General features: G+C 33.6%; 2 protein-coding genes across 2 annotated transcripts; both read left to right on the forward strand.

Moving 5' to 3' along the window:
- Window positions 1-25,903: 25,903 nt before the first annotated feature.
- LOC133681518 (DNA replication ATP-dependent helicase/nuclease JHS1) lies at window positions 25,904-38,231 on the forward strand. Its single transcript, XM_062104570.1, has 34 exons — window positions 25,904-26,387; window positions 26,476-26,649; window positions 26,740-26,949; window positions 27,132-27,194; window positions 27,328-27,531; window positions 27,635-27,688; window positions 27,772-27,833; window positions 28,563-28,695; window positions 28,865-28,975; window positions 29,100-29,196; window positions 29,412-29,494; window positions 30,108-30,173; window positions 30,492-30,647; window positions 30,766-30,821; window positions 30,943-31,000; window positions 31,127-31,237; window positions 31,315-31,371; window positions 31,462-31,596; window positions 31,689-31,943; window positions 33,254-33,328; window positions 33,528-33,649; window positions 33,769-33,841; window positions 33,965-34,069; window positions 34,234-34,401; window positions 35,066-35,135; window positions 35,214-35,365; window positions 35,676-35,753; window positions 35,839-35,931; window positions 36,011-36,148; window positions 36,670-36,709; window positions 36,809-36,882; window positions 37,022-37,159; window positions 37,357-37,476; window positions 37,707-38,231. The coding sequence occupies exons 1-34, from the start codon at window positions 26,025-26,027 to the stop codon at window positions 37,872-37,874; spliced, it is 4,062 nt and encodes a 1,353-aa protein (XP_061960554.1). The 5' UTR covers window positions 25,904-26,024; the 3' UTR covers window positions 37,875-38,231.
- A 17,397-nt stretch (window positions 38,232-55,628) lies between these two features.
- Window positions 55,629-63,973, forward strand: LOC133682671 (putative ABC transporter C family member 15). Its single transcript, XM_062106134.1, has 11 exons — window positions 55,629-56,055; window positions 57,181-59,531; window positions 59,682-59,768; window positions 60,065-60,712; window positions 61,278-61,442; window positions 61,738-62,032; window positions 62,244-62,458; window positions 62,593-62,898; window positions 62,993-63,056; window positions 63,151-63,390; window positions 63,486-63,973. The coding sequence occupies exons 1-11, from the start codon at window positions 56,022-56,024 to the stop codon at window positions 63,611-63,613; spliced, it is 4,533 nt and encodes a 1,510-aa protein (XP_061962118.1). The 5' UTR covers window positions 55,629-56,021; the 3' UTR covers window positions 63,614-63,973.
- Window positions 63,974-72,089: the final 8,116 nt, after the last annotated feature.

Below are 72,089 nucleotides of genomic sequence, written 5' to 3' on the forward strand. Positions count from 1 at the left end.
GCGCATAAGGAGTGTTAGCTTCCTGCCCTGTCACGACGCCGAGCGAGGTGGCCAATGGGCATCGCTTGCATGGCATGACCCCCAGGTTTCTCATCATGAAGGGGCGTGGGTGGCGTCGGGCTTTGGGTTTTGATAGAACACATGGGGAGAGAGAGAGAGAGAGGCATGAAGAAAAAAAGAAGAAAAAACAAAAAATTTATCTTCCTCTGTTGCACGTCCAAGGAAAGAAGAAGAAGGAACGTTGTTGCTTAAAACGACACTGATTTTTTTTGTACATGAAACGACGTCGTTTTGGACAAAACGTGTCGTTTCATTTAAATAAAAATGGCGTCAAAAAACATCAACTTCCAAATCAGTCCTCAAATGCAATTTTGATTTTAAGAATCAATTTAATTACATCCCTGCCAACTTCAATCGCCGACCCTAAAGTTGGTCGTCTTTTTCACTTTAGTCCTTGGTTTTGAATTTATGCATTTTTTCAATTTGGTCCCTGATTCGGTCTATTTCAGTCTCTCTATTTACACGTCTTTTCTAGTTTGGTCCTTAGTTTTTTATTTATTTAATGAAGTCCCCAATTGACCATTAAACTTTAGTCCCTCTATTCATGCAATTAAGCCCCTGATCTGATAAAATCAACTCTTAAAAATTATAATTTGACACTTGAACTTTAATTCTTCCAATTAAAGCCCAAACTAACCTAAAAAACAATTTTTCATACAATCAAACCTTTTATAAACTCAATTAACCCTTCAATAAAATCCAATTGAGTCTATAAACATTTGATTTTGGACTTTTCTCCTCCAATTGAATTTGTTTTTTCAACAGGGCTCTCATTAGTCAAGTATATACTGTTAAATTTTAATCTTTGTATTTTTGAACCTCCTCAATCAATTTCTAACTATTTTCTAGGCGCTCCGACATCCTTTTCTCACTATTATTATTATTATTACTATTATTATTTTTTTGGATTTCTTCCAACTATATATATATATTTTTTATTTTTTTGTGCAGGGATCCAAAAATGGGTTACAACAAAGATAAAAAAAATTCTAGAGCTTTTGATTTCACTTAGTTATTCCCACACATTTTATTATTCCCTGTTATAAAATTTTATACCTTCATGTTGATGATTAAAAGATCCTTTAATTATTCAGTGTTTTCTCTTGAACAACACTAAAATATTTTCACCTAATAATTCAATATATCTCTATGCAAATTAAATTAATTGAAGCTTCGTTGAGTTCTTTGGATTTTTCTTAATCTAAAATCACTCTAATCGCGGTAAAGTATTTCTAACTTTTGTTAAAATAATGGTGTTTAATTTTGAAAGCTTTTAATCATAAATTACACCTCGATCTTATTATGATTCAATAAACAATACAATAATTAGCCAAAAATTAAGCAATAAGATCAAGGATAAACATTCAACATTAAAAAATTTGAAAGTAAGCAAATTTGAAATTTAAAGTGTGTAATCAAAACTAAACTTCATCAAAGCCATAAAAATTAAAATTTAGATCATAATTAATTTGAAATAATTCATGTTCTAATTGAAATACATCAAAGAAAGAAAAATTACAAAGAAGAATAAAAACTCTTTTGTTTAGAATCGGTTGAACACGCACTCTATTGCAAAGTCTAACTTCCTTTGGTTCTGTCCTTCTAGTTTCTCCATTTATTTCAATGGTTTAAAAAAACCTCTTTTATCAGCTATGGTGATGGTCTCTTCCTTGAGCTTATATAGAACCTTTTTTTTTTTTCCCTTACTTCACTTGAAATCTCAAAAAGGATATTAATAAATCGGTTCTCTAACCATGGCACTAGTGCAGCAGAGTTGGTAACATTGGATTCTAGACATGTAAGATTATTTTGACCTCCTGTAAGCATCTTGTCCCATCGTGGATAGCTTCGGTACCACCAAACTTTGAATAAATCAAAGTTTGTTATAGAAGCTCGGCAAGATGTAGTTGAAAGCTGAAATTAAAGAATTAAAATAGTTATTGTGTAAAACAAAACACATTAATGAGTAAAACAACAAACCACAAAACTCAATGACATTAAAGCTAGCAAATGTAATGATGATCGGAGACTAGAGTTAGCGGAGAGGAGAGTAGCCTCATCAAAGTTATTGCAAAGTTGGCCCAGAGAGTGACACAAGCTCATTAACTACCCTGAAGAATTGTAAAAAGGCTAATGCAAATGGAATTGAATGCATGCAATATGGATGCTACTTGAACCATTAATTAGTAGAAAAGGAATTAATGAATTATAACATGCCAAGTTTTTTCAAGAATGAACTCTTTATTGCAAGGTTGTCAATTCCGTTTCGGTAGGTGTTTCGTTTTTTCAATTGGAACGGAATGTTTCAGTTTCGGAGTGTTTCGGCGTGCCGTTTCGGGATTGTACTGTTCATATATATATATATATATATATATTCAACAAACATAATTCAAATTCAAGATAAATTAATTATAAATTATACAATACAAACACAATGCCAAACAAATATAATTTCAAAATTTAAAATATTTCTAAATAGTCAAGAATAAATAGATCTTTAACTTAAAGTAATTCAACTTAAACAAAATATCAAAATATTATGAAAGTAAAATGTTTTAACACAAATATTTTAAATATAAAGTTAGGTCAATGTTATTAAGGCTAATGAAATCTAAAGCATCCCTTGTTTTGCTCAAATTCCTACAAAGTATAAACATGAAAAAAACAACATGAATATAAACCATATATATTAGTGATAAATCTAATTTTAAAAAATTAATATCATTGTTAATGAAAATAGTAATAATAATTTTCAATGTTATTATTAATATCATTGTTATAGAAAATAGTAATAAAAAAGAGATTTTTATAATTGGGTGGTTTAATTAATTAAATTGAATAAGGTTCAATTTGATTCAATGGCTTTTCAAGAGCGGAACGGAACATGTGGAATGGAACCGGAACGTTTCGGGCGGAATTTAGCCGAAAAATCCGGAACGGACCGAGATTTAAAATGAGATGAAATTTGTTCCGTTTTGTTCCGTTTTTTGAATTGGTATGGAATGTTTCGGCCATTCCGGACGGAACGGAACGGAATTGACAACCTTGCTTTATTGCTTTCAAGACGTTAACGTACCGACCACTAAAACCTATTTAAGTGGTTGCATTACCTTTAACTTGCCAGCAATATCTTTATCAGAAGGAATAAGGAAGATATTAAATAGATATATAAAAAAAAGCTACAATAAGAAAGTTATGTACATGAAGTGCGTGTTTGGAAATGTGGTTGTGGTTGTTTTTTAAAATACTTTTCACTCAGAAAAGTATGCCAATAATATTTTTTTATTTTTTTAAAATTATTTTTGAGATCAGCACATCAAAATAATTTATAAAGTTGGTGAAGTTGTAATAGTACTCGAGATAGGTTGTGTCGTAAAAACAAAGCAAGATACCCTTGTATTGGATTTGAGGCCAATTATAGCTTAATGATAAACAAATGTGTTTGTGAATTTGTTCTCGTGGGTGTAGTAATTTCTTATCTCAAAGAATTTCTTATCTCAAAGAAAGAATTGTTGATGATAGCAGCTATGAAAATTAGGATATCCCTTTTTCTTACAAATCCATGTATAAGCTCCAACTCCACCATGTGCATACTAAATGGGTAGCTTAATTAGCAAAGAGAAAAGAAAAAAGATCATAACCAATATAAACAATCAATATGGCTTAATTAGATTGAGTGATTAAATCGAGTAACCTCTTCAAACATAAATGAATGAAAAGCCATAAAGTTTTTTAAAGAGTGATTATTCATAAACGTTTACACTAGATGGGTTATGATGAGAAATATGGCAAGAAGAAAAAAAGAAAAAAAAATCCAAACGCATGTATACATATCAACACATTCACCTAAGTGCCAATAAAAAACATTTAAAGCTATTTGGTTGGCCATTGAGTTTCAGTATCCATACAAATCATACAAAAGCTCAAATCGATGGATAAAAGCTTTATTTCTTAATGCTCTATATTGACATCAACACAACTCTATAAATGTAGAAAACAAATGGATCAATGTAGAGGAAAAAGAATATAAAGCAAAATATTTAATGGAAAATAAAACATAGATGCATTTGCTAGGCCTTTTCTCACTTTTTTTCTTTGGTAAAACCCAAGATGGATACTACTTGGTTAAATTTGAAAATGAACTTCAATCGAACGTGACCTTTTTAAAGAACAATGACCATTTTAAATACCATTTAAAATCAAATATATACCAATAATGGAGGAAATTAAATGCATGAGGGGAGAAGTAAGTAACAACATATTCAGTAAGACATGACATTTGAAAGAATATACTTCGAGTAAAGTCACTCAAAACATTCTTGTAAATAATATTTTGATATTTAAAAGGCTTTTTCCTATGATCACATGTGATAATTTTGATCCATTTTTTGAGTTTACTCTTGAAACAACAACATATAATTTGTTATATGTGAAAACTTGTTCTTTGAGGAAAACACCATCCATCTTCAGTGATTTCCTTTGGCTTTTGTTTATTGTCATTATATAACCTTACCTTAAAGGGATTTGTCTTTGTTTTATCATGAATGGACATTTTCCTTCATTCATTGGGAACATTCTTGGGATGAACACACGACTTTCTATATTCAACCTTGTTATTATACGTGTCTTGATATCTTTCTCCACAAGTGATGTTATAACAAGTCTTGTCTCTTTGCATAATTCGATCAATGGATTAATATTTTGTAATAACATAATTTGTGTGCCAATTTTCAAAGACAATATATACAAAGGGACATTGTTGAACTCTAATTAATTGATCAACTTCGTTGGATATAACATATCAACATTGCCAAATTTCTCTAGATGATGTGCAAATTGAATTTGTGCTTAAATAAACATGTTTGGACCCACGTGCAATATTAATGATGATATCATTTATTTCAGTAATTGTAATACTTTTCAATGTCACAATTACTCCTTCTCTAAAATGGAAATCATTAAGTTCATTCATATTTATATTAGGATAAATAGCCAAAACAATAGCTGAAATCAGTCAAATCTAGTCAAACAGATGATCAAAAGGGAATTTAACAAAGCATGCATCGCAATCATTAAAGAATGAAAAGTTGTATTTTCTCCATTACCAGTCAAGAAAATCCAATTAGTGAAGGTAAGGAGAGCTTCTCTTCTTTTTTTTTTGTCATCATCTAGACCATCAAATGAAATATCCATATTCCTTTAATGATTAAAAACAATGAATTTTGACCAATGTGATGAGCTGCTTAAAGAAACGTGAATCATTTCTTCCTTTATTCTTATAAGAATAATAGGTAGAACTCGATAAAATCCCTTCTCAATAACACTGTTTTTCCATTAAAAGGTCTATTTTTATAATCAACATTACTATTTTCAAGAACATCACATAATAAACAATATAATGCTTCAAAACAACAGCTATTATTCATTGGAGTTTCATCTTATGCAATAAGTGTCATCGTCTTAAGGGGTCATGAGAGATGCGTGTTTTTTTTATCTCACAAGTTGATTTTTATCAATAGTAAAAGGAAATTTGAATCTTGAAAGAGTGGTTTGTTCACCAAGTAATAGACTAATTAATATTAGATAAGGCAACACAATCAAGCCCTTTGATTGATTATTTTATGCCATAAAAAATGTTTTTCTAATTCCTCCATGACCATGGACAAAGATGAAGGCATATTCCTTTGCCGTCACAACATTGCGAACATATTCATAGACATATTTCTATTACACTAATTAAGAAATAGGAAAAAAGGAAAATTACTAGCTGCTACATCATAATTAAGCTCTCCTCTCAAAAGTTTATTTATTTTTTCAACCAAGAGATAGACATCAGAAATTGATAAATCGTGGTCCATAAAAGATGTGACTCAACATTAAAAAGTTGTTCAAGTTCATACTAAATATAATTTTTAAGATTGCATCCAAAAAAATATAGATTCAACATAGTAAAAGAAGCTTTTAGATGGAATATTGTATGATTGTGTGTTGAATTCTAGAATTGAGAGAAAAGAATCTTTAGGCCAGCAACTTCACAAACAGGGACAACGATAACAAAGAACTATCTAAACTACAGGAATGTGGTAGTTTCAATAGCTTCATAAAAACCCTAAGCACAAAGCTTGATCTTAGAAGCCACTCTTTCTAGCTAGCATCCCATACATATTTGTTTGGGAATTATGAATAATAAAGAGATTGTAAGTTTGAATCATTTTTTTTTATTCTAAACTATTTGGTAAGCATTGTTTAGACCTAGCCTCATAAGAACCCATGGAAGAGATTCATTGCTTGAAAAGACAATTAGTTGTTTCAATGATAAATGAACTTGTATTCATTCGATAAAATGGTTTATTGGATGAATAAGGAATTATAGAAGCCACCAAATAACTTTATAAGGGAAAATGAAATGATAATTAAGATATGCTTGAATTTAATCGTAACTTTCCTTCTAGACAACCATACTACATTTATCCGACCCTTTGCTAACATATTTGAACAAGTACTTGATCAACATTTATTGGTAGCAGATTACAATATTAATGTGAGCATTGTACATTATCAAAAGCTCTATATCATGTGAAATGGCATGGCTATTACAGAGCACAAAACCTTTCTTAACAATAAAATTATGATGATGATCACAACACATATAATACGCAAACCCATTTTCATCAAAAACAATCTCAAACTTGAATGTTTTAGGGAAGAATTTGAACATTATCCTTCCTTTATGCAAGAAGCTTTTGTCAGGATTGTTGCCATTAATATGTAGTAATCATTAATGGACGGCACAGTCCATTAACAAATGCAGCAGCACATCCTAAATGTCAAAGTTTGCAGCCACCATTATTGTCAAAGGAGCAAAAGAAGCTGTCATTGAAGCCTATAAATAGAGGCATCACTTAGAGAGCAAAATGAGAGAGAGTGCAGCCTTGCTGCCATTGCAGCAACTACAAGTGCAGCAATGAGAGAAGAGAGTTGAGTAGAATGGATGTGATCCTCCTCCTCCATGTATTTGTATTGTATCATTTTTCTATCTCTAATAATATGGGCCTTTCCCGTGGATGCAGGCAATTTGCCGAACCACGTTAAATATTGTGTGCTAGTGTGTTAAGCCTTCAATGGGCAACTATCAGAACATCATCGGTCAGAATTTCCTACAATTGGTATCAGAGCATATGGTTTAAAGTGATGTTTGATCTTTGCTAAAAAAAAATAAAAGTTGTCAAAATGGTGTTTTTACCATACCACTTTGAAGAGGACGAAGAGATGAGCACACTGGTGAAAACGACATAAAATTCTGATGTGGGACATGGCTACACGCGCCGACGAGGAGGCTGCCCATGCACGACGACACGAGCCACGCGTCTTCTTCACCCAAATGGGCTTATCCGACTCGAATACCAGTTGACCCAACCCACATCACTGACCCAGATGATGATGACATCAGCATGATGTAATTATGGCATCAGCATGCACTATGGCATGCCATGTCAGCTGACACGCCAGCACAGTGGGGCCCACCAACCATTTTATCACCCGCGAGCCGGCTGGGTTAAGCAGAGCTGAGTTTGAGCTGAGCTGCGAGCCGAGGGATAGGATCGAGTGTAGCTGATCCTACGTGCAACCAGTTTTGAGATTGAATCTGGGTTGTTTTTCAAGCCAGAATTGTTTTAAGCAAATCTTAGCCATCTGAAATGTGATTTGGATGATTTCAGATTTGTTTCCAGCTAATTTGATCGTTCCGGATGCAATGGTATGGTTTGATTGTTGAGATTGAGATAAAAAATGATGGTGGTGAATTATTAAGAGAGATTGCCCGATGAGGAGGCATCTGAAGGTCAACATAGTGGTCGATGGAGATGAAGAAGAAGAAGTCGCACATGTTTGCCTAATTACGTGTGTTGAATTGCTAAGTGGAGGAATTTTAATTGTCTTGAGGGAAGACAAAATGAGGACACTCTGGACACCCGATCATGTGGACAATTAGAGGTGTAGAGTAGAAATTGATGAAGACCAATCTTGACGAATCTAAGCACTGGTAGTCTCGCCAGATGTTGAGAAATCAGGTATAAAACCAAGATATTCCAGATCACTTGTAAAGGAAAGTCGCGACAAAGTTAACAAATGGTTGTATATACGAAAAGACAATACGATGGATAGATATGGCCTAAGAAGTTCTAACTGGGAGATTGGGTTTTAAGTGGGACCGGTGTGACCCCTCCAATCTTTCCTAGGCACTTGCTTAGTTGAAGGATTATCCATACGATACTATTTTCATATATGTAACAGTTTGTAATGAAACTGGTGAAGACTAGCAAGATGACGGCACAAGGAAACAGTTGGGTTCTGTTTGTTCAAGGATCTGATGGAGTGGTGATTTCTCCAAAGAAGTTAGATTCGGTGACTATGATTTCTCAAAGGGAGAATTGATGAAGACCATGATAATGAAAGAGAAATACAGCAAGGGGATAAAGATTGGCACCCTATTTTGACTTGGATAGGCGTTATGACAGGATGAGCTGCTGTCAAACATAAGCAGGGAATAGGGAGAATTTGGAGAACAGAAATTGCATGAGGGCACATAGATATTGTGCAAGAGTACTCATAGGATCCAATGAGGTACTGTAATGAGACAACAAGTGCAAGGAGAAAAAGAGTTCCTAAATGAAGCTCATAGCAGAGACTATGTAGAAATTGTACAACAGGAAGTCTCTTGTGCTCTTGATGAAGACAATAAGTGAAGACCTTTTCGCATGCAATGATAGAAAGATGAGTTGTTGCAGAAACACCTAATTAAGGGGATGCAACCGCCTGTGAAAGGCGAAGACACCAAAGAGAGTTGGTGTAGGTGGAGCTGTCAAGTAGAAAGACGTAGAAGCTCCAAACATAGAAATCGAGATGGAGGATTGCGAGGAGTATATCGCAACTCTCTCTTTCTATATAATTAATGGTAGTAATCTTGCTCATAGTCCATATGGTGGTAGAGAATCTTAGAGCCACTTTAAAGCATCTCAGCTGAACGAGGATGCGACCGCCTATAAAAGGTAAAGACACCTTAGAGAAGGTGTAAGGGCCTTGTTATGAGCCCAAGTTTAAACCGCCAAATGACAACAGGCGAAGGCACCTTAGAGAGAAGGTATGAGGGTCATGATATTAGCTCAAGTTCAAAACACCCCAGAGTCGATGTAATGGCTAGATATGAGTGACAGATGTATGGATAGCCAATGAAGTGGCTATGATGACTATGAAGACAAATACCGAATTGACTTTGATGGATGTTACCCTCATGCTAAAGATCAATAAGCTAGATAACATTTGCCTTGGACAATAAGTGGATGAATTGTGAAGCATTAAGACGCAACTACTAGGAATGAGCAGAGGGCATGCGCAGGTTCCGGGAACAAGTTAACACTTATCAAAGTGGTGAGCTCGGTGATGACATTGTAATACTTAGAGTATGAAGACAAATATGGATCAGCCTTTAATGGGTTGCCCCCATGGTTAAAGGTAGAGAGCTACCTGAACTCTTAGGACTAAGAACGAGAGACTCACGGAGAAGTAAGGCGTGGTTCCTAGGGTGGAACAGAAGGCATGCGCATCTCCTGAATGAGTAGACTCTTGGAAGAGTGGTGAGCTCGTGATCACATTAAAATACTCACATATTGACTATCGCACTTGGAAATAGATATTTCTGTTTGAATGGGTGTTGTAAGCCTTGATGTGAGGCTTGATAAATAATTTCGGACCGAGCATGGTTGATACTCTCAAAAAGGAATGTTATGTGTCCTAGAGACAAACGTTAACACTCTTCATATGTGATGTGGCAGACCATTTGGTTGTAGTGATCCTTTGGTGTGAGAAAAGTTGTGCTTTGGTGACTCTGGTGATTAAAAGGTGTGGCAAGTACCTGTAAACTTAGCTGAAGATGCTCTTAGAATGGTAAGCTTGGAAGAGCTGCTAGGTGCTAGCTTATGTTGAAAAAGCAAGAGGACAATTGCCCCACATGAATAGCAAAGAGGGTGATTGTTAGGATTGTTGCCATTAATATGCAGCAACCATTAAGGGATGACACCGTCCATTGACAAATGCAGCAGCCCATCCTAAATGTCAAAGTTTGCAGCTACCATTGTTGACAAAGAAGCAAGAGGAGCTGTCATTGAAGCCTATAAATAGAGGCGTCATTTAGAGAGCAAAATGAGAGAGAGTGTGTGAGTGTGTGTAAGAGAGAAAAGAGAAAGAGAGTAGGGCTGTAATGGCAGCAGTTGCAAGTGCAGCAATGAGAGAAAGGAGTTGAGTAGAGTGGATGTGATCCTCCTCCTCCATGTATTTGTATTGTATCATTTCTCTATCTCTAATAATATGGGCCTCTCCCATGGATGTAGGCAATTTGCCGAACCACGTTAAATATTGTGTGCTAGTGTGCTAAGCCTCCAATTGGCAACTATCAGAACATCACCGGTTAGAATCCTCAACAGCTTTTGCATTTGAAATCCCACAAGAACAATATATCATAAATCTTGAAACATTATTGTAATAAATAGGATCGATGTGCTTGTTAAGAATATTTATTGATACAATTAAATCCACAGCTTTGTATGTTCAACACTTGAAATTAAAATCTAGTTAAAGTAGTAAATGAGCATGTGGAAGACCTTTTTTTTTTTAATTCAATATTGCACACATGTAGCAAAAAGAAATGACAAAAAAGATTGCTAAGATGACAAAAATAACTATGAATATCTTAAGGCTACAAATACTAATAAATAACAGAAAAACATGAAAAATGAACACTTGTAATGATCCATCCAAAGGGAATTAATGATTTAATGACAGCTAACATATCAATAATTTTGGTCTAAAACATCTATGAAAATGATATCGAGCTTATCTTCTTTCTTATTGTAACGACCCGACTTTTTCAAAGCCAAAATCAGTGAAATTTTTTTTATTAAGTTCTCGATGCTTTTCACAATGACATTCCGTGAATTAGTAATTAAGTTCCCTTCCTTATCATAGCATCATACGGATACAGTTTTCATGAGTCAACATTCCCATAAAACAGATACTCAATACACATGCCTATAATATTATATTCTCATATTCATATATTTACATTACATCATATTGACATACTCATAAGTTTGCATTCCTATTCTAGTCTTGTTATCAATATGAGTTTATACATGAGTGTCAAAAGATAATTTTACATAAACAGTACCTTACTTCATACAATCCTCATGTGATTTCACAACGCAACATCCTCATAAAAGAGAATACCACATAAATATATTCATAACATCGTGTCTGCATGTTCGCACATCCACATCCTTGTTCCATTACAGTTTTCATTACATGTCCTTACAAAAGTGTCGGATAGCAAACATTCAACTAGTTTGTTCATTCTTATCAAACACATAACTCCTAAAACATACTATTACATAGCATATAGCACCTCTCAAAGTATGTGAGCCCGAAGAATGGCTTTCCTATGTACCTTGATTGTGTGATGTTCCTGTTACAAAAACAATATGGATACAAGAATTGTAAATAATCTAAACATAATAATATATAATTAAAAGGACATTATCGTTACTTTCCATTATCAACTGAAGGTAAGTACATTCTTTCATTTACTTCTCATATGCATTGTACAATACTTATTATTTTGCTAAATGTATTATCCTCGTTCATATACCCTAACCTTTCCATAGGAGTGGTGGGGCCGAAGTTTAATCATCTATCAGGGTCAATTGCTTTCATGTATCAGGTAATTCTCTACGTGATTCTTTAACTATCTTGACACATAAGTGATCACTTCCCCATGTTACATTAATCACCCCCAAGTCCTCTTTTCAAGGCATCATCACTAACTACGAAACCCTCGGTATTTGGAACGTACCAGTTTTAGTAGAACAGTTCACCTAGCCTTGTGCTTACTCAGCTAATCATGCCTAGGATTATATCGAAATCATGTAATTCTAGGGCATCAGATTTACTTCTATTTCATACCCTATTTCTTGTTGAAGTTCCAATTATGAATCCCCCTTTCAATTTTGGTGACAATTCTCCTAGTACTAAATAAGTGGGTAGCACCTAGTTCAAAAAACATAAGCACTTTAAAGTTATTCATTGGTAGTGTACCTGCTACCACATCGGATGCAACCCTAACTTCTTCCTATGTTAGGTGGAAGACTCTTTCTGGAGTCCAGTCATTTTGTGCCCCTAGCCTTCCTCGGTTAGAGTTTGCTCCTGATTGGGAAGACCTCACCAGCTTATTTACTGTGACGGGCTGTTGGTAACTTTGACTTGGTTGTCGCATACTCCGTGCTTCTCGAATGTTTCTGTTAGGGTATTCCTTTTTATAATGGCCTCTTTCACCATAGTAATGACATCTTTTCCCCAAGTACTAACAGTTTCTTCATTTATGACCCTCTCCCTTACATATAAAACATCATCCTAGTGACATAGAGCAGTCTCTCGAATGCCTTTGTTCGCACTTCACACAGTGAGGGTAATGCACATTCTTCTAGTTACTAGTCCCCCCTGATGGGTTTGTTCTTGGGTGAGTCTGTCCACCCATCACTCTTTCACCTGACTGTTAGTGAAACAACATCACTACCGTTCCCTTCCTAATAGATGCCTCAAACATTCCATTTTTTCCCTTCTTTAGAAACGGCAGTGTACTGGTAAAATCATCATCATCTCTCTTCTTACTTGTTCCCTAATGTCCTTATAAACCCTCTCTAATACAGGCTTTCAAAGCTTGTGCCACCTCAATCAGTTCTCTCACTTATTTAAACTGTAAGGCAATCAACCATTGCCTCAATTCTTGTCAAAGCCCATCTCTCAACTTCTCAATCATATGCCCTTCAGTTAGGATGTAGTGTGGAGCAAATAGTGAGAGATCATGGAATCTCCTTTCATAGTCCTACTGACATACCACATTGTCTTAATGCTAAGAACACTTGTTCTTTCACCTTGCGATGGTATTTGGAATAGAACTGATTTTCAAACTCTAATTTGAAGTCGCCATAGGTCAGTGTTTTGGTTGCCCACCGCAGTTAAACAGTTTCCCACCATGTAATGGCCTGGTCGAATAATAATTGAGTAGCATAATTTACCTGTAAGCCCTCGGGTATATTAATCTTGATCATAGTCTTCTCCACTTTCCTAATCCACCTCTCGCCTATCTCAGCATCTTGTTCCCTCAAATACAGTTCGCAATCCATTTCTCTTATGCTTTTAACCAACCGTACGAGTAATACCATACTGCCCGTGGTCACGACACTTCCAGGGGCTACCTGTAAAATTTGTGTGGTTGGAACTTCTTATGTCGTAGAGCTAGCCATGCCCTCCATCACTGCTTTACAATCTGGGCTAGAAGTTCTGGGTCTCCACACAGCGGGGGCACCCTTGTTGTTACAATAAATGGATATAAGCCTTTATTTTTTCTTCTACCCCATCTCTGCTAGAGGTATTTCTTTCGTCCGATTTGGTACCCATTCTTCTTAAACTCTTGTGGTTCTTCCTCGCAAGGACCCAGATGCTCTTGTTGGAGTGTGGGAAGCAGCATCATCCAATGGATACGCATCCTGCCAATCTTGGGCATTTCAGCCTCTACTCCTCTTTTCTATGGAGGGTAGCTTGGTTCGTGCCCCTTAAAGAGTGTGCACCATCCTAAAATAAATCGCAACAACACCATTTTCATCAATCCTCAGGATCTAAACCAAGCGCTTTGATACCAACTGTAACAACTCGGATTTTTTTCAAAGCCAAAATCGATGGAATATATATATATAAGTTCTCAATACTTCTCACAATGACATTCCATGAATTAGTAATTAGGTTCCTTTCCTTATCATGGCATTAAACAAATATAGTTTTCATAAATCAACATTTCCATTAGATGGATACTCAATACACATACCCATAATATTATATTTTCATATTCCTACATTTGCCTTACATCATATTGATATACTCATGAGTTTGCATTTATGTTCTAGTCTCGTTATCAACACGAGTTTATACAAAAGTGTTGAACGGTAATTTTACACAACTAGTACTTTCTTTTATATGATCCTCATGTGAATTCACAACACAACATCCTTATAAAATAGAGTACCACATAAATATATTCATAACATCGTATCTACATGTCCGCACATCCACGTCCATGTTCCATTACAGTTTTCATTATAAGTCCTTACAAAAGTGTTGAATGGCAAATATTCAACATAACACCTAAGATATACATAGCACCTTTCAAAATATGTGAACCTGTGGAACGATTTTCCTACTCACCTTGATTGTGTGATGTCCCTGTTACAAAAACAATACGGATATAAGAATTGTAAATAATCTAAACATAATAATAACAACTAGAAAGACGTTATCAGTACTTTCTATTATCAACCGAAGGTGAGTACATTCTTTCATTCACTTCTCATATACATTGTCTAATTCTCATTATTTTGCTAGACGCATTATCCTCATTCATATGCCTCAACCTCTCCATAAGAGTGGTAGGGCCGAAGTTTAATCTTCGGTCGAGGTTAATTACTTCACCTTAACTCAGTCATCCACCTTGGATGCTTTTAATCATAGTTAATTGCAATATCTAAACTTGATCATCCATCTTGAATGTTATTAACCAAAACTAATCATAAAAGTCGAACTCGTCATCTCTTACAAATACCATTAGTTGAAGCCAATCGTCATAATCAACTCGGCCATTCATCTAGGATGCCATTTACCAAAACTAATTATCAACCATAACCCGCTCATCCATCTCGGATGCTATTAGCCTAAGCTAATCAACAATCACAACCCGGCCATCCATCTCGGATGCCATTATTGAAGCTAATCATCAAGCACAACCCAACATCCATCTCGGATGCCATTAGCCGAAACTAATTGATGCAACCATATTATTCGATAGTTTCACCCACATTTAACTAGTGTTTTACCTATGTTTTATATATATATATATAATGCCTTGATATTCTTTGTTTTATGTTTTGAATGCGCTTTTGGATGAAAGATGCAAATTGGAGTAAATTGGAGGTAATTGGAAGATTTGACCTTCAATCGATGTTTTGTGTAGAGCGTGAGCTCTAAATGTCAAAATGAAGTGATTCCAGTAGCATAAACAGCTAACATCCATACATTTCTGGACATCTAAGGCAAGTAGATAAAATAAGGAAGAGAATGGAAATTGCAGCCTTTAAAGTCAAATCTTGCAATCTGCTAGTGTTGACCTTCAAGCATTCCAACTTGAATATCTTGAGCTACAGAAGTCCGTTGGATGCAAATTTAATTTTTTAGATTCCTAACTAAAATACCTATCAACGCTCCAAATGTTAACCAAAAAAGATGTCATATAAGGGAGATATGATTTTTCAAAGATGACAACTGAATTCTGCCAACAAACAGGTTTTATGAAGAAACGAGTCCAAATTACGTTCTGAAGCATCTAAAACGACATCCAAATTTTTATTTCAGCAATTTAGGTCCTCTATGTCAAAGCTTAAAGACTTCATGCAAGGTTATTTCTTCTTTTTTAGAAAAATAGTTATTGAAGTACTTAAATGTAAATTGTCTACTTAAGGGAGGACTATTTTGTAAAATAGAGACTAGGGCTCTCTAGGATATAAAAAGAATGAGAGAAGAGAAGGGAGAATAGTCAACCAAGAGAGAAAAAACACCCCTTCTCCTCCACAAACTTGAAATCATGTTTTCTTTCTTTCTTTTTGATTAGTTGTTCAACAAACATGCAAGGCTAAACTCTTTTGCTTGGTTGTGAGGACATGGAAACCTTCAAATTTCAAGAACTGTGAGATTTATTTTACCTTTTCTTTTCAATTTATATAATGAATATATTCGTTCTTCTATGTTTATTTTTCCTATGATTGTTTATTTTAATTGTTAGAGCAAACTCTAAGCTATTATTGTACATAATCTATTGCTAAGTTTGATATCAAAATTGGAGTTGTGGTATATGAACTTGTGAAGCAACTGAGTTTAATAATTGTGGCGGATCTACATTATTAATCTTAGAGAGAACATTCAATCAAATCAAACATGGACTGCGGACAGTTATGTTTTCTTAATTAATCAACTTATCTAGTTCTTAAGGTTGTCATTGAATTAAATTATTAGTGTGAACATTGTAGTTGTTTGATGGTTAGGGTTAGTTATACGGCGGATTCGTTAACTAACCAATGTTAAGAAGAGATAAATATTTAAAATATAAATTGATGTTTCATTTCCATGATCAGTTCTGATTTCTGTAGGTGGATGTTTACTTGCGACCAAGGTTTGTTTTCTTGATAAATTTCAGTTTTATTTAATTTTCTCTTGATAGTTTTCTGTTTTCTTTTGCTTTAGCCTAGATAACTTCCAAACCCCCTAAATTACATATCATATAGCATAAAAATCTGACTTGAACCTTCCTCGTGGGATTGACCCCTTGCTTGCTCTATATTATCTTGTGTGTTGTGTTTTAAGCTAGGGTAATTAATTTGTGCGACCGCGATATCGTAACACTAATCAACAATCACAACCCGGTCATTCATTTTGAATACCATTAGCCAAAGCTAATCATCAATCACAAGGCGGTCATCCATCTCAGATGCCATTAGCCGAAGCTAATCAACGATCACAACCCAGTCATTCATTTTGAATGCCATTAGCCCAAGCTAATCATCAAGCATAACTCGATCATCCATCTTGTATGCTATTAGCCAAAGCTAATCAACAATCATAACCCGATTACATTTTGAAACATCTAAATCAACACATTTGCATTCTGAAATCACATGACTCATCACCATACCTATTTAAGAATCCATATGTTCACATTTAAGTGTTTCATATTTTACACAATCATACAATGAAATCATTACAAGCATTTAATTCATTTCTGCCATAGGAGTCTATCGCAAAAAAATCAGTAGCGAAATCTGATTCGCTGGTGACCTAGAATTCGATAGCCGCTGCAGACACCACTATTCAGCATCAAAAATTGATTCGTTGGTGACACCACAATTCGGCAGCGAAAATTGATTCACTGTAGACAACATAATTCAACAGCAAAAACTGATTCGCCACTGACACTATAATTCGGTAACGAAAACTAATTCGCTATAAATAACCCAAAGCGACATCGAAAACTAATTCACTACTGACACCACAATTCGACAACAAAAACTGATTCATTGTTGACACCGTAATTCCACAGCGAAAACTAATTTGTTGTAGACAACACAATCTGGCAGCGAAAACGGATTCACTGCTAACAACACAATTCGGCAATGAAAACTGATTCGCTGCTAACAATGTACTTGATAGAAATCACCAGCCCATATGGGCTACTGCTATCTCAGAAATCATTGATGAAAACCAAGTTGCTACTGACTCAGAAATCACCAATGCAACATAGTTTCACAGTTGGCGTTGAAATCGTTAGTGTACATGGTTCACAACTAATTCAGAAATCATTGACAAAAACTAAGTAGCTACCGACTTAGAAATTGTCAACGCAACACAATTTCATAGCTGACGTTGAAATCATAAGCGTACATGGTTCACAGTTAACTCAAAAATCAGTGATGAAAATTGAGTCGCTGCCAACTTAGAGATCATCAACACAACACAATTTCACAGTTGACGTTGAAATTGTCAATGTACGTGGTTCATAACTAAATCAGAAATTGTTGACAAAATTGAGTTGTTGCCGACTGAGATCGTCAACGCAACACAATTTCATAGCTGACACTAAAATCATCAGCGTGCATGGTTCATACCTAACTAAGTCGCTGCCCACTTAGAAATCATCCACACAACACAATTTCACAGCTCATGCTGAAATCATCAACATTCATGGTTCATAGTTAACTCATAAATCATTGACAAAAATTGAGTTGCTATCGACTCAGAGATCATCAACGTAACATAATTTCACATTTGACGCTGAGATCGTTAGCACACATAATCATACATTCATTCATATGGTTCATAAACATGCAATTTCACTAATCATACAAATAGAATTTGGGTATTAACCTAACATAGTCTCTGTTTTTTTCCAGCTCTAGCATGCTCTTCAAGGTTTGAAGATAACATAATTCTATATATAACATCATTCTAACATATTATCATATAATTTCATCAAACACAAGCAGAATTGTTGTCATTAGCACCAAATACACCTTTTGTTTTGATTCCAGCATGGTCCAACAACTTTAACAAAGTCATCATCTTTATATTTACCCTTTTAACACATATTATATCCAGCCCTCACTATATTCGGCCATCATCCTAAGTTTGTGGATTCAAAATTGTTCACTTTCTTTGTTAACTGTTCTGAAATTTGGTCCCCTATCTAGCCCCATTTTCGTTGGTTTTTCTTAGGGTTTTCTTCTTCCCTTTCAATTCCAAAGCCCCAAGAACAAGTGGAGAAGTGGTATAGTTCATACCTCATGAATTTAACAAGTTCTTTGTAGGTTTCGGTGGTCTATTCTTCCTCTCTTTTTTTGGTCTTCTTCCTTCCCTCTCTTGTTGTCCAACTGGCCCTCTAGGCTCCTTTTTCTCCCATGGTTTTGGTTTTTTATCCATATCCTAACTTACTTTTCACTCTACACTCAAAAAAAGTGGCATGCAGGCTGGTTGGGTTTGATTTCTGCTTAGAGGAGGGGTATGTGTGTTGCAGCAATAACTGCTGTTGGTTCTAGAAGAAGGTCTCGGCTCCTGCTTCCGCCATGTTTTTAGTCACTTCTCCTTCCATTTAACTCTATTCTCACACAGCACCCTAGTAGATTTGCATGCTGCTGGTTGCTTTCAGTTTTCTTTTTGGGAGAGAGAGTTGTTTCCAATAGAGTTATAGTTGGATCTTAGGGAGAGGAAAGGTCACATTTTCTCTCTCCTTTGCATTTATACCCCCTCTTAATAAGGTAGGATGTTTGGGTACTGCACAAGGTTATCCTTATCACCATTTTGGGTTATCTTAGGCTGGTTTCTATTCCAATTCTCCTCTAGAATAGGGCAGTCCAACACTAATTTTTGTTGGGTTTTACAGTGTCACTACCGATTCAGAAATCGGCAGCCAAAAATTGTTACTGCCAAAAATGTGTTGTTGAATTGCTCTAATTATATTGATAAATTTGGATAATACCATTGAGAATTTGAAGTAATGATTAGGGAATTCTTTAGAAGAATATGCATGTGGAGATTTGATTTGCATTGTTGATGATCTTGTGATAAAATTTGAATGAGATTGAATTTATGTTTGAACTTGGTTGGGGGTGAGTTATGAAGGGGGAAAGTTTAACGTAGACCTTATGTTTAGTTGAGGCAAAGAGTAAAACCAAAAGCGACTCCCTCATCGCTGACGATTTCTAAATCGACAGCGACATGGATTGCGTTGATGATTTCTGAGTCGACAATGACTTAGTTTTCGCCAACAATTTCTGAGTTGGCAATAACCTATATGTGCTGACGATTTCAGCGTTAATTGCAGAACTGGGTTGCGTTGATGATTTCTAGGTCAGAAACGACTTAGTTTTCGTCAACGATTTCTGAGTCAGTAATAGCCTATATGCGCTGATGATTCTAGTGTCAGCCGTAGAACTGGGTTGCATTGAGGATTTCTTGGTTGATAACGACTTAGTTTTCATCAATGATTTTTGAGTCAGTAGTAGCCTATGTGTGCTGATGATTTCAGCATCAGCTGTAGAACTGGGTTGTGTTGATGATTCTAGGTCAACAGCGACTCAATTTTTGTCAACAATTTATGAGTTAGCAGTAACCTATTTGCACTAACGATTTCAGCGCCAGCTATAGAATTGAGTTGAGTTGATGATTTCTGAATCAACAGTAACTTATGAGCACTCACGACCTCAGCGTCAGCCATAAAACATGATCACATTGATGATTTTTGGTCGGCAGCAATGTAGTTTTTGTCATTGATTTCTAAGTTAATAGTAGACTAAGTACGCTGATGATTTCTTGTGTCAACCATAGAACTGGATTGCATCAAACATGATTTCTAGGTCGACAACGACCTAGTTCTCACTAACAAATCTTATGCCACAAGCGAATCAATTTTCACTAATGAATTCTATGTCACCAGCAAATCAGTTTTCGCTGATGAATTCAATATCATCAGTGAATCAGTTTTCGCTGACGAATTATATGTCACTAGCAAATCAGCTTTCGCTGACGAATTCGGTGTCTCCCATGAATCATTTTCTCTAATGAATTATGTAACACCAACAAATCAGTTTTCGCTGACGAATTTTATAGCACCAACAAATCAACTTTCATTGATGAATTTGGTGTCTCCAGTGAATCAGTTCTCATTGACGAATTCTGTGTCACCAGCAAATCAGTTGTCATTGACGAATTCTATGTTACCAACTAGTTTTCACTCACAAATTCCGCACCACCAGTGAACCAGCTTTCACTAATGATTTTCCACACCACCAGTGAACCAGCTTTCACTAACGATTTTGTGCGACAAACTTCCATACTGGAATGGACTTAAATGCTTGTAACTATTTTATTGTATGATTGTGTAATATGGAACACTTGAATGTGAACATATGTATTCTTGAAATATATATGGTGATGAGTTGTGTGATTACGGAATGCAAATGTGCTGATTTGTGACCATTGATGTGTTAGGTGGTGCAACCAGGATTGGACCTTCGACTAGACAAGGACACCCTACGGGAGGAACGGGTAGGTGACTTCCACCTCCTTCTAGCATAATGATAATTTCCCAAAATGAATTCACTATGAAAAATCAGTTATCGTACTATAGTGAATACCAAACCATTATGTAATGTTTGAATAAGCATTATGAATGATCTATTATTGTGTTATAATGAATATTAAATTGTTATTGAATGTTGTATGAGTATTACGAAGGATATAATATTATGTTATAGTGAATACTAAACTATTATGAAATATTTGAATGGGTATTACGAAGGGTCTATTATTGTATATTAAGGAATGCTAACCATTATAGAATATTTGAATAAGCATTACAAAGGATCTATTATCATGTTATAGTGAATACTAAACTGTCATGGAATACTCTATTATTGTATGAGTATTATGAAGGATATAATATTATGTTATAGTGAATATTGAACTTATAACATCCCACATCGAGAGAAGAGTGTCCAGAGCTAGGGCATATTAAGACAGTTGGTACCTAACCTTGTAGGACACGTTTTGGAGCCTATGGGCTACCAGAAACAAAATCATGAGGCATGGAAACCGGGTTGGGCTGAGCCATAACGGATAATATTCTGCAATGGGGAGTGGGCTGGGTCTTATATATGGTATCAGATATGAGGATGGCTCGTTCTTAAGGTAGGGGGATTGTAACATCCAACATCGAGAGAAGAGTGTCTAGAGCCATGGCATATTAAGGCAATTGATACTTAATCTTGTGGGACACGTTTTGGGGCCTATAAGCTACCAGGAACAAAACCGTAAGGCGTGGAAGTCGAGTTAGGCTGAGCCATAACGGACAATAATCTACAAGGGGAAGTGGGTTAGGCCTTACAAAATTGTTATGGAATGTTTGAATGAGTATTACGAAAGATATAATATTATGTTATAGTGAATACTAAACTGTTATGGAATGTTTGAATGAGTATTGCGAAGAGTCTATTATTGTATATTAATGAATGTTAACCATTATGGAATGTTTGAACGAGTATTATGAAGGATCTACTATTGTGTTATAATGAATATTAAACTATCATGAAATGTTTGTATGAGTATTACGAAGGATATAATATTATGTTATAGTGAATATTAAACTGTTATGGAATGTTTGAACGAGTATTATGAATGGTCTATTATTATGTTATAATGAATGTTAAACTATTATGAAATGTTTGTATGAGTGTTATGAAGGGCTTATTATTGAGTTATAGGGAATGCTAAACTATTATGGATTGTTCGAATGAGTATTATGATTAGCTTCGGCCAATGACATCCGAGATGGACGACTGGATTGGAAGTTGTGATTAGCTATGGCTAATGACATCTGAGATGGATGACTGGGTGTGTATATTGTGATTAGCTATGGCTAATTGCATCCGAGATGGATGACTGAGTGTGTATATTGTGATTAACTACAACCAATGACATCTGAAATGGATGATCAGGTGTGTATATTGTGATTAACTACGACCAATGGCATCTGAATAGATGACCAGGTGTGTATATTGTGATTCGATACGGCTAATGGCATTCAAAATGGATGACCAAGTGTATATATTGTGATTAGTTATGGCTAATAGTATCCGAGATGGATAACAGAGTGTATATTGTGATTAGTTACGGCTAATGACATCCGAGATGGATGACCGGGTGGTTATATTAGGATTAGCCATGGTTAACGGCATTCAAATGGATGACTGGGTTGAAATAAGGTGGATAAACGTATTAGTGGTCTCGCAAAAAATGACCAGAATAAAACGGATTAAAATAACTATGATAAATGAATTAACTCTGGTCCCTACAACACCTATGGGAAGGTTGGGATGTGAGAGTAAGGATATTATAGTTGAAGAAATATTAAGGTTTTATTATGTATGTAAGGGGTAACGAAAAGATTATACTCATTTAGACTATAAACGGAAGTAATACCGATATGCTTTTAGTTATCTGTTGTCATATTAGATTATTTATAACTCTTGTATCCATTTTGCTTTTGTAACAGGGACATCACATAATTAAGGTGCATAGGAAAGTCCTTTCCACGATTCCATATATTTTGAAAGAAACTATGTAATAGCATGTTTTAGGTGTTATGTATTTGGAAGGAGCGAATGTACTAGTTGCCATTTGGCACTTCTAAAATGACTTGTATCGATAATTGTAATGGAACACAAATATGAATGTATGAATATGTAAACACAATGTTATGAATGTATGTATATGATATTCTCTTTTATGAGGTTATTGTATTGTGAAATTACATGAGTATTACATTATACTAAGAGATGAATTCTGTTATGATGAACCCTTGGATACCGTTGTGAGCATCATCAGTGACGTAATGACACACACACACACAACACCAAATTTGATTATGAGTTGATATGAAACTTCGGGTTGTTACAAAAGTAATTAATTCTACTTGGATAGCTAAAAAATTGCTTATGATTATTATTGCGTACCTAAACATATCCAATGAAGCATTTAATACAATATTGGATGATGATTTTAGGATTAAGCACACCAATACAACTATGAAGAGCTAAAATTAAGGCTAAATAGTTTATGAAAGGAATTCATAAGGAGTATTATAAGAGACTGCATAGATATATCCATATTTTGTAATAATATAACCAAGGATATGATATGTTTATAGGATTTGACCCTAAATACAACTTTGAAATGTATTCACCAAGGAAATTTCAAAGGGAAAAAACAAAAAAAGCGTGGTGTGCCAGGATTTTATACATCGTTGTTGGGTTTGTTTTCAATTTCAATTATTGTTAAAAGAAAGGGTGGGAAAACATTGTGGACTACTATAGTGTTTTATTCATTCATACCTTTTAGTTTTTTTAAAAAAAAAATTACTAGTAGTTGTTATTGTGCTCGTATTATGTTGCGGGCAAGATTACAAGTTAATTTATAATGTAAGAGAAGACAATATCAACGTTATAAATATGTTTTTATAGTATCATGAATTTTGTTAATTAAGGAATGGAAAAATGATGTGCGTGCTTAATATAATAAATAAATAATATATGAACTAATAATTTATAAAAAGAGTGATGAAAGTTAATGATGTGATTCAAGTACCAAAGGATTCATTAGAGGTTCCGGTTGGTCCAGTTACAAGGCTTAGAGCTAAGAGGTTCAAAGAGGCTTTCAATGGACTTCTTCAAGATACATGGGCTAAGATAGACTTCAGGAGGATATTAAATAATAGGGAGCAAGTTGTGATTAATCTTATTCATGTTCAAGAGGGGCTTGTTGGTAGAACCAAGACCATTACACAAGGATTGAGAGAAGAAAACTAGATTTGATCAGTTTGACCTTTCGCTACCTTTTTTTTTATCATAATTGGATCTACAGGTCGAAATTTTAGGTTATTCCAGATGGGTTGAAAACTAGACTTTCGTACCTTTCCAACGGTATATCGCACGTCTTATAATTCTTTAAGACGAGAGAGAACCATCCGTTTGAAGTTGAGCTTTGTTGCTGTCAAACAGAATGCGGAAATAACCAAACTTGTCTTATTAAATTAGTTGGGCTATTAAACTTTCTTTATTTTGTAAGAAAACACTTGTTTGGGTTTCAGACTTGTTTGAGTTTTTGGCTTAGGGTATAAATACTCTTGAGAATAATTTTCAGCACACTTTTTTTTATTAATAATATTCTAATTTTTGTTGACATTTGGTTGTCAATCTTAGTTCTTGATTGAACTTTCAACTCTTCAAAAAATTGACTAATTTTTGTTGTGAATTTATACTTTTTTTGCTCGTCTACAGATATAGGCGTTGTGATGGAGTTGGTTTATAGTCTTGTTACCTTGGAGCAGATCTTTCATTGTAATAAGCTCATTCTATTTTCAGCAAACTTGGATTAGGTAGATCTTGAATTCGCAAATTCCTTCCAATTTTGCTAGGGTTCACATTAGTTAATTAAAGATTAAATTGAAAAATAATAAGAAATAAATGATAGATGAACTTGTAAATATTTTATAAGTATAGGTTCCAGAGAGTGTAATGGCCGACAATAACATTGGTGCAATCAAATTTGAAATAGAGAAAAAAGCAAAGGCAATTTTTATTTTCAAAGCTAATTTTAATTTAATTCTATGAAAATTTAAATAAATATTCAAAAGGATTTGGAGGATTTAAATCATGGAAAAAAAATTTTCTTTAGTCAAAATTCTCATTTTTTTATTTATGCATTTTTTCCTATTTTGACAAAACATATATATATATATATATATATATATATATATATATATATATATATATATATTAACAACATGAATTTTTAAATAAAAACTTAAGATGATTTAAATAAATATTGGCATGAATTCTAATAATTTAAATTCATGAAAAAAATTTCTTTAGTTAAAAATCCCTTTTTCTTATTCATTTTGTTTTTTTTAATGAAAATATATATCTTTATTGTGGCTTGAATGAAATTTACCGTAATGTTTCTTATTCTTTATTATTTTAGGGAATTTCTCTATATCTCTTAATATTTAGGGAATTAAATGTGAGAAAAATAAAATTTAACTTAAACACCTAAAACTAAACAGAAATGACAAAAAAAATATAAAAATAAAAAAAATATTTAAGAATCAAATTGAATATTTGCAAAAATTTCAAGGAATAAATCACACTATTTGCTACATTCAAGGACTCAAACATTAACACCTAAAACTATAGGGACAAAAAATGTAAAAGTAAAGAACTTTAGAGACTAAATTAAACTTTTTCAAAAGCTTTAAGGACCAAATTAAATTTTAATACAACATCAAGGGAGTTAAACATTAGAAAAACAATTTTTTATATTTGAAAGGTAAACTAAAATTACAAGGACCAGGTAATGCAAAGAACAAAAACTATATAGACCAAAGCGTATTTTGCAACAATGAACACGAAAAAAACTCAATTTTTTTTTTTTTTTTGTTAATCTATTAGTAATAATAATTTGTTAATGGTTACGTTTTGTTAATTATTTTATAAACAATAAATATCGCCAGTTGTATTGAAGGCTGGTTGGGCCAAACGGTGTCGGATGGAATGAGGAGAAAAAAAAGGCAATAGTGGTCAATGAAAAATAGCCGCCTTTGAGTCTGGGCGGGAAATCGCAGAGCCCCAAATCAGTAGTAACTGAACTAAACCTCAATCCCAAATCGACTTTGCTGCATTTCCTTCAGAGCTGCGAATTGGAAGAAGGAAATGCCTCCAAAGAAGAAATCCAAGTCGTCTTCTTCTTCAACCTCATCAGCGAAGAAAAACCAGCAAAACTCACAGCAGCAGCAGCAGCAGCAACAACAACCTTCCAAGTTTGGAATCCAACATTTCTTCAATCTCCACACACAAAACGCACTTTCCCTCTCTCAAAATCCCCAACCTCCACCCACTCCTCCAATTCCCCAAACCCTCTCTCAAAACCCTATAATTTCCCCTAATTCTCTAAACCCTAAATTTGCGCCACCCTCCGATTCTCACCACCTCGATGCCGACGATAACGTGATGGATGTCTCACCTGAAATCACCAAGTCGGTGTCTCTCCAACGCTTCAAGTTCTCTCCTGGAATGGTACTATTTATTTTTCTCCGTTTTCTTTTAATTAATTAATTACCTATTATTCAATTAGGCGATTTATTTTAATTTATTGTGGAAACAGTTGATAAAGCAGAGCCAGGATGATGGTGGCGATGAGGTCACATGGAAGATATCTCCGGTTAGTGAAAGACTCCAAGCTGTCTCCAAGCAAATGCCCCAACTCATTCAACTCTTAGCTGAAACTTCAAAGCTTAATTCTTTCAGCATTCGTCCTTGTTCCTCTTTAAATGACGAGGTATGCTTTTCAATTCCAATCCATTAACTTGTGCTAAATTGTTAAATTTCCTGTGTGCATCTGTTTTGATGATAGCAATGAATTGGGCAGATTTCATCTGGTACTGCTGGCAAGGTTGATAAGCAGGTTCCTTCACCTCCATGGAAGGGTGCTGACAGATCTTTGGTGCCTGCTAGTAGAGTTGGATTGAAAAGAATAAACCCACGTCAGGATGTAAATTTGACTGATGTTAATTGCTCGCTTGCTGGTCGACAAAGTCCTTTCAGAACTCCGCCGTCCCTTTCATATTGTCACGAAAAGGTAACTATAATGTCTTATATTTTGACTGTTTATTAAGTACAGAATTCTTCATGTTTTTTTAATGGATTCTATGAGAACATTAAACGACATATGAAAGTTGCTTCTTTCTTTGTTGTTTTAGGCTTCACTCATTAAATATATGGTGTGTGATTTCGTTATTTCTGGTTTGTTTGTAAGTGCAGCTTTCTAATGTTGCTGAATGCAATGGAGCATCAGATCAACTGGATCAAAGGCAACACAAAAAGGTTTTGCTTAGGATTATAAATTTTTTTTTTATTTCCATTCACTGAACCATTCTATTCTAGTAGTTTGAAATAGCTCTGGTTCACATAATCCAGTACTGATCATATGCCTGTCTGTATTTTTTTATCCTCTCAGGCATTGCTTGAGCTTTTGGATCAAGTAGAAGATGCAATTTCTGTTGAAGATTCAGAACCTAGTACTGTCAATTCATCTAAAACTCAAGATGGAAATGGTTATGACATGCCCTGCAATGCTGGATCTCTAGTAAATGAAGCAGCAATAGATCCACCAGAAAGTGTTGCTGTGCCATTGTCAAATTATAATTTTCTTGTATTGGAGGTACTCTTTACTTATTGCTCCACATGCATCCTCATTTTATATCCCTTATTTGGAAAATACCAAATACTTCTACATGATACCTTCTCATGCATCTTGTTGTTAGGTATCTGAGAAGCACAGGCCCGCGGATTCATCTGGTGCTCAATGCCCTTATAAGGTTTCTTTGTAAGCTCTAGTCAAAATTACTCCACTGCTTCCAAAGACCTGATAAAGTACTTAAGGTAATCAATTTCCTTTCAGGTTCTTCGATTGTTGAATGAGCAAAGTGGAGAAGAGCGAACTGTCTATTTGTGGGAAGAGTGGTAAGTTTTTTTCTCTGTTTGTTTCTCAGGGCTATGGAGACCTAAGGTCCTCTTCTCCAGAACCATCACAAGCTAATAAAAAAAATGTAAACATGGCCCAAATCATGACTGCAGTTGTCTGCTTAGCTGATCTCAAGAGTGCCAAACACTACTGAGCCAAGTGCAATTTAGTAACTCCTTACAAATGTTGACTAAATTGTAGTTGGGATGAACTTTATTGATGCTGTGTTTTATATGCAAGATAACCATTGTCAAATCATACTCAACAAGTGCAAGCCTAGAACTTATCTTCCATGCCAACCTTGTTAATGGTTATATGTGAGGTTTTCCACGTGATTGCTTGGATGCTAATGGATTAAATTAGTAAAATGTACAACTGAAATCAACTAAATCTAAATGGGAGATTGCATAATAGTTTGGGACTTGAGTTTGGATATTAAAATTAATGAATACAAAGTTCTCTTTTATTTCAGATTCTTTTTAGCATGAATTATTGTTAGTGGTTTGTTAATGCTGTCCTAAGAACATGATATCTTCCACCACCAAAAAAAAAGGAAAAGAAAATAAGAGAAGAAAAAGAACATGATATCTTCATCTTTCGAAATCTTTTTGGGGCTGGCTTTTTGCTGCTTTTGATATCATGCTGGTTAAATTGGGATTTGAATTCTAACTGCTTGTTGTATTGGTTTGCACTACAAATATGCTAAGTGTTGCTTGAATATATTTTAGGTTCTATAGTGTCATTGCACCTGGAGATACTGTAAATGTGATTGGTGAATTTGATGACCAAGGAAAGTGTGACGTGGATCGTGACAATAATCTCTTAATTGTTCATCCTGACATTCTAGTCTCTGGAACTTGGGTAATTCATCGCCTTGGTGTCAAAATTTAAAAATACATATTTTTATTGATGTTCTATTGAACTTTCCTCTAATGGTAAATTAGCTGCAATATTTGCAGAGATGTCTGTTGCTTATGTTTCTTCTGTTATTTTATGATAATTTTTTCCTAATGGATAAGAACACTTTCAGGTTGCTGCTAGTTTCAGTTGTCCACGTCGAACTGTTTTAGATGAGAGACTAAAATGCAGTGAGCATTCAACTGCTGCATTAATTGGTACCTTGCTGCACCAAATTTTTCAGGTTTCATGTTATAACATTTCCCTTATAATTGCTGAAATATTTTTATTCCAGGTTTACTTGTATTCCTGAACGAGCTTCTATGTGATGCATTTTCATGATGTGTGATATCTCTTTCCTTTTCCAGGCAGGACTCATGCAAGATAATCCTACCATAAACTTTTTGGAGGAATATGCTAGAATAGTACTCCAGAAAAATATTGAAAGCCTGCATGCATGTGGAGGTGGGTATTTATATTAATGCCAATTTATTAAGTTTTTTTTCTTAAAAAAAAAAACCTCACCCTGGCAGTATCATCTAGGTTCACCAAGTTGTTGAACTTTTCAAGTCAAATGCTCTTATTATAGTTCAGTGTGCCTTATCATGCTAGTATTGTCTTATTTTTGTCATTTTAATATGAAGGTTGAACCTTGCTGATCATTATCTGGAATTTTGCAGTAATTGAAAATGATATCTTCAATACTTTGGTTGAGGCAATTCCTAAACTAATAAATTGGATCAACCTGTTCAAAGATTCACAGGTATGCTTTATTTGATTTATTGTATCATTGTAGCATTGTTGTCATTTTGGTTCCATCTGTTTAGCTGGGAAATCCTTGCTTGAACTTGTCCTTTTGCAATGTTAATCTTGATATTTATCAGCTAGGTTGTGTTGGATCTATTTCTATTTATTATAAACTACTGATTTTTAATTGTTTTTCTTCTCTGAAATCTGAAAGACAGTTAAAATCAGTAGTTCATGACAAAGAGATTATTTGGATGCAACATATAAGAAATTCTGATTTCTCTAGGATCAAGAAATCTCTTCATGGCATCAGAAATTGTCATTCTCATTAATTATAAAAAAGTTTTTCAAAATTGATTTGACATATCTTTTCTCCTCTGCATCCTTTGATTGTAACCATGTTATTTTTTAACTCAATAAAGTAGTTTCTTTCACCTCCTACATGAAGTGCTGTATGCATTCATCAAATATCACCTCTCTCCTACTATCTTAGTCCCACAGGGACCTTGTCTTCCTGTCAGACGATGAAAACAATCTCTATGAGGCACAAACTTGAGTTTGTGTCCCTGTCATATGAAATTATGCAGACCATCTATTCTCAAGGCTGATGATTCATAAGTTGTATGCAGGATTCAAAAGCCCCCATTATTGATTTTGGTCCTGACAATGGATTGAAAAAGCTAAGTATATCTGAGGTTAGCATTTCGCTTATTCTTGTTTAAATTGCTTACTATCCCATGCCAATTGGCTTCACTGCTACTTACTGCACAAATATTTGTACATAGGTATATTTAGTCTTTCATATTTATGCTTACAAATATTTTCTGTACCTGTGTAGTCTGCCTTGATTCAGGATTTGCCCACAACTGGCAGTTGTTTTGTTGTTACTGAAGTATATCTAAGTTTATTTTTCACTTACCTGTCATAAAACTGTAGCATTAGCTTTGAATTTGTTAGTGCTGTGCTGTAACAATACCCGACAAGTTTGCAATAATGATCCATGTTAAATGCAGGTGATTGATATCGAGGAGATGGCATGGGCCCCAAAATATGGGTTGAAAGGAATGATTGATGCTTCTGTCCGCGTTAAAGTAGAGTCAGGCAGAAATAAAGCAGATGAGAAGATTGTGCCTCTAGAGTTTAAAACTGGGAAAGTTTCCAATGGGCAGGCAAGTTATGGTCTTTGCTGAAAAGTATGTGCTAAGGATTCCTAAATTATTTGAGAAACCTTGCAAAGAATTCTATTTCTGATGTTTTTTCCTCGACTTATAAATGTCTTCTTTGCAGTCATCCATGGAACATGTAGCCCAAGTGATTTTGTACACTCTTCTCATGTCTGAGAGGTGTGTATGCCTGTATTGTACCCTTTTTCTTGGAATAAAGAGTGGTGGTGGTGTAGGCATCTAATTTGGTGAACAATTGAGGGATCATTCTTTATTTTCCTTTTACTTGTCATGCTTCCAGGTATCTGAAACATATTGATTCTGGTCTTCTGTATTACCTCCAATCAGATCAGACACGGGTATAATCACATACATCCCTGCCAACTAGTTCTCTGCATATTTGAAGATGATTCGCCTACATCTTTGAGAACTATTACTCTGCATATTTTAAGATGATTTAGTATTTGTGTCCTAATTTTGTGAAGGGAATCACGGTTCAAAGGTCTGATGTGGTTGGGCTAATCATGCGTCGAAATGGGCTTGCAAATGACATCCTTAAGGCATCAAGAACTCAGCAATTGCCTCCAATGCTACAGGTATGACTGCTATTGAACTATTAGAATGACGAGTTTGTGGAAAATTCTATTTAATTTCATAAATGTTTCCATTTCAGAGCCTAAATATGTGCAGAAGTTGCCGCCATCTTGATGTCTGTACAATCTATCATAAGGTAAAGTTTTGTTCCTTGAGCTTAAGGAATGCAAATTGTTTTGTGTAGTTGGTAAGAAAATCTCATCTTCAATCGTCTCAAATGCTGCAGGTGCATGGTGGAAGCAAAGAGAGTAGTGGACTAGGTGATCTGTTTGATTCACGTGTTCATCATCTGACAACTGCTCATTACAGTTTCCTTCAACGCTGGGATCAGTTGATTGACTTAGAGGCTAAAGAGACACAGGTGAAATCACTTTTTAAGAAATACAGGTAGTAAACCCCATAAATTTAGTTCTAGTAAAATGATGTGCCCTTTTCCTTTGTCAACTGTTGCAGCTTGTAAAAAACAGAATATGGCGTCCACATAGTTTGAAGAGTGATCATTCCACTAGTTGCCTTTCTTCTGTTGTTCTTGATACTTCAGATCGAGTTCCATATCAGAAATCTCTCAAAGACAACCGATTCATTTATCGTTTTGTCCATAAAAAAATGCCTCTTCATGACGTGCATGCTTCTGGGGGAGAATCTTTGAGTTTTCCTTCTTCTTCAGCAGAAGATTTCGATTATACACTTAAAAGTGGAGACTATGTGGTACAGTAATTCTGAAAAAAAAATGTGGTGCATGATGCAATTATATTTCTTTCTTCTTCTTTTTTCATTTTTTTATCAGCAGTAGTGTGGAGGGGGTTGAATTGGCATCCCCTTGTTTATACCTGATCCCAGTTGCCATTTGGCTCCAAGGCCAATGGTAATGCTATTGTTGAATTATCATAACGTAGGTCAAAATTTTAAAATAATTTGAGAAGTGTATTTTTGTAGGTGTTATGCATTTTCTGCTTTTAAGATTTTTCTATCTCTTAAGCATGTTTATGTTCATTTCACATTTCTGTACAGTTTGCATCTTATTTTTTATCAGTGCCCTTATCTATCTCTGACATATTATAATGGCCATTGGCTATCCTAAATTGTCATTTTTCATTGGATTTATATTACTTTTGCAACTTAAGAGACAATTGTAAAGGGGCTAGCATATTAAGATTTTAAGAGGATCTGTCCTTTATAGTGGACGATGTTTGTTCTGTTGCTAAAGATCTTTCATAGGGTACTGTGCTTAGTAATTTTTATTTTACGTTTTAGATTTATATTCTATTTCCTCTTGTCTACCTGTCCAGTTTCTTTACGTTTCCTTTTATGATATGCAAAACCTGTTACAATGGAATCTATGAACTTTTTTTGGAATTTTTCTCCTCTTGGTGCTGAATTTCTTCGTACTATTGTAGAAATCATTTGCATGATAACCTTGACTATCTTTTATGCACCAACTGTGAGATTATATCTTAAAGAGTTCGAGTCTTAGATCTTATTGCTGTTCGAATGGGGACTGTATTTCTTCTCTCACAGCCTCACACATTCTCTTTACCAAGCCATCTTTTATGGATTATTCTTCAAATGTTCAAAAGTTGATTTTTCCATTTAAGTTGTGGTATCCAAGTGATTCCTGAACAATATCATTTCCCATATGTTTAATTCTTAATGGTCCAGTATTTTACCTCTTCCTGTCGTTTCAAGTACTCACATATTATCTGTGATTATCAGAATATTAAATTTTTGTAGTATTTGTCAAGCATATTCTAGAAGTAAATTTCAGATGTAGTTTTGGAGTCCAAACATATGGTCCTGGTTTAGTTTATATGCCAAAAGTTTTCTTTTTTCTTGATTGCTTGGATCCCACTTTCTATTTTGATGCATGAACTGCATATGTTTGAGAGCTTGAAATTGACAATTTATGAGCTGCTGATGCATCTGTGAAATGTTCCACTTTATTAAACATTTGTTACAGAGCGTAGTCATATTTACTTATTTTATAGGCAATTAATTGATTTGTTGTTTTCTATGTGTAGATTATTAGTACCAAATTTGGCCATCAAACTGTAGCAAGTGGGTTCATAACAGATATCAGTCGGTCCCATGTTTCTGTAAGCACAGTATTTTTTCTTACTCTTTGTATGAACCTTTGCCAAGTAAGAAACTGAAAAGCTGGCTTATTATCGTTTACCCTGCTTTACAGGGATGGCATATTATTGCCTATGAAAGTAGCAGCATTGGCTGTTGTTAAAACTGTCATATTCACAAGAGTTATTTCAAAGCTGATCCTTCTTTTGCCAAAACTTGTAGGTTTCTTTTCCTAAGCACTTAAGACTCCCTGGCAGCAATTCTTCGTCAGAAGCACATGATCTCTTTAGGGAGGTCTGGCAGATTGACAAGGACGAGTTTATGACTTCATTTTCAGTTATGCGGTAATTTTTGTCTTTTTCTTAGCACCTAAGAAATTTTCATTTCACCTATAGCATCAGAACTGTCATCGGATTGGTACATTATACTTTGGCTCAATCTATACTTGTTTTCATTGCTGAAGGTTCAACCTTGTACAACTGTTTCTCCAAAGTGAACAAAGTTCTCACCTTAGGAAGATGATTGTTGATCTTGAGGTGAATTCTAGATGCTGAATCACTAAATTGTTTTGTTTTGTTGTTTTTCCCAGTCAAATCCCATTGCTCTCTGTTTTCCCTATATTTGTCTTTTCCTGGTCTAAACATTTGCATTCTTTTTAGGCTCCTCGATTTGACAGTGGATGTATATTTAGTCAAGATCCAGCCCTATCTTATATATGGTCAGTGAAGAATTTAAATGGAGATCAGCGTCGGGCAATTCTGAAGGTTTGTCACCCACACACACAAACACAAGCATATATATGCTTCTTGTAGTTATTTCTGTTGTTAAATTAGTTGCAATCTCTTGAAATGTGAAAATTGTGTTACTTTTTTATTGGTATAATTCTGGACAATTTTATTTTTATTAATCCACAAATATACTGTTCCAGACTCTTACAGCTAAGGATTATGCTCTGATACTAGGGATGCCTGGAACTGGAAAGACATCGACCTTGGTACATGCTGTCAAGGCCATGTTGATGAGAGGTGCATCCATTTTGCTCACGTCCTACACAAACTCTGCAATTGATAATTTACTAATCAAATTAAAAGCTCAGGTCACCTCTTATCATTTCTGCTATTTTTTTAATTGAAAATGTCACCTGTCCATTGTATTTAATGTCTTTTGCAAATTTGTCACTGTCTATACCTAGGACATTCAGTTTGGAACTTTGGATTATAGGTAGTTTATTTGGAATGTTTTGTATATCTAGCACAAGAAATTGTCCACTAGCTGTGATTTTGGCGTAGAAAAGGAGAAACTTCAATAACTGAAGGGACAGAGTACATGATAGTAGTATCATTCTATAAACAAGGTTTTAAACCATTGGGAATGATTTTCCAGTCAATTTCACTTTTAGTTGTGTGATTTAAAGCATTAAACTCTGGGATGCCCCTGCCATCTTCAGCCCTAACTTTCTGGATACATAAAACGTCAGTTGCCAATAAATTTTCCATGCACCATAACTGCTGTTTCATCATTTGCAATCATCCCTAATCTCATCTCAACCTATCTTCTTTTCGCATGTCCAAACATTAGATGCCAGTTGTACAGTCTATTGTTTAAAGCTTCCCAACTCGGGATGAGAAATTTTCTGGTGGACTTGAACACCATGTTATGCTTTTAAGCATTTCTACAGTTGTAGGGTATAATTGTAGCATCTTTGTTTCACATTGAATCGCTATTACTCTTCTTGCACATTACTGAAAAAAAGGTTGCAGGGTATTGATTTTCTACGAATTGGAAGACATGAAGTTGTCCATGAGGAAGTCCGTGCCAATTGCGTTTTTGGTGAGTTAAGATTTTTCTGCTTATTTCCAACACAACATTTGATTTTTCTTCCATTTCTAACCATAGAGCTTATGACAGCAATGGATGTACACAGTGTAGAAGACATTAAATTAAGATTAGAGCAAGTCAAGGTTGTTGCAGTAACCTGCTTGGGGATTTCTAGTCCCTTGCTTGCCAAAAAGAAATTTGATGTATGCATTATGGATGAAGCTGGACAAATTACCCTCCCAGTATGTATTCTTTCTTATACTGACTGGATTTCTATAAGAAGTTGATTCTTCTAATGTCAGTAGTTGTGGTAGAATGTGTGAAGTGTCTGTTTTCTGTAGCATGAATCAGTTAGTTGAGAGATTTGCAACAGTAACTTTTATATATATATATCTAAATATTTGCCTATAGATTTGCTAAAATTAACACCTGTTTTGTTGGGGTGAATTAATCAGCCTTCTGGGGAATGAATGAGGAGATAGTAATTTGTATGCGGAGTTACTGAAGAGCAGATGTTTAAACTTTAGGTTAATGAATGATTTGTCCTTTCAGATAGCTTTGGGACCCTTGATGTTTGCTTCAAAGTTTGTTCTTGTTGGTGATCACTATCAACTGCCTCCACTTGTCCAGGTATAAAGTTTTCTTAGATTCCAATTGTTTAAATATTCTTATCTTTGGCTTACTCTAATTGAAACTATTATGCAAAATTTTCTAGAGTACAGAGGCTCGCGAGAATGGAATGGGGATAAGTTTGTTTTGTAGGCTTTCTGAGGCACATCCTCAAGCAATTTCAGCTTTGCAAAGCCAGGTTTCTTTAACTTCAGAATTGATTTCTTTTTCTTTGGATTCTTGTAGGTCACTAAAAAATGAGTTTTGTTCTCATGCAGTACCGCATGTGTCAAGACATTATGGAACTATCAAATGCCTTGATATATGGTGACAGACTGCGTTGTGGTTCTTCTGAGATAGCAAATGCCAGGCTTAAATTTTCAGGTTTACAGTCCTGTTCATCATGGCTAAAGGAGGTAATCATTCTCTTTTTTTTGTAGCTCATATCTTTGTGCATGAATGACTTGTATTTTTTTTTTTTTCGATCAAAATGTAAGTATAGAATGACTTGTATTTTCATTTTATATAATTGTTGAAACTTGAAACCATATGGTTTTTCCATGAGCAGGCATTTAGCTCTGAGGACATTCTGTTCTGATATCAAAGTCATTTGTGTTTATAAATAACTGGATACGTATTGCTTATGTATGCACTCATACATTGGGGCTTATCTAGGTTCTGTCTAAGCAAGTTGATTGATCTTCTAGCTGGCCATGCACATTCAAAGAAATATGACACATTTCTTTTAAAGATCTGATCCTGTGCATTTCTTCTAGTCTAAATTTTAGAGATCACCATGCCCTTTTTGTGGAGGATGTGGTAGAAATTGGCTTAAAGTAAATCTAAAAACCTTGTTTGACTGTGGTTGAAATTGATGTGGTAGATTTGGGCTTATCTAGGTCCTGTCTAAACTTGCTTCTTTTATTTATGGTTGCAGGTATTAAATCCTGGCAGACCCGTCATATTTATTAACACAGGTCTGCAAGAAATTTTCAACCCTCCTGTCTTTGCTATTGAAAATAGGTTTCTATCACATGGCTTCACTTTTTTCACCAAGTCATTTTCTTAAACTCAAGATATGCTGCCAGCTTACGAGGCAAAGGACTCCAAAACTGTGAATAACCCAATAGAAGCTTACATAGTTGCAGAGGTATTTTCTCTCCAAGAGTCATGTAAATTGCATTGCCATCCATGATTCGACATGGCTGTGATTTTTTGTGCTGCAAGCAATATAAGTGGTGTATGGATATAATGAACAGTATTCATTCATTTTTTCACCTTCAATATAGGTCACAAAGGAATTACTTAATAATGGGATTGTAGGTGATGATATTGGCATTATTACCCCTTATAATTCCCAGGCAAATCTCATCCGAGCTTCTGTTAACGTAAGCTCTGTGGAGATTCATACCATTGATAAATACCAGGTATGGATGAATAATATCTTACAAAACTAAAGCATTATAATTTTTTTTTAATGTCAAAAGATGATAGCACGTATCTTATATAAATTTGAGACCAATCCCATTATGCCATTCTTTTAACTGGAGATTAATGACTGCTCACCCTTTTCTTTTTCTTTTTTTCCTAGGCGTCTCTTACATGCTCTGTTTTGTTTGCCCAGGGAAGAGACAAGGAATGCATACTGGTATCCTTTGCTAGGTCCAGTGAAAATCCAAGAAATGGTACTTCTTCGTTGCTTGGAGATTGGCATAGGATTAATGTGGCACTCACACGAGCCAAGGTAGGCAGCATAAATGCTCTTACTAATATTAGTCTTTCCTGTTATAGCAGTTAATTTGGATTTGTTTTGTGCTTTGCTTGAAAAGAAATTGTTGCATTATGGTGAGAGAGAAAAAAAAAGGAAAAAAGAAATAATGATGAAGAGCATTCCAAACATCAACTGAGTTGAGTATTTAGCAGTAAAAGTCTCACGATATAATATTTGTGTCATTGTATGTATTGTATCCACAGAAAAAGTTGATCTTAGTAGGGTCGTGCAAAACCCTGTCAAAGGTCCCGCTGCTGAAGCTTCTTGTTGAGAAGGTTGAAGAGCAATCAGGCATTGTCAACGTGTCCAAGACAGATATCAACTACGAAGAGCACAAAGGAGAGCTGAAAAGATGTTCTCAAATCAGATGATTACTGCTTTCAGTTCACCAAAAAGGAAAAAGAAAAGAAAAACGGGTGACGGCATGAATTGGCTTCTTCTCATTACGCCAAAGATTTGGCGTTTGGGGCGGTAAAGATTGTGTAGGTAATGAGATCACTGACTTTTTGTAGCATTAGGAAATATGCGACTAGAAGAAAGAAAAATGTGAAGATCGCATCCTCACGGCGGACAAAGTTACTTTAAGAATTATCATCCAAATGCTCTTACCAAGGTTTGTGCAGTTTATACCAGTTAAAATTTGTAATTTGGACTTTGAGAACAACTTGTTAACTGAGCTCTTAGATATTAAGGTTTAAGCAATAATTTATTTATTTTTTACATCTGAATCCGGTATCAACCAGCGCCATTCATTTGTATTTCTATATTTGCATAACATAGATAACGAAAATATTGTACGATATTAATTAAAAATTACTCAAAAAAAATGTATTTAAAACTATAATTCTATGAAGGTATTTTGTAATTTCTTTCATATAAATTTAATAATGATAAAACATCAAATAAAAAATTGTGGGAATGCTTAGCTTGTCAAATGTTTAGAGTCTTGTCTTGATTGATGTATAAATTAGTTTAAAAATATTTTAATCATCAAAGAAATAAAAAAGTACAGTGAGGTAAAGTGAAACTAGTGTTTGTTATTGATTTGATATTTATAAAAAATATTTATATAAATGTTATTAAAAAAATAAAAATTAAAAGAGATAAACTAGATTGTAAAATGCTTAGTTTTAAATTAACCCAGTTTAATTCATTGTAATAGATTCAATATCATACATATATATCGAACTTTGGTTTATTAAGGTTAGTAATGTAGCGCTATTGGTATATTAAGGTTAGTAATTATGATGCTTAGTTTTAAATTAACCCAGTTTTAAACTAGTGTTTTTTTTTTCATTATAAAAAGAAGTAATTGTTTTCGTAAGATGAAATATAAATGATACCTAAAACTAATATATAGATGTTTGTCAGATGACATATACATTGAAATAACCCACATAAAAATTTTATATATTTTGTGTAATTTGGAGAGATCTTTGTGTTTATGAAAAAACTCACGTAATAATTGTGTAAGTAATCCCTATACTTGAGGTCACCAAGTTATATGGAATCTCATGCTTTGATATTGAGAACACATTGTCTTAATTAAGGGTAATAAATTAACATATATTTGATATAATATGAATTATATGAAGATATTTGAGTAAATATTTATCATCCCAGGTAAATTAAAAAAAATATTCTACATGTTTTTAAATAGTATTGATTATGAAATTCTTGCATAAAGTAGAATAAGATTTGAAAAAAATTTCAAGTTTTATTTAAAAAATCAATAATTATGATGTTCAGAATAAATATGATTTGATAGAGAAGACATGTTGTAAATTTCTAATAAAAAATTTTATCGTGATAAATTAAATAATGGAAAATAAAATAGAAATAGAGGTGAATAATTGGAAAGGGAATTTCCAATTATTAAATATTTATTTTTGGTATTAAAAATGAAATGAGACAAGCATTGGGGTTGTAAGCCCCGGTTAAAACTTTACAGTATTGGTAAATATGTCGAGAATAACCTGGTAATGAAATGGGTTAATTGAAAATAAAATAATATGAGGGAATCAACCTTTTTATTCCAGCCAAGGTCACCGACCAAGAGAATAAAAAAAAAAAAAAAAAAAAGAGGAAGAAGAGAAGCTTGAAAGAGAGGAAAAATGCAAAGAAAAAACTTGAAAATGGGTACGATGAGTGATTTTAGCTAGGATTCTTCAAGTAACAAGAAAGAAAATAGAGGGCAAGGGAGTTTAGAAATCAAAGTGGGGTTTTAGTGAGAGAAAATGAGAGTTTAAAGAGGAAGAAGGTGAATACTAAACTAGGCAATACAATGAATGACCTTTGAATCGTATCCAATACACTTAGGAAAGTAGTTTTTAAGCAACAGTTTCACAGTTAATTATGTTTTTGGCATGACACTTAGAAATTCCTAATTTGTGAGGAAGTTAGGGTTTATATTAATATTGTCCTTGTGCAAATTAAATGGGTTTCTTGTGTTTATTAATGATGATGTTGAGTTTAGAGTGTGTTATTGAAAAAAGAAAAAAAGTGTTGGAGAAGAAAGAAATAGCTTAAGTGGCTGTTTGGGAACGTAGCTACGGGCGAGGTTTACCTGCAGCCACGTTAATTAACGTTTGGTAACCCAAAAAAAATTGTTTTTGATGGATAGAACCCACATGAAACTGTAGTTTCATGAGAAGTAGCATTTTGATGCTTCTCATCTAACAGTGGAGCGTGGCTCCACTGTTCACTGAACAGTGAACAGTGGAGCCATGCTCCACTGTAGCTGTGTCACTATAAAGGGTGAAGCAGTGTTTTTTTTTTTAATTTTGAAAAACCAGTGTGCTACACTGTTAAAAGTTTAGGGTTTTTTTAAAAAAAAAAATTAGTCCAATTAATTGATTTCACTCACACTATTCATGTGAACGTGAATAATATTTTTTTTTTGTTAAAAAAATAGTTTAAGATGAATTAAATTTACTTATACTGTAATTCCAATTTTATTTCTGATAATATTTTACCTAATTTTATTGCATGCTCAAAAAATCATGAAAATTATATTTTATCTTGTCGAATGAATTTTGTACGTAATGAAATTGGAAATTTTTTTTTAAAAAATTGAGTTTTACTCGAAAAACTAGTATTTAATATTATTTAATAACACTATATAAATTAGAAGGATATCGCATAATGACGTAACATTTGTAGAATTTGATCGCAATTCTAATTATGTTCTTGCCGGGTCCGACTCAGTTAAAAAAAATTCAGTTTTTATTTTTATTTTAATTGTGTTTTATTCAAAAAATTAGAAGAATATCGCTTGATGACGTAACAGAAAATTCAGTTTTTGTTGTTGCGTGCTTAAGAAACCATGAAAAATATAGTCATTGTTGGGTAGATTTCGTATGTGATGACATTGCATATAGTTTAATTGAATAATAAAAAAAATATTTGATATCAATATTATTTATTTCATGATGTAATAATAGTAGTTAAATCTACAATATTTAAATTAAAAATATTTTTAAATTATTTTATAACCTCAATTTAAAAAGTATTTTTTTAACCAAACACATTAAACAACTTTTTATTCAACCTCAATTTCAACCACAGTTTTAACCAAACATATATTTTTCCAAACCAACCTCAACTAAAGTACTTTTTATAAAACAACTTTTTTAAAACTACAACTACAACAGCAACCGCAATACCAAACACACCCTAAGTAGAGCAGAAGAGTTTTAGGAAATGAAAGTGTGGTTTTATGGAAGATGATAGAAGGATAGAGTAATGGAGGGTGTAAAGGAGTGTGTTTTGTGTGTATAAATTATTGGAATGGGTGTATATGCTATAACATATAAGTGGAAGAAAGTAAAACTATGAAATCAAAGCTTTTAAACCCGGTCTGGTCCAAGGCCCGGGTTTCGGGTTTTGACCGGGTCACTGGGTTTTGACCGGGTCGGCCGGGTCAATTCCTATTTTAAAAAAAGTTCAAAACGGCGTCGTTTTAGTAAAAAAAAAAAAGTCAACGGGTTGCAATTAGATTGTTGACCAGGTTTTGCCGGGTCAACTGGGTCGCTGGGTCAACCCGCTGGGCCGGCCAGGTCACACCGGGTCATGGCTTATCTTATTTTTTTATCAACCCGGTCCGGTTCCAGCCTCGGATCGGCCGAGTCCCAGGTCGACCTACCGGGCCGGGCCGAGTTTCAAAACTATGTATGAAATTGTAGGAAAGTATGTCATGAAAAGGATTAAACTTAAGGTGTTCATATTGTGTAATTGTTATGAAAGAATAATTATATGTATTTATAAACATGAATTATGCTAAAGTTGTTGTTATTGATATGTAAAGCTTTGGAAATGAAATAAATATTGTTATATGAGGAATGGTAAATAGGATAAGAGATTAAATGATAAATCAAATGTTAAATTTATAAATAGAAATCACATAAAATATATTGAAGATATTATTGGAATGTTTATTCGAAGAATATATATATATATATATATATATATATATATATGACTAAGCTTGAAGTATATATTATGATAAAGGGGAAACATTATTGGTTTGACTAATACGGATGTCTTCCATTAAATGTTAGGAGGAACATTCAAAGTCGGGACTTCGGTACAAGGAACAACAAGTAGGTGTTTATTACCTTTAAACTGTTAAATTCTATTGTTAAATTGTTGGAAAGAAAGAGAATTGAAATATGTATATGGAAGCATGTAACGTATGAAAATGACTTGCGTATGGTAAATATAGAGGAAATTATTGCATTGTGAATGGGATGAATAAAGGAAATTCCTTGTGTCAATTAATTAATTAATTAATTAACTTAATCTCCTGTGAAGTTGGAGATTAAGAGCATGCAAAATATAACTTAGTTGTTCATGTACTCGGAAAACTAAGGGTTAGATAATTAACTTAATCTCTCATGAAGTCGGAGATCAATGATAAAACGTAGTTGTCCGTGTATTTAGAAAACTAAGAGCTAGATAATTAACTTAATCTTCCATGAAGTCGGAGATTAAAGGCATGGAAAATATAACTTAGTTGCCTGTGTATTCGAAAACTAAGGGCTAAATGAATTAACTTAATCGCCCGAGAAATCAATAAGCTGAAGATTAAGGGTATGGAAGATCCATTAGTCATCCTTGAAATTAGAAATTTGGGAATAAAGAAGTATGAGAATGGCAAGTAAAGGGTTAAATTGTTCTTATAAGTGGTGATAATCAAGTATGGGCATAGGGATAAATTTTATGATTAATAAATTGAGAGTAATCTAAATTGTGGTTAAAGTGTTTTTATTGAAATGTAAATGTCACCCCCCCCCTGTTAAAAAGAAAAGAATGGTACAAAAAGTGCTAGTGTAAACACCGGCAAGAAATTGATAATGTTGTTATGGCACAAGAATAAGCTGTAAATGACTAAAAAAGAAAAATAAATATAGTAAAGTGGCTCTGGGGAGACAGTAAAATGATTGGATGCTTTACGCAGGGATGAAATAAGGAGATTTTGATTTTTGGACGAATCATCATAAATCAACTAGTTTTACGTTAAAAAATTGTAACTCTTGATCTGGTAGTCAGAAAAATATGAAAATTTTCGTGGAGCCTTCTAATATATTTTATTAGCTTTCGTTAAAATTTCAGAATTTTTGGGAGAAACTGAGAATTCTTTTAGAAAAATTACAATTTGACCAGTTTTACGCTATCGCGTATAACTTTTAATATGATTGAAAAATTGAGTTGAAACTTTGTGTGGAGCATTCTGATATATTATTTTGCCATGGGGTAAAGTTTAAGAATTTTTAGAATATTTTGTCTGGTGACTTTTAAAATTTTCATGAAAAAGTACTGTAACCAGGTAAAAACAAAATATACCAGAGACACATAGTGATATAATTAAAAGAAAAATGGTATAAATTAATTGAAAAGTCAGCCTTCAAAGGGCTGTTTCCAGCCGACCAAAAGGAAAAAGAAAAGAAGAAAAGAAAATGATTCATGGGGACTAGATAAATTTAAACATAAAAGGCAAGGGCTTAAATGCAAATAATAAAAATTTTACTATATAAACCCCATTTTGCTCGGGGTGTCCAGCGGGTTACAAGGAGAGAAAGGAGAGTTAGGGATTTTCTTACATCTTCTTTACAATTATCTCATCAATTCTTGAAAATAATGCATGATTATGGAGAGTTAAGTTAATTAAGAAGGTTTATGGTGAGCTACACTAAATATTTGAGTGATCTAAGGGTTTTAAAGCTTGTGGAGGAAGAATAAAGTGTGGAGAAAGGAAGAAGAAGGAGGGAGATAAAGGGTAGTTTCACCTTGAGGTTTCTTATAAGTAAATTCTTTGTTATCTTAGTAACAAGTATGATTCTATTGTGTTGATTGTAGAAATTTCATACATGTATACTTGAGTGATGATGTGCTTGATTATGGAACTTTGTGATTAGCATATTGGTTGTGGTAATTTGTGATGTTGTGATGAATTATGTTTGTTGGCATGAGAATTGAATGTGTTAGTGTTTAATTAAGAAAAAAGTTGAAAAAATTTCATGCTACACTTTACTTGAAATTTTGGCACTGGTAGAAAAATATAGGGAATGTATGTTATTGATGAAATGAAAAATTACCATGCTCAAATGAATAAAAATTAACCTTAGATGAGGTTTTGAAAACTAGAATCAAAGAAGAATTGATTCCTCATTGGATGTTAAAAATAAAAATAAAATTTCCAAGGCAAAATGGAAGAAGAGGAAAATTGTATTTGACTAAGTTAGGATTTTAGTCTAGATGAAAATATATTTAATGGGGTTAAGTAATGCATAAACAAGTAGGATGTAAACGGAAAATAAAAATGTCATCCTTATAAAAGTAAGAAGTTTGGCAAAGTGAAGAAAGAAATAAAAGAATAGAATGTGGATGTGGGTAATGATAAAATTAGTATTGAAATACATTAAGAAACATGGTGAGAAGGATTGAATTGCAAATTAAATAGGATGAAAGGAAAATTTTAATTTTCCATCTTATAAAGGTTTAGCCAAGTTCATGAAAATAAATGAATTGGGTTGTTAAAGTTGTTAAATTGTGATAAAATCCTTGTTTAATCTTATTGTTGTAATATATAAGGATTAGGGAAAATGGTGGAATTGAAGTCATGAAATGGACAATACAACCAATTTATTTGTTGGATAAATCATGGTGATAAATGTTATTATAAATAAAATAATTTATTATGGGTATATGAATTGGAAGTAGTTTATTAATGATTTATAAATATGAAGTTTAAATTTAATTTTACAATGTCGAAATAAATTTAAATTATTTTAGAAAGAAATAATTATATAAGTGATTTAGTAATTCATGTTAGTACAAGAGAGTTGCCTACAGGAGGACAACATCAGGGTCGTGCATTCCGTGACCAGATTGTTAGGGTAATCCTGGATGAGGAGTTATTACTTGGTATTTATCATTTAGTGCTAGTACATGACACTATTTACTAAAGTGATACTATTTATTAGTATTCAGGAATTATTGAAGACGTTAATGAAAGGGCATTAGGGATCAAGGCTTTTAACACAAATTCTAATTGAAGGTCTAGATTGAAAGGTTGGTGTCTTGGCCTATAATGTTGTTACAAGGCATTAGTGACTCGAACAAGGAGATAAGAACTGTAATTGATGGAACCGAAAGGGAACCTGGTTCCTTTCATAGGAACTAGTGTTTATTTAGTGTTAGAAATGAAATTGTTAAAAAGAAAGATGTGATGTGATAGTATGGGGTATCAGTAATGGAGAGTGCTCTCGTTAAATATGACGAATAGTAAAATAGTTTTATAATGTTGGTTAGCAGGATGACGTGATCAAATGGTTGAATGCGTAAATCTCAAGATGGATATTTGAGATAATGCCGAATAGAGTAATTGAGATGGTCATTGGCATAGTGATAACTGTACTAAAGTGATTAGTCGATTTCATTACTAGGAAACGTGAAATAAAGGGGTGATTCTGCGTAAAGATAAGGGATAATTGTTTCAGAAATAATGAGTGGTATACCTAACTAGCATGAGCAAGAATGAGTGAAGTTGCGAAGATACGGAGGTGCAATATACTTTAATGACATTGAGATCTTGTGGACAAAACATGTTGAGGTCTTGCGGACAAAAAGCATGTTGTGACTTATAATATAACAATATCATAAAAGTGTAGGGAATCAGTGGTTCTACTTTTATATAATTATAATTTTTCAGATTTACATAAATATTAGTTTATGCAAGACTCCTACCATAAATGACAAGAAGAAGTTTTTCATTATGAGACAGTTGTTTTAGAAGTAGTTAGAATATTATTAAATTTCTGGGTGTTGTAACTAAATGGGAAAAGTATTTATGTTTTTCTCATTTCTTAGCCATTATGTTTCTATTACATCAAATGCTAATTTATTTTCTTAACCATTTATTATTTATTATGGTACATTGTGCGGGGAACTAAAACGTTATAGATATTAAAAACAAAATCCTTATTTTTTCTAAGTTCAAGGCTCATGGAAATTGCTTTTATCATCAGGAAATGTGTTATAATTAAGGTTATTGATTGAATATCCAATCTAGAGATTTATGATTTCTTTTAAATTTTTTTACAAAAAAAAATTATTTGAATTAATTTATTAAAATAATATTTAAGTAATTGTCCAATTATGGCATTGTTTTTAAGAAGATTGGGGCTTTTTTTTATTATGATGCTAATGATTATTTTATGAATAATTATGTATTAGCCTCATACATATAATTTTTAAAATAATTTTTATATTAGTAATATTGAATAAGAATAAAATATCTTATTCTTAATTGTATATATAATTTTATCAAATTTATTGATCTCATATTTTTTTCATAGAAGTGTATAGCAATGATAAATTAATGTTTTTAATTGAAACTTGCTTTCACAATCATAATAGATTTTTAAAAAGGCTTCTCATAAAAAAATGCTTTTTTCAAATAAAAAGAAATGCATGAATAAGAAAAAGATATATGTTTTTTCTATTTTTAGATGAGGACGTTGTTATAATTCCCTTGAAAATTTTCTTTCTTATTATTATTGCTTTTTATTCAATGAAATATGCTGCTAATAATAAAATGTTTTGTTGTCAAAGCAAAAAATCACTTGAATAAAAAAATGATAATTTTGAAAAAGAATTAATCAAATCTAATATTGAATGATAAATTTTTTTAAAAAAAGTACCAAAAAAACAATGACCAGTGTTAACCTGAGCTAACTTTCCATACAAATGAACTTGGCCATAATATCGAAATAATCTCATAAAATAAAAATTTAAAAAGAATTCAAAAATATCAATTCTCAATAAATTCAATGTTGAAGAATGAAATTAAAAAAAAATATAAAAATATAACCTAAATCAATTCGGATTAACCTGTCAAACTCATAAATCAGGTCATGATACTAAGATAACTTTATTCTCAACCAACTCAGTGTTGAATAACAAAACTGAAAATAAAACTTAATCCAAGGAAGGCTATCTTCGGATGCAATGGCCGCCGTATATGCCTTTCAGGTGCATTACTTTTTCTTCTTTTGTTTAATTTAGTTTCTGAACGCTTATTTTAATTTTAAATTCGATCTTTAAAGATTCAATTAATCTAAATCAATGAAATTAAATTTTATTTTATCAATTCAAGTATCAATTGAGCACCATATTATTTTCGCGATACCACGAGAACCCCACTTGAAGCCAATCAAAATCGAAACCATCAAGTCCGATTCTAATTAATCAACTTAATTTGAAAAGGATTAAGTGGAAAGAAAATTAAAAAAAAAAAAACTTGAGTGATAAAAGAATAAAAATAAACATGTTACGCTATTACACTATTCCACAGTGTTTTTTACTCTGCATCTGCTAGGAAACCCGGAATATTTTAGTTTCTTTTGTAAGTACTGTAATGGTAATATTCTCCTAGAAGTTTCGTACGTGGGGTTCGAGGAAATCCTTGGTGACTAAGAAACCATAAATCATTGTTTAAATAATAAACAGGTATCTTCGTGTAATTAATATGTTAGAAAACAAGAAATTCCAAAATATGTATGTTAGGTATGCATTTTGTAACTAGAATATAATTAATATAATAATTACTTAATTTGTACTATTAATAATAATACTATTTTTATTAATTAGGAGACCAATTCTGAAACATCACTCTTTCGTCCACGGATGCCTTTTAAATTTGTTGTTTGATGTAAAGTTATTACAATTGTTGTTGATTTGTTAGGGTTTTTAGTGGATCTTTTGATGTTATTTTGTGCTAATCACACTTGAGTGTTAAAGAACTATCTCAACTCAATAGCTTAAGCTGTTAGGTGAGGTCTCAAGATATGATTTATATTATTTTCTAACACACCCCCTCAAATAAAAATCATCTAGGCTTGAAACTTATACAAATTCATATTATCTTGTGTTTAATTTTTATCAAATAAATGAGAATGGTGAGATTCGAACTCGTGACTGCTATTGGTAATCAAGACTATGATACCATGTTACAAAAACCATTTCAGTTTAACAACTTAATTAAGTTGTTAGATAAAATTCTAAAATATAATTTATATTATTTTTAAATACGATAACCAAGAATTAATCTCTTGCCTAACAAGGATTAAGACAAATCCTTGCACATTACATATAGTTTTATGTTGGCTTACGAAAATGCAGTGAGATTTGAGCTGATAATTGTTATCGATTATACATGGTTTCATTGATTGCTTAGCCGATCACTTGAAGGGTAAATATTGTTAGACTTTGGCAATAAAGAAATCTAGATTTCTTCGATATATATATATATATATATATGAAATGTTCAAGGTAAATAATTTCACCCAGAATAAAAATTAATTCACCGTTGAAGATCTCTTGGGGTTTGAAAAAAATAAGTAATTACAGAAAGTTTAGACGCATACTCCAAAACTTTCTTCTTATTTCTTTTAAGCAATTATATATAGAAAACAAACGTAAGAACAAAACAAAAACATTAATTAAAAAAAACATTTCTTTTATGTATAAAAATGTTAATTTCCCCATGAAATAAAACATATTTTTATATTTGGACAATGTCAAAAGAAGACTTGGAATCAAAAGAGTAGGGACCTACCGGTATAATAGAACAAAAGAGTTGGAATTAGGAAAATAATAATAATAATAAATAACAAAGAATTTGTTTGTATCTATCACGTGGGGTGAAAAACACTTGTTTCGATAATAAAGCATATTTGAGCTATCAAATTAATTAATAATTAATTTAGCATGACTTAATAAATCATTAATATTTTTAAAACAATATTTTGTTCTTTACCAAAATAATAAACTGGGCATCTACGAATCTCTTTGGACCTCATTTTCCAAGAATTAGATTTGTAACTTAACTAGTTAGATTTTAAAGGTATAATTCAACTGGTCAGGTTCTAGATTTGTTTTTTTTAAATTACCAGTTCGAGTTTTATAAACCTCAAAATCACTGGAAACTTATATGATTATTAATTTTTAGAATCTATAAAATTAATTAAAATTTATATAAACTAGTTCAAACATCTATATTAATAAAAAAAATTTTATCAAGACGTGCATACCAATTCTTTAGTTATTAGATAAGAATCCATCTTGTTTTATTATTATTTAAAAAAAAAAGCTCCGTGTTCAATAATTCATAGGAAATTTACATAAATATTTATCTCATGGGTTTATACTCCTTAAACGCAATTACGAACTCATAATTAATCCATTACCATCTATATATATGATCACGTCGTGGAAGTTGCATTTATAGAATTATTTCTGAAACAATTAATTACCCTCCTTAATTAATTTCAGGCAACCAATCATTACAAACAACGAAAACTTACAGACATTCTTTTCTTGTTCCCCGTCACATTTCTCTTTCTCTTTTTTTTTTATTCTAAATTAATTAATGTGTATTTCAATTAATTTTACAAACCTTTAAGTTAATGATAATGTAAATCTCTAGTGATCATTATATTAGTAACCATATGGTTCGAACCTGGAACAACAGGAAAGCAAACTTTTTAGTTTCAAATTGTTACCACCGTGTCACCTACTAGATAATTATATACTTGTATTATAGCTGAATCTTATGTTTAATTAGCTGTTCAAGTTGCATTAAGAAACATATTATAATTAATTCCAATACATAGTTGATATATTCAAAGAAATTTCTTTAATTTCTCACCGGCCAACCCTGCAGCATATCCTAAGATTCCAAGGGCTAATTCAATGCATCAGGGCGCCCATCTCTCTCAACTTTAGCTTAAAAAAAAAAAAAAATTCAAACTTGGAGTGATAAAATTCCACATGCACCTAACCTTTAATTCTATATACATGTCCCTCGATCCAGCTGCAGAGCAGCAAGGATACTTAAAATTAAGTATATTATCTACGATTAATTCTAATTAATTTTAATTTTCAGCCACCCTCATGCCTCTCTGCATTAATTGGTATTCTTGCATAAGATCGATGGACGTCTCACTCCAGAGATCATCAAAACACGTAGTGTTGTTTTTATTTTATTTATTTTTTATAATTTCTCGATGTTAACTTAATTATATATTGGAGGGCAAATTGCTTCGAATCTTCATGGTATTAATTCTTATATTTATTGAGAATTTGTCAGAGACATGTACTTACGTCGAGATGCGAAGGAATTCGACCTCCTACATATAATTTAACATTAGAAAAAGAAGAAGAAGAAAAAAAACAGGTGGGACAGGGTTGAGATGAAAATGCACGCTCATAAATCGAAGGAATTGTTTTTTCCTGTGATGTCTCCAAATTTGAAGGACCCACTTGTTTATTTCATTAATTAGCTGAAACTGATTCCTGTTAGATTTTTTTCATGTTTTAAAAAAGTTTGTGAAAAAATTTAAAATTTTTTATTATTTTTGTTTTAAATTAATATTTTTTGATGTTTTTAGATCATTTTAATGTGTTGATGTTAAAAATAATTTAAAAAAATAAAAAAATATATTATTTTAATATATTTCTGAGTGAAAAACGCTTTAAAAAACAACTGTAATCTCACTTCTAAAAATGCTGAATTTCGCTCGCTTTAACAAAAGATAAAAACAATAAAACCAAAAGCATAAGATTCTCAATCAATTGTTTTTAGTGAAAGCATTTATTCTTATTTATGGCGTTATAATATAACAATGAATTTTTTTTTAGTTACTCTTTTCTTAAAAATTATAGTCAACAAATGCCTTGTGTTTATATATATATACACACACCCTAATTATTGTAACTAAAAGTAAAATAAAGACAATTGTTTGAAATAATATATATTAATAGCACTTCCGTAGAAGATACTAAGCTACTCAGGAAATTTATCATTTTAAAATACTTTGTTATAGCTAGCGTGCGAAACTGATACAAGCTCGTGCAAATGGATGGCCACTTCCACACATGCATCTAAAAGATAAAGCAAAGCAAAAAAGCATTGGTCATCAAACCACCTTGTTCAGTAAAGATGCATCAATGGGAAGAATATTCCATGTGTTATAGCTAGTGTGCGAAAATGTTATAAATTTAACTATTTAGTTTCTAAATTTGCTCTTCAAATATCACTAGTTCGAGTTCTATAAATTTTAAGATCACTAAAAAATTACATGATTATTAATTTCAGAATCCATAATATTAATCGAGATGCGTACAAGTTGGTCGAACACTGCCGCTAATCTAAAAATAATAATAATAATAATAAATCTAATTAAGAGTCAAAAGACATGTCAATTACTAACCGGGGCTTGATGGGATGAAACGATGGGGGGTATAAATGGTACAGATGGCACGGCATCATTAGTATATGCAGTTAGCAGAGGTAAATAGGTCATACATGTGTATGTTTGGCAAAAGACAAACTTGCTCTCGGACTGCTGAAATGAACCTTAAACAACCACTCAAAACCTGTGCAAAAGACAAAGTTGCCCTAGGATTGCTGAAATGAGCCACTCAAAACTTGTAAGAGGATCGTGACTCCTACCTCCACCCTTATTGCACATGCCTCTGCCACTGCCGCAATTAAGAATCTGATTTTTTTTTTTTAAAAAAAAAGAATCTGATTTTTTTTTAAAAAAAATCTGGTTTTAATTACTCAAGTTCTGTCTCTGCAAAGATGCAACATCACTGACTCACTGTATACAGCCTGATCATTGGACCGTACCGATTAATTAATAATAACCTAAAATGGCAATTCTCGTTCTTTCTATATACTAAGAAAATACCAATTATATCGATACTAAACAAAATACATTAAATCACTATTTTCATATATCTAAAGAAAAAAAAAATCTCTTAAATTTTTTAATTTTTTAATTATATTTTAGGAGTGGAATATGGAAGAGATCAACCCTCTATTACTATATTTATTAATAAAAATCTAAAAGAAAAGAGTTTTCTTTGCACTTCTCTTCTTAAAATTTTATTTGCTGGAACATTGTTTCCTTCCCCACTCTTTAATTTTTTTTAATTTTAATTTTATTCTTTAACATTTGGTTTATTAAATATTTGACTTTATAATTTTTTTTCAATTTATTTTTTATGAGGCTATTCCTGTCTCATAACCCAAACTACAAGTTTGACAAGTTAATTTGGTTGACTCAAGTTTTTTTTCTTTTATAATTGATTTTTTTCTAAATTCATCATTCAGTATTAAGTTGATTTAAGTTGATTGAGAATTAAACTTCGTTATTTGTTTTGTTTTTTATGAGAATATCCTTGTCTCATGACTCCCGATAACGGGTTTAGTAGGTTAACCCGAATTAACTCGAATATTTTTTATATCCTTTTAAAAAAAATATTTTATTTTTTAATTTTATCTTTCAACACTAAGTTGATTGAGAATTGAACTTCTTAATTTATTTAAGTTTTATTTCTATCAGGTTATCTCGGTCTCATAACTCGAGCCGTAATTTTGACAGGTTAACTTAAGTCATTTTATTAAGTTCTTTTTTAATTTTTTTTCAATCTCATATTTTAACATTTGGTTTATTAGAAATTAGTTTCATAATTTATTTTTGATTTACTTTTTATAGGATTGTCATGGTCTCATGCCCAACATGTCGATTGAAAGGTTAACACAGATTAACTTAAATTGATCAAATATGTTTCCGTTTAAATATTTATATAAAAATTCTCCTATTGAATTTTATTTTAAGTCAAATTATATTTTTATCGATAATTCAAGTTGTTTTTAGACTTGTCAAGATGACTAAATCACAGCGGATCAATCCTCATATTATTTAAATTTTTTTATTAAAAAAATTAAAAATATCTAGATATTTTTTTAATATTATAATAACTTGATGCAGTCCGAGCATTGCGCTGGAAAGTTATCTAATTATATGCTAAAGACATAGTTCAATTAGATAACAAGGCAATTAAACATTCTCGTGAGACCAAAACAAGAGCATTCACGTGAAGAGCTAGTGCAGACATTTGACAACATTTCTCGAACTAGTCACGAGTGTAGTTACAGTTATTTTTTAAAATACTTTTTATATTGAAATATATTAAAATGATATATTTTTTATTTTTTAAAAAATTATTTTTGAGATCAGCACATCAAAACAATTCAAAACATACAACAAAAATTAAATTTTAATAAAAAAAATTAAATTTTTAAAAAACATAATTTGTATTACTTCTGAAATAGAGTCTTATGTATTCACGGAGGACATGAGATAGCCGTACTTAGTTTAAATCTGTCAATCCCTGTAAAATTAATGTAATTAATTAGTTAATATGCTTAAGAAAGAGATTAATTTCATAACTTGTAATTAATATATAGAGGCATTCTTGTTTGGACGTACATGATCTCGAAATGAAAACTAGAAAAGATTGAGATGAATTTCTTCACGTACACATAGTTTAGGACACGCGTCGTTTGTTATAATTTAGGACAGAAAAAAGAGTTAGGTGGGGCTGTTAGAAAACAGTGAGCATCGGCTGTGGTGTTGGAAAATCGATATCATTGATTGGGGTGCACATGCCACGCTTGTCATTTCTACACAATGTGACAGATTAAAAGAAAGCAGATGGTCAGAAGCATCTGAGCCAACTGCTGTTGTCTCTGCTAAAAGTAGAAGCTTGCGTCGTACTCTGGTATAGCAAGTGTATGCATACGATATCATATTTAATAGGACAGGAGATATTTTTTAAAATATTATTTTTATTTAAAAATATATTAAAATATTATTTTTATATATATTTTTAAAATTTATTTTTGATATTATATATATATATAAATTAAATTGAAAAAACTATTTTTTTAAAATATTTTTACACTACAAAAACAAATGATGCCAAGTGAAGTGAGTGAACATCCAGTTATACACCAAGTTATGAACTTGTTTTAAAAGAAAAAAAAAAATTGTTTGGTGATCTTCCATAGTGTTGAAAGTGCTTTTAAAATCGTTTGGTTAAGATTTTTATAAAGATACCCGGTATGTTAAAAACAAAGCTCCAGTATGTTCTTGGTAACCCGTTCTTTTTTTTACTTTTTATTCTTTTTCATTTCTCTCTCTTGCCACATTGTCTTATCTATTGTCTCTTTTTTATCATTGGATTTTGGATTATATTTCTTAATTATTAAATTTTCATAAAATTTTATTTTTTTGTTTTAATTAGATCGAACTTATTAATTTGACGGGTGTTGAGCTTCTAACTTAGCTCAAGTATACAATTTAACGAGTTACGAGTTTGAGAGATTAATCTGAGGTTACGAGGTTAACCCGAACTTGATTTTTTTCTAGTTTCATCAACCAATATTTTGTTATTTTTTTATTCTCTTTATATGGGATTTTTCGATGATTTTAAAAGTACTAAGGATTGACTTAGAATTTTTTTTTCTGACTTTTGTTGAATCTAACTTTTTTAAAAGAAATTTTATTTTTAAATTAAATTAAATTAAATTAATTACATGAAAATAAACATGAAATATTTAATTTATTGTGTTTTGTTTTTATTTTCCATCCGAGTCACTTCTCTAACAGCCTGTATAATCTTATTAAGTTCTTAGATTTTTTTTAGTTTTTTTAAAAATATTTATACTGCATGATCATTTTTTTTTATGTTTATAAAATTTTAGCCTGACCCTCAATGCAGTGCGGATTAAAATGTTATAAGCTAACTTGGCAACTAGAAAAAAAAAAAAAAAAACCTTGGCCCCAAGTGCAAAATGTTCAAGGAGAATAACTCATAAGTATTTGAAGAGTTGCCTCGATGAGCGCGCGGTGGAACATGACTGGGTTGCCACTAAAGACATAAATGCTGCACTAAAAAGCTGAAAGAACAACTAGTATACAGTGACCCACGATGTTTACGTAGTTGATCTACGGTGCAGCTAGAATCAAAATAAAAATTAAATATAAAAGAAAATCAAGCCATTGTTAATGTTTACGTAGTTGATCTACGGTGCAGCTAGAATCAAAATAAAAATTAAATATAAAAGAAAATCAAGCCATTGTTAATGTTTACGTAGTTGATCTACGGTGCAGCTAGAATCAAAATAAAAATTAAATATAAAAGAAAATCAAGCCATTGTTATTAAAGAAGAATTTCTGTCTGCTAGTATGAGACGACTGACTATCCATCGGAAAATCAGCAGCAATGTTTTGTTTGCTTCTCAGAATATGCTTTCCATTTAAAATTCCACCATAAACGAGAACAGGACAAGTAATCCTAGTCCAAACAAGAGGAGAGCCGAAACGACCGTCCGAACCATTCCTAGCTCATCAGCTGTATCATCACGTTTGGTTGGTTATTTTTATTTGTTCAAAATACTAGCTGTAATGAAAATATCAAGTCATGTATTTTCTTACAAGACCCCTAATTAAGGTTTATTTTGCGAAAGATCTACGGTCAAAATAAAGAGCATCTTGGGAGATTGCGAGGAAAGAATGGTGATTAGCATAACAAGTAATTACCTTCTTAATTTAAGTGAAGAGTCAAGCATAACAATGTTTTAATTACTTGTTGTGAGCGTGACTAGAAATTAAGAAATTTAGCTGGCAACGAAAGAAATTAAGCCATGTACAAAAAGACCACAGTGTGCATTGCCACAGAGACCGACGCATGGGGGAGAGACGCATACGTACGGGATCCTACCCACAATTCCATTCCATCAAAGATTTATTATTCTTCAGCTGATCAGAAGGAATCTTTAAAGAAAGCTTGATCTCTCCCTTTCTCCCATCCCCTTATGAATAATTCTCACAGTAATATGGTCCCCGTCTAGCTAGCTCCATCGGTTGATATCCCCTCAAGAAAAGTGACATGATTAATTTTTGTTTTCTAACTAGCTCAAACTTGTCTCTTCAATCACACCATGCACCTGCGTCTCTATCTCTAGCGGGCTCCTCCTCCTCCAGCCAGAAGAGAAGAGAAGAGCTGATACACGTATTTTTATTCTAGTCTGAATTACTGCTATACTGAAGCTAGCCAGGATTAAGATATATATAAAACCAGCTGAGCTTCCGGGCAATATGTTAGATTTAGGTGCTGCTGCTGCTGCTGCAAGTAAGCGCTTCTGCTCTCTCCTTTTCTTTTCTTTCTCAAAAGATATATCCTCCTCCTCTTTCTCTCTGTATACACACACGCCTGTGTAATTAAGCAACCAGCCGGACAGCCCAAGGTGCAACATGAGCCGCTGCATCTCCTGGGTTCTTTCAGCTGCTAGCTACGATTGCTTCAATGTGAGAAAGAGGAATAATATTAATTAATGGTCTTATTTGTTGTCGGCATAAGGTTTGGAAGTTCAGTGGTTAACCTGTGGGCTGTGGCTCCAATATTTCTGACTTGAATGTTTATTTCTTTCAAAGTCTTTTTTTATTTATTAGACTGAATCATTCCCATTAACTACATTATTTCTCCATCAGCTGCTTTTGCCTGGAAACAACTATCTGTAATTAAAGTAAATTATCTACCCTTTAATATTAATACAATATTTCCGATTTCTCAATCTGCATTTCTTGCCCAATTATTCTACCATTGACGACTTGGTTATTTCCAATTTCATCATGAACATGCATTGTTAGGAACACCGGCGAGCTTTAGTAGAACCAAAACTAAAGTCTCTACTGGATCGAGTTTTAGATGTGCCATCACAGTTCACACTGTTACTATTGCATTTATGATTATTATTGTTTTTGGATTCGAACCCAGACGAGAGCATAAAATAGTGAATCCAACACCTCTAAGATACTGCACGGTGTAGGCTAATGGTGCACTTCAACAAAACAAAAGCAGAGTACTCAATTGGTCGACAGGAATCTCGGAATACTGTTTGGAATTTGTAGAAAGTAGTCACTACAAGACATTAAAGGACAATTACAAGTTTATGGCCAGCCAGGATATATACAAATTTCTCCACGTTCCTGTTCTAATTTCTAATTTTGACCAGTAGTGTTGACAGACAGTCAGACCACGCATATTGTCCTGACGCAGCCTCTAGCTTTAGGCCATAGAAACCCATATGCTATACCGTAAGCATGAAAAATTAATTACACGGAATTAAGCAAATTATACAATGATTTGAGCATGTGTAATAGGGACAGCACAGCCCTGGGGCGTCAAGAATTAATCCATTACAAATGTAGGCAATTAGTTACGGAAGTATGTTTTAACCCTCTACAATACGTGCAGATCTTAAGCTATTAACTCGGATGGATTGGCCGCAGCTACAGTCACCCTGTTTGCGGGAGCACATAACCATAGGTGTACAGCTTGGGTTCCTCGGAATCTTGTTACTTCATCTTCTACGAAAATGCGTAGACCTAGCTTTCAATGGTGGAACAAAGACCACAGATCAAGGCAAGGAGAATTACCACATTGGATTGAAGTTCAGCAACTCTTACAAAGCGAGCATGGTTTGTTCGACTTTTCTGCTGGGAGTCCATATCTCAATGCTACTGGTGCTGTTAAATGGTCAAGAGACCAGTTGCAACTCCATAGCACGAGTCTTTTCAGCTGAGGTCTTGCAAATGATATCATGGGCAATTACACTGGTTGCAGTCTTTCGGATTTTTCCGAGTAGAAGGTATGTCAAGTTCCCTTGGATTATAAGAGCATGGTGGCTTTGCAGCTTCATGCTGTCCATTGTCTGCACATCTCTAGATATCAACTTCAAAATTACAAACCATGGACATCTTAGGCTACGAGATTATGCAGACCTCTTTGCTCTCCTCCCATCCACATTCCTGCTAGCTATTTCAGTTCGAGGGAAGACAGGCATAGTCTTTAATGCATTTAATGGCGTCACCGACCCACTTCTCCATGAAAAGAGTGATAAAGATTCAGACACCAAGAGAGAATCACCATATGGAAAAGCTACACTCCTCCAGCTGATTACCTTCTCTTGGCTCACCCCGTTGTTTGCTGTTGGTTACAAGAAACCTCTTGAACAGGATGAAATCCCAGATGTTTATATCAAGGACTCTGCTGGATTCCTCTCCTCCTCCTTTGATGAGAATCTAAATCAAGTTAAGGAGAAAGATAGAACCGCCAACCCCTCTATCTACAAGGCAATCTTTTTGTTCATCAGAAAGAAAGCAGCAATTAATGCATTATTCGCAGTTACCAGTGCAGCAGCATCATATGTTGGTCCCTACCTCATTGATGACTTCGTGAATTTCCTAACCGAGAAGAAAACCAGGAGCTTACAGAGTGGATACCTTCTTGCATTAGGGTTTCTAGGTGCAAAGACAGTGGAGACAATAGCGCAGAGACAGTGGATTTTTGGAGCCCGACAGCTCGGCCTTCGTCTTAGAGCCTCCCTGATATCTCACATTTACAAGAAGGGCCTACTCTTGTCAAGCCAATCCCGCCAAAGCCACACCAGTGGAGAGATAATGAACTACATGAGTGTAGATATCCAACGAATTACAGATTTCATCTGGTACTTGAACTATATATGGATGTTGCCTATACAAATTACCTTGGCAATCTACATTCTACATACAACTCTAGGTTTGGGGTCGATGGCAGCATTAACTGCAACTTTAGCAGTGATGGCTTGCAACATACCCATAACAAGATTCCAGAAAAGATACCAGACTAAGATCATGGAAGCCAAGGACAAAAGAATGAAAGCCACTTCAGAAGTCCTTCGGAACATGAAGATACTAAAACTCCAAGCATGGGACACTCAATTCCTACACAAGATAGAAAGCTTGAGGAAAATAGAGTATAATTGTCTATGGAAGTCTCTCAGGCTTTCAGCAATTTCAGCTTTTGTCTTCTGGGGATCACCCACGTTTATCTCTGTGGTCACGTTTGGTGCATGTATGCTAATGGGAATCCAACTCACAGCAGGAAGAGTCCTATCAGCATTGGCTACCTTCCGAATGTTGCAGGATCCCATATTCAATCTACCTGACCTGCTCTCTGTGATTGCACAGGGAAAAGTTTCAGCAGATAGAGTTGCTTCCTTCCTTCAGGAAGGTGAAATTCAGCATGATGCCACTGAGCATGTTCCAAAAGATCAAGCAGAGTATGCAATTAGTATTGATGATGGACGATTCTGCTGGGACTCCGATTCAAGCAACCCAACCCTTGATGAAATACGGTTGAAAGTGAAGAGGGGTATGAAAGTCGCAATTTGTGGGACCGTGGGATCAGGCAAGTCCAGCCTGCTTTCTTGCATTCTTGGAGAAATACAGAAGTTGTCAGGGACAGTGAAGATCAGTGGCGCAAAAGCTTACGTTCCTCAATCTCCATGGATACTGACAGGAAATATCAGGGAGAACATACTATTTGGGAATCCATATGACAGTGTCAGGTATTACAGAACAGTTAAAGCATGTGCTTTATTGAAGGATTTTGAACTGTTCTCCAGTGGTGACTTAACTGATATTGGAGAAAGAGGGATAAACATGAGCGGGGGACAGAAGCAGAGGATACAGATAGCTCGTGCAGTTTACCAGGATGCTGATATATATTTATTTGATGACCCTTTCAGTGCTGTAGATGCTCATACAGGAACCCAACTCTTTCAGGTTAGTACTTATTTCCTGACCTTCCAACAGTGTTATGAGAATGACCTTCAAGTAAGGTGCAAGTGTAAAGTATCTCAACCATTCTTCTACATCTTCTTCACCGGATTCCCAGAAGTTTGACATTGAAGTTGCTTTATATATACTTTGCAGGAATGCCTAATGGGAATTCTCAAAGATAAGACTATAATTTATGTCACCCACCAAGTGGAGTTTCTTCCTGCTGCAGACATCATTCTGGTAAGAGAAATGCTACAAAGTTTACTGCCCATTTTTTCAGCCTTTTTAGGAAGTATAACTTTGAGGAAGGTAGAGCACAAATACTAAATTAAAGAAGCTTATAAAATAATTTTAAGATAAATTCGGTTCTGAATATTGTTCAATTAGTAAAAACTAAACTGTTATACACCATAGGACCATGTTGTAAATGCATGCTTTGTGTGATAACTTTGCCCTACAAATTATTTGATTACAAGTGTTAAGGATAGTGGATTTTAGGAATATGCTGAGATTATACCTGACATGAATCTGAACAGGTGATGCAAAATGGAAGAATAGCAGAGGCTGGAACATTTAGTGAACTTTTGAAGCAGAACGTAGGATTTGAAGCTTTAGTCGGTGCTCATAGCCAAGCTCTAGAATCAGTCCTTACAGTTGAGAATTCGAGGAGAACATCTCAAGATCCAGAACCTGACAGTGAATCTAATACAGAATCCACTTCAAACTCAAACTGTCTCTCACATTACGACTCGGACCATGACCTCTCTGTAGAAATAACAGAAAAGGGAGGAAAATTCGTGCAAGATGAAGAGAGAGAGAAAGGAAGCATTGGAAAAGAAGTTTACTGGTCATACTTGACCACTGTGAAAGGTGGTGCCCTGGTCCCATGTATAATCTTAGCACAGTCATTATTCCAAATATTACAGATAGTTAGTAACTACTGGATGGCATGGTCTTCTCCTCCTACAAGTGACACTGCTCCAGTATATGGGATGAATTTCATATTGCTTGTTTATACACTACTTTCTATTAGTAGTTCACTATGTGTCCTGGTCCGAGCCACACTAGTAGCAATAGCAGGACTTTCAACAGCACAAAAGCTCTTCACAAACATGCTGCATAGTCTACTCCGAGCTCCAATGGCATTTTTTGATTCAACCCCAACCGGAAGAATATTAAACCGAGTGAGTAATCTACAGAGTAGCAGAATTTTATGTCAGAGCATGATTTAACATAATGTCAATTTTTAGGATATATTTGATGTGACAACATTCTACAATCGGTGCACAAACGATGATTTCCTTTGCAGAAGAAGATTGTAGTGGAAGAACATGAAAACAAGGAATTCTGAACTAGTAGTTTATTATAAGCAAACTACCATTTAGGAGGTGCGATTGTTAATCAAATATGCTAGGAAACAAATAAATGGGCTATGAATTCCTAATTACTTGCATCACTTAAACCAACCACAACACTTTATAAACAAAGATCATCTGAAGAACTCTTTTTTCGGTAGAAAGACTAGGTGAGAAAGTGAAAACATCTTCAAGTCAGATTACAGAAATCAATGCTGGGCCGACTAGCATACTAAATCTTAAATGACAAGTACAGGAAGAAGTTATCATTTTCAACTCTCTAGAGTTTGAAGATCAAGCTTCTATCATTTCAAGTCAAGACAGTTATAGACACATAAATAAGATTTCAAAGATGTACCTTTTACAAATTTATCAAACGTCATCACTTTTGCAGGCATCAATGGATCAAAGCGTCATAGACATGGAAATAGCACAAAGACTCGGCTGGTGTGCTTTCTCAATAATACAGATTCTAGGGACCATTGCAGTGATGTCCCAGGTCGCATGGGAAGTGTTTGTGATCTTCATTCCAGTAACTGCAGTCTGCATATGGTACCAAGTAAGAATTTATTTCACCTTCGGTATATAACGTATCCAAACGTGCTTCTTTACCGCACTAAAAGCACAATAAACAAAGACCAATTTAGGTTATATGGCATTTTAATTGTCTCATCTCGTCACGCCAGGAAAATTCTCACAGAAAGAGGAAAAATGGATTAAAAATAAGCATGCTTGAAACGTCACTAAGATAATAAGAATAACAATAATGAACACAAAAAAATATTAACTTCATTATTACCTTTGGAATTGCTGTTTTGCTATGGGAATCAATCTATAATATTGTGTCTTGTCAGCAATATTACACGCCAACAGCAAGAGAACTGGCTCGCTTAGCAGGGATACAACAAGCCCCGATCCTCCATCATTTTTCAGAATCACTAGCAGGAGCAGCAACAATTCGTGCTTTTGATCAACAAGAACGTTTTTATTGTTCAAACCTTGATCTGATAGACAACCACTCAAGGCCATGGTTTCATAATGTATCTGCAATGGAATGGCTTTCTTTCAGGCTGAATTTGCTATCCAATTTTGTGTTTGCCTTCTCATTGGTTTTGCTGGTGAGCCTTCCTGATGGAGTAATCAGTCCAAGTGAGTATGACGTTCAATTTAAGAAAATAAAAATAATTGCTTGGAATGACCTTAAAAGTAGTCGCCATTAAATCATTTGCTTAGACTGATGTGGTAAAAAATCTCAAAAGGAACAATCGAAAGTGGAAGTGAACAGCATCTCCAACACACAGACAACGGATCATAAAAGTATTGAGTTCTAATTAAGATTGGAACTTTTCCCTTCTTGTAGGCATTGCTGGGTTAGCTGTAACATATGGAATAAACTTGAATGTTTTGCAAGCTTCCGTCATATGGAACATATGCAATGCAGAAAATAAAATGATCTCAATAGAAAGAGTACTTCAGTACTCCAGCATAACGAGTGAAGCGCCCCTTGTGCTTGAGGAGAGCAGGCCTCCAAACAAGTGGCCAGAAGTAGGAGCGATCTGCTTCAAAGATTTGCAGGTAATCCCCTTTGGCGAGGCTTTCATTCACTATATGAAAAGGATAACAAGTGCAGAAACTTCGGCATCTACTTGTTATCAGACAAAAACGTGCTCTGCATATGTTTTATAACAGACATTTTGACTGTATTGCAGATTCGCTACGCAGAGCATCTACCATCTGTTCTGAAAAACATTAACTGTGCATTTCCTGGAAGAAAAAAGGTTGGAGTTGTAGGAAGGACAGGAAGTGGGAAATCAACCCTCATACAGGCAATTTTCAGAATTGTGGAACCCAGAGAGGGAAGCATTATCATCGATGATGTGGACATTTCAAAGATAGGTCTTCAAGACTTGAGATCAAGGCTTAGCATCATCCCCCAAGACCCAACAATGTTTGAGGGAACAGTGAGGGGAAACCTTGACCCACTGGGTCAGTACTCTGACTATGAAATATGGGAGGTAAGCATTTTTTCTTGCTAGATTGATTTAAAATTATTTGAGGTTCAAAACTTTGATAGCAGTGGTAATAGAAATAACTCCCACCATGTTTCAGGCTCTAGAAAAGTGTCAACTAGGAGATTTGGTGCGCGCAAAAGATGAAAAGTTGGACTCCCCAGGTATGGATAGACAATTCATGTCTGTGTGTGTGCGTGTGCGTGCGCGTGTGTGGAAGTAGTAGTGGTAACTAGTGAGCTGTTATATTAATGACAGTGGTGGAAAATGGAGAAAATTGGAGTGTGGGTCAAAGGCAACTATTCTGTTTGGGAAGAGCATTGCTAAAGAAAAGCAGGATTCTTGTACTGGATGAAGCAACAGCATCAGTCGATTCAGCAACTGATGGGGTGATACAAAAGATCATCAGTCAAGAATTCAAAGATCGAACAGTGGTCACAATAGCTCACAGAATCCACACAGTCATAGACAGTGATCTTGTTTTGGTCCTTAGTGATGGTAAGTACCAGGTCAAAGACAAATGAATAATACGATTATTTAGATTGTTAATCAGAGAAGAGAATGCAAATGATTTCTTCTGTTTTTGTGATCAGGGAGAGTTGCAGAGTTTGATACGCCAGCAAGGCTACTAGAAAGGGAGGAATCTTTCTTTTCAAAGCTTATAAAAGAGTATTCCATGAGATCTCAGAGCTTCAACAGCTTAACAAACGTGCATGCATAATCAAGTAGTTGGAACATTTGGTAGAGCAATGGTAGAGATGATGATGATGATGATGATTGGTAAAAGTAGACAGAAAATAACCAGGCCACAGAGCATCCATTAGCCAATTAATCATTTATGAAAACGAATTCAATGATTTACGAGCCCACCAACAGTGTGTATGCAAGTGGATACAGAATGCAGCGGCCTAGCCTTTGTGGCGGGTGGCGGGTGGGGAGAAGGGGGGTAATGGAATTGCAGTGTCTTTCTAGTGAATAAAAAGGCAAATGTTTGCTTTAGTTGAAGTAAGAACTGTACAATTGCAGAATACGTATATTCAGAGGGTAATACTAACTGCTGTACGTGCTGTACCTTTCCAAACAGAGGATTTCATCCTCCCAGGAGAATATTTCAGGTCCCATGTTCCACGAGGACCAAGACTCAAACAAGTGCTGCTAAAATAAGGTGACATCTCATAAACACATAAAATGAAAAATCAAATCATCAAAAGATGAATGCTGATAGGTCATGATTTATGTAAACCAACCCTATTTAAAAGCCATACAATCTAAAATAGAAATGTGTCTTTCTCAATGCTCAACTCCATGTTAGGCCATAGCATAACCACGCCCAATTTTAAATTGGGTAGGGGCACGCCCATGCCTAGCTCTAGGTTGAGCCGTAACGCGTCCGCACCCCACTCAACGTTGGGCCAGGATGCGTCCGCGCCCAATCTCCTATTGGATCAGGGACGCGACCACACACAACTTCACATTGAACTATGACGTGTTTGTCCCTAACCATTCTTGGGTGCAGTCACAAACTGAACTCAACTTCTGGGCTCAGTGTGTGAGTTGAACCCAACGTCCCTCAAGTTGAGTGCACGGATAAAAGGTAATTCCACATTGAGCCTCCCATACCTTGGGTCTGGGTTAATAATTATGATACTCGTTATATTCTATTTAATAAAATAAGCAATCCATGTTTATATTAATTATATGTGATGGTACAAGCAGTAAAATAATATTATTTTACTCATACAAGATTACATTTCTACCTCTTTTCCGTTGCATGAAACAGGTCAAGTCAGGTAACATAAAAGAAGACAGGAATATATTAATGGGGGTTCGAAACCTTATACTCTGAGATATAAATATATTCTCTGCTTCCTCCTCCTTAATTCCACATCTTCTTCCCCTTTCTCTTTTTTATCTTCATAAAAACTCATTAATACTTTTATTAATGTCCTTTATCATATAAAAATACCCAGTACTGACTTGATCTTCGAATGGTCACCCATCAACATCTCCAGGAGACTTTATGCAGATATGTATTCAAGAAGAAATTAACACCCTCTGAGGACAACCATTAAAGAAGAAGCTAATGCAGTCTTGAAGTGAACACCGTAGAATACACTGTGAATGATGTGCAAGGATATTTAGGAATAATTCATTCTAGAATATCCCGAGATATTTTTGTATCCTCATCAAATGCCATTTGAAAAATCAACTATTTCCAACAAAAACATGGTAATGGTAGGAGAAAAGAATTGTCATCACCTGAGATGTATCTTTTTCTGACAGAATCTGAGACAACATCAACCACCCCATTTCTGGATGTTATCTCATTGACATGAACAATAAAGTCGTGGTTGATAACATGGTGGCATCCTCCTCCTTGGCTTGTGCCTCTTTCCCGGTGGTTGAGACAGTTACCAATAGCAGTAGCATCAAGGGCATTTCCCACTGACATAGTAAATGCCAACTCCACCAGCCGCTGCATGAACAAAGTATATAATGCCCAGGTTCAACTTGTAATTCAAAGAGACTGTAGGTTTCTATGGGAAACAACTAAAGCGAACTGCTGTTTACAATTCTTTACGGGACATGATTCAACAATTTAAAAACAAGGTCCTTATCATAACTCAAAGGACAGTTAGGCTAAAGTTTGTTAAACAATCCATATAGAAATACAAAAATAAAAAAAAAGAAGAATGCTAGGATTTTATTGATACTACATAATATAATTAAAATAATCTAAAGAAATATATTTAATCTAAATATAAAGAGACTATATATAGACTAAATAAAAGAAATTAAAAAGAAAATGTAAAGACTATTCTACCCTTCATAAACAATAAAACAAAATAATCCTATATTTCTTAATATTTCCCCTCAAACTCACATTGCGACAACTACAAATATCGAGAGTTTGCCAACTAGAAAACAAAAGCGAAAAATAAAATGCAACTTGGTAAAGAGATATGCAATCTGTAAAGAAGAAGGAACAAAAGGTAAAGAAATGGTGTCATACTTGAGATGATGACGAGTAAGATAATAATCGATCTCAATATGCTTGGTTCGTTCATGAAAAATCAAGTTGTGAGTAATCTGAATAAAAATCTGATTGTCATAATATATAAAAATGAGATAAGAAAGAGAAAATCTAATATTTGCAAGCAACTAAAATAATCAAAGAATCTCTTTGTTAGTAAATGCCATATCACGATATTTTTTTTTGTTTTGGTTGAAAATTGAGAAACAATAGATTGTTTTGTCACGACCCGATCCCCGGATCCATGACCGGCACATAGGCAAGGTTCCTTTCCAAGGTTCCATACCTATGCGAATCCAAACTTACACACAAACTTATCCTAACTCAATCAGAGTTCAACGCAGCATTAATAACAAAATCAACTTCATAATATAATTGAATTGTCTTAATACAAGAGTTTATATAAGTTCAGATTTTTGGAGCACTAACTAGACATAAAGGAAAGGTACAAAGTACAACCAAAAAGCAGGTTCTGAAGGTCCAACAAAATGACCTGCTATCAAGCTATAAGCCTGAAAAGGATAAATAATGAGATGGTGAGTTCAACAACTCAGTGAGTAGATAACGTTCAATATACACACACGAGGTAATACAACAATGAGAAATATATATACAAGTATGACTATAGGTTCTTATATGAAGGTCTCTCAAATAGGCCATAACAAGAAGATCAAATGGTAAAGTTCGTCAGAAAATCAAAATGCAATGAGCATGAGGCTCCGTACTGTGGGATGATCAGTTCACACAGGTTGGTGACTCCCCCGACCAACTAGGGTTCAGATACGATGTGCACAAAGACTAACACTACCTTGTTAGCATGGGTATTCTGATTGACATACCATATGTTCATAATCATAATCTAACAAACATATTCATATCTCAAAGCTCAACTCATGACATCAATCAAATGAGGAGCTATCAATTCAGAAGTCAATTCAAAATATATGTTGGTTCATATCAAGAATTCAGATTCAATAATTGATCATGCTTTATCATAACAAGGATAATAATCAACATATATATTATCAAGAAGCATGATTCAATTCATATTAACAAATCAAATATTTATACTATTTCTCAAGCATATGGAAAATTATCCACTCACCTGACTTAAAAGCAAACAGAAGCCAAAAGCAGACACCAAAGAAAATCCTATTGACGTCCTGTCGGTAGAATATCAAGATTATCTGAATACAAAGGAGACATATTCAAGAATGACTCAAAAGAACGTATAACCTATTTAATACACTTATCTAAGGGTATATTCCATAACCCTATATGTTTTTAGACTAAACTAGTTATTTTCTCAAAAACCCAAAATCTAACGGTTTTCCCGAAATCTAATCCATAATAAAGCAAATAATAAAACTTCATAATAATTCACTAAATAACCCTCATTTATTCATCAAACCAATCTGAAAAGGATAATATTACAGCTAGGGACTAATCTGGAATTTATCATATTTTTAGGGCCAAATTGTAATTTTTGTCTAATTGGAGGACCAAACTAAACATATCATAAATTCATGACTATAATGGAATTATGTCCATAATTCATCCTCATTTTTGTTCAGAACCTCTAATTATGCTCCAGGGACCATTCTGGAATTTTTCCTAATTTTTAGGGTCAAATTGTAATTTTTGTCAAATGGAGGACCAAACTAAAATTTGTCATAAATCCATGAATATACTGAAATTCTGACCATAATTAATCCTCATTTCTGTCCAGATCATCTCATTATACTCCAGGGACCATTCTGGAATTTTACCAAAATTTTAGGGTCAAATTGTAATTTTTGTCGAATTGGAGGACCAAATTGAATGTGTTAAATTTTCATATCTATACAGTAATTCTGCCCATAATTCATATGCTATTCTGTTCAGAATCTCAGAATATGCTCCAGGGATCAATTTGTAATTTCCCAAAGTTCGAGGACTAAACTGTAATTTTCGCAAATTGAGGGACTAAATTGAATTTTCATCATCTTCAACCTCCAATCCAGAATTTTAACAGAAACCTACTGTTCTCCCCTGATATTTAACTCAAAATTCACCATTCAAACAAAACTATAACTTAAAATCATCATCTTTCAATTCAATCTCTCAAAATCATCCAAATAATCAAATACCCACAACAATTAACCCTACAACATCCAAATTAACTCATCAATCAAACTCAAAACACAAATTTCATAACCCTAACATTTATCAAAATCGAAATTAAAGCTTAATTAACACATATTTATACATAATCTTACATTTTTACTTATTTCCTCCAACTCCTTTCTATTTCCTTTCTAATTTCCCTCTTTTCTCTTCTTCTTCTTCTTTCTCCCTTCTCTCACGGTTTGCTCTCTCAAATATTCAGATCTCTTCTTCTTTTTTTTTCTTCTTTCTATTTATATATATCATCTCTTTATACAATTACTACAATACCCTTCATTTATTTTATTCCTACATCTTAAGCCTTCAAGGGCTTTCTAGCCTTTTCCTATCCCTTTAATTCAAAACATTACACGTTTCTTTCTCTTCCAAGAAATAATAGAATCACCAAAAAAATAATTAAAAACCTGTATCAGACTTGCGATTCGTGGGATCAATACCATGATCAGCATCAGAATATGCACGCAGCTCCAAGGACGAGATGGATGGAAGTAAAAGACTCTAAAAGACTGTACCCCGAAGATATTGCAAAATACAAAGAATAGATGTCTAATTAACATTAGTAGGAGAAGCAACAAACTGACTAACAACATAGACAATATATAGACGAGTAATAGTGAGATATGTCAAGCTCTTAACAATAGTATGATATAAAGTAGGATATGACAAAAGTAAATTAGCAGAAGAAGAATTCTTTATGTTAACCTCAATAAGAGTATTTACAGTTTTATTATCAGTAAGTCTATCCCGCTTAAGAATATCTATAACATATTTTGACTGAGAAAGAAGATAAACTCTAGGTGAGTAGACTACTTTAATACCCAAGAAATATTATAGAGAACTCAAATTCTTCATTTCAAACTATCTACCTAACTTTGTCTTCAAAATTGAAATACTATCAATATCATTACCACTAGCAATAATCATGTTATCAATATATAAAGATAGAATGATACGACTTGCATCAATGCATTTAATAACAAGAACATAATCATAACTACTAGAAACAAATCCAATGAAAGAGATCACAACAAAAAAATCTCTCAAACCAAGCATGAGATGCTTGTTTGAGACCATATAATGCTTTATTAAGCTTGCAAACATACTTAGAATCATATGAACTTCTTCTTGAAGATCTCCATTCAAGAAAGCATTTTTAACATTAAGTTGAGAGATATGACATTGACGAATCGAAGCTACAATAATGAGAGTATGAATAATAGTCATTTTTTCAACAGGAGCAAAAGTTTCTTGATAATCCATACCATACTGTTGAGAGAATCCTTTTGCAACCAACTTAGTTTTGTATCACTCAATAGACCCATCAAAATTAATTTTGATCTTATACACCCAACAACATTCTTACTAGGAGGTAGAGGAACCAAATCCCAAGTACTGTTTTATACAAAGCTGAAAAATCCTCATTCATAGCTTGCTACCAAATAAGATCAAGAATTGCCTCTTTATAGGAAGAGAGCTTAGAGAGACAATAAATAGAAGCTAAAAAGAAAGTAAAAGATGGAGAATAACAAGAATAGACAAAATCTTGTAACTTTATAGATTTACGAGTGTGTATGGATTGACTTAGAGGTGGATTCACAATCTCAAATGGAGCTCGAGGCACCATAGAAGAAAAGGGAGCTTCAAGTGTACCAGAGAGTAAAGTGTCAGTACCTGTAGAATGATTAGTATGAATTGGTTGAGTAACTTGAGGGGGGGATTTGAAGTAATAGGAACCTAAGATGATAAACTATTAGAATCTTCATAAAAGAGATCTATACAAATAATATCAAATCTAGTCAAGTTATGAGTAGTGGATGGAATAGAAAAGAAATGTATAAGCTCAAGAAAAACAACATGATGAGACATATAAAGTTTCTGAGTTATCAAAACAATGATACCCTTTTTAACCTTTATCATAACTAAGAAAAACACAAATAACAGATTGAGAGTACAACTTAATGCATTCTACATGAGGATAAAGAATGAAACAAGTACAACTAAAAACTCTAAGGAAAGAATAATCAAGGGCATACTTATATGACCTTTTGAAATGAGAAAAACCTGAAATATGAGAAAATGAAATTGTATTAATCAAACCTATAGCAATAAGAATAACTTCACCCCAAAACACACCAGGAACAAAAGTAGACAACAAGAGAAACAAGTAGTTTCAACAATGTGCTTATGTTTTCCTTCAACAATGCCATTTTACTTAGAAGTATCTTACACGAAGTTTGGTGAATAGTTCTATATAAGGTAAGCAATTCATAAAATTTATTAGAGGTATATTCCCTATCTAAATCACACCTAAACATTTGATAATAGTAGAATGTTGAGTTTTGACAAAAGCATAAAAGATTGTATATAGCTCAAAGAATTTAGAATGATGTTTTATTAAATAATCTAACAATAACAAGTATGATCATCAATTAAAAAAAACATAATATCAAGATCTTTTTTTGTGGCAACATGAGAAGGTCCCTATACATCAAAATGAATCAAATCTAATGGAGAAGAACAAAAAAAATACTTCAATTAGAAGGTAAAACAAAAAATTTTGTCAGTTTACATCCACTATAATAAAAAATATCATAAGTTTGCAAATTTCTTAAACTCATGTGGATGCTAAAAATCTCAAATGAGAAGACAAAACATGACCTAGATGAGAATGTCATAATAAAAACTAGAAGAAGGAGGACTCAAATTAAAAAAAAAGATAAATCAACACTAGTAGTAGCAACAACAACTGACACTTTTAACTCATTCAGAATATATAGTCCCTCCTTCTTACGACCTGTTTGAATTAGCTTTTAAGACTGTAGATCTTGAACACAACAAAAAGAAAAGAAAAAAATAACTAAATAATTACCAGAATCACATAACTGACCAATATAAGTAAGATTCAATGTGAGTTTCAGAATAAGATAAATATTAGGGAGAGACAAGTGAGATGCGACAACAGAACCAACATCTGCTAAAGGCATAGAAGTGCCATTAGTAGTCATAACAAGAATAGAAGACGAAGGAGACATAAGCAAAAGATGAAGAATCTGGAGACATATGATATGAAGCACTATAATCCAAGATTCATTCAGAATAAGACTGAAGACATATTTCTTCAGCCAATATCTCATTGGCAACTAAGTCAATAGAAGAAAATGGAGAACGATACAAAATTAAACCTCTAAGTCCTTCAAAATCACTATGAACTACCGTTAAAAACAATACCAATCATTACTACTCTTTACGAGCAATATAGGCACCACATGCCTTTAATTTTGTCAATTATGTAAGAGCAAATTGATTCCAAAGATCTGTTATAGCAAAATAAAACTCATGAATACTCATATTCTTATAGTGAAGAGCTCGTATATCATTCTCCAATTGATACTGCTTTGCAAATTTTGATTGAGTGAATAACATCTGCAGATGATTCCAAACCTCATTTGTTGTCTCATATTTCACCAATTATGTACCTATAGAATGCTCAATAGAATTGTTAATCCAAGTAATAATTTTTGCATTGTTTGCTTCCCAAACATCTATCAAGGCAACATAACCCTCATCAATATTCATAAGTTTCACAGAAGTTCCACTAACATATGCCGACATCCTTTTATCCTAAAAAACATTTCTTATCACATAACTCTAATACAAATAATTCTTTCTATACAACTTCACACTCATATATTGAAGTGAATTGTCTTTTTCGGTAGCCATAAACAACAAACAAAGAAAACCAAAATGCAAAAGAAAGGAAAATGAAATATCAGATTGTAGAAACAAAGGGAAATAAAATTCCAGATTGAAGAAACTGAAAGAATACCCTCTCAAAATTGTTTAGTCATTCCACACAAAAAATACCAGTTGGATCTGCGAAAGTAGTGTTCGAAATTAAACCTCTTTCTATAAAACCTCGCTTTGATATCTTGTTAAACAAACCAAGTAAATAAAGAGAAATATAAAAATAAGAAAGGATTAGACTAGGGTTTCATTG

Source organism: Populus nigra, chromosome 2 (genome assembly GCF_951802175.1).
Source record: "Populus nigra chromosome 2, ddPopNigr1.1, whole genome shotgun sequence".
In the NCBI taxonomy this organism is placed as follows: domain Eukaryota; kingdom Viridiplantae; phylum Streptophyta; class Magnoliopsida; order Malpighiales; family Salicaceae; genus Populus; species Populus nigra.

Bases quoted from the DNA above. Each gene is read 5' to 3' on its own strand.
- LOC133681518 (XM_062104570.1), top strand. From the start codon at position 26,025: ATGCCTCCAAAGAAGAAATCCAAGTCGTCTTCTTCTTCAACCTCATCA. The intron at 35,136-35,213 runs GTGAGTTAAGAT...AGCTTATGACAG, and splicing joins CCGTGCCAATTGCGTTTTTG to CAATGGATGTACACAGTGTA. The intron at 36,883-37,021 runs GTATTTTCTCTC...CCTTCAATATAG, and splicing joins AAGCTTACATAGTTGCAGAG to GTCACAAAGGAATTACTTAA.
- LOC133682671 (XM_062106134.1), top strand. From the start codon at position 56,022: ATGTTAGATTTAGGTGCTGCTGCTGCTGCTGCAA. The intron at 56,056-57,180 runs GTAAGCGCTTCT...CAATACGTGCAG, and splicing joins TGCTGCTGCTGCTGCTGCAA to ATCTTAAGCTATTAACTCGG. The intron at 59,532-59,681 runs GTTAGTACTTAT...TATACTTTGCAG, and splicing joins CAGGAACCCAACTCTTTCAG to GAATGCCTAATGGGAATTCT.